Here is a 72,089-nt window from a genome sequence, read left to right as displayed (position 1 = left end):
CAACCACTGTGATTATTATTTGACCCTGCTGGTCATCTATGAACGTTTGAACATCTTGAAGAACAATCTGGCCTTAATGGCGATGTAATCTTATAATCTCCACCCGGCACAGACAGAAGAGGACTGGCCACCCCTCAGAGCCTGGTTTCTCTCTAGGGTTTTTCCTGGGTTCCAGCCTTTCATGGGAGTTTTTCCTAGATACCGTGCTTCTACTTCTGTATTGCTTGCTGTTGGGAGTTTTAGGCTGGGTTTCTGTATTGCACTTTGTGACATCTGCTGATGTGAAAAGGGCTTTATAAATACATTTGAGAGAAAGAGAGAGAGAACGTTAATATCTGACACTTTCAATGAGGTATCTGAGAAGTTATCTCTCAGAGATGAGAGATAATGAATTAGTCTCTTATCTAAATAATCTCCATCAGAGGATAACTGACACTACCTATTAACACAGGACATCACTCTGTCTCGGAGACACACACACAGTGGCTCCAGTATAAAGGGGTCGTAAAAGTGAGCTGAGTGGGTGTGCTCTCTCTACTGGAAGCTTTGTTCATCTGGCTTAATTGAATTTGACACACATCGTCCACCGACACGACAGACAGGGTTACCATCAAGTCTTGTTCCATTTGAAAATATGAATTTTCAATTGTATTATTATCAGAGAATATCGCTATACTGCATTCTTTGTAGCTTGCTGAATTGATTAGTGACAGTGGTTTGAGTTGGTAGCCTTGTGTAATATTCTCACATGTAGGTTGGGGACTTCTGAAGCATCATCACTTTATGCTCTATGTCTTGTGTGTGTGTGTGGTGTGTGGTTTGTGTGTGTGCACGAGTGTGTTTGCTTGTGCATAATTGAAAAACACAGACAAGCAGGGTAGAGAGAGACTATATAATCTCTATGTTAACCCCCCCCACACACACCTCACAGAGCAACCTCTGGTTAGGCATCCATAGAGACCTACCATAGAGATGTATTCCCACTCTCTCACATACACAGCCAGGCCACTAGCATGGAGGGTCAGTAGTCGTAATGAGGAACTTCAGACACAGTTGGGATTTGAATCACTGGAATACTTCTCCCCCCACCTCACACTATGAGCACCACTAGAGCCCATCAGGCTTCCGCTGCTCCAGGCCTTAAATCCACGCAGTTCTGAGTGACGCGATTTGCCAACTGGTGGGAACAATTTCCAACGCTTTTTTCCGTTTCACATAAAGGCTGGACTCTCCTTCCTTGCCCCGTCTACCTCACTCTTTCGCTCTCTCTCCTTCCTATGGCATATGTGTTTTTATGTCCTGTCTCAGCCCAGGGGATAAGGACTGTGTGTGTGTGTCTCTCTCTGTGTCTCTGTGTCTCTCTGTGTTTGTGTCTCTCTGTGTCTGTGTGTCAGTCTGTCTCTCTCTCTCTTTGTCGCTCTGTCTGTGTCTCTGTGTCTCTCTATGTTTGTGTCTCTCCGTGTCTGTGTCTGTGTGCTTGTAAAGCTGAGTCTGGTCCTTGCAGCGGCTCTCAGACTTTCACTCACTCAGCCCCTCTAATTCTCAGCAGCGGCAAGTTGCCAGGTATTTTATTGCGTCAGAACCATGTGTCTGTGTCGCGCTCGTAGCAGCATGGATGTTGTTAGCAGAGGAAAGATGTGAAAAGCAGCCTAAAGACGCACAGGGACCTGTGTGGATGCGCTGATAACATGGCAACGCTTGGAGGGCATCCAAACTCATCACTCCCACGTCCCACCACCAAATTCAGACCTGACAGTGTGAACAATGCGAAGCTTGTGTGTCTGAGACATGGAGTGGTCTTGAATGCTCATGTTGTGAAACATGCTAGGCTTCTTAGCCACCACGTGTGAAACATGCTTGACCTGAGTGCTGAAGGTGTGTAAAACATGTGAACTGAACGTTATTCGTATGAAACATGCTAGAACTCAAGGCCACACGTGCGATAAGTGTGATACATGCATGAACCGAATACTACATGTATGACAGACGGGCAGAACTGTAGAGAGCGTGTCCTTTTGCCTCTCTGAGTGTGACCTTGCAGGGCTGTGTCAGAAGAAGTGGGGTTATGGTGAGGGTAGGAGCCAATATGCAGGAGGGCCTGGGGAGTGTGTGTCAGAGGGCAGTGTAAAATGTGTTTTATGGTCACATACACTGGATAGGTGCAGTGAAATGTGTTGTTTTACAGAGTCCGCCATAGTAGTACGGCGCCCCTGGAGCAAATTAGGGTAAAGTGCCTTGCTCAAAGGCACAGCTACAGATTTTTCCCCTTGTCGGTTCGGGTATTCGAACCAGCGACCTTTCAGTTACTGGCCCAAGGCTGTAACCTAGGCTACCTGCCTTGAGAGTGTGTGTGGGTCTGTGCGTGTAATTAGAAGTGTGTGTGATAGAGTGGCGTGTAATCAGGGGTCAGAGGTCACCTTCTGTCTGGTACCTCCTACTGTTCAGCTACAGCACACCTTAACACCATAAATACTTTACCTTCTCAGAGACCACAGACCCCACAAAGACTGAGTAAACAATGAAACAGCATAGAAATTGAGTGGAATAGAGCATACAACATAAAAATAGACTAGGAATAGACTAATCTAGGGCACAGTTTGGGGAGCTGAGACGGAGCACCTTTAGTATTATTATGGTCTGTTTGCCTGGTTCATACCCCATTTATATCGGCATGACGAGGGAGACTCCTGAAACAAAGGGCAGGCTAGATGCTAAAACCATGGTGTTGCTGGGCGCTCATATGGAATAGGTATTACTAGCATGTGTTCAGTGAAAACACATATCTGGGTGAACCCAACGGGGCTATGAAAGCACCCCAGACTTTGAGACTGGGAATGGAGCTGCTGTCGGGGGCTCTCAATAAGTACATGCCAGGGAGAGACCTCTCGCTCTCCTCTCTCTCCAGATGGATAAACAGTTGAAAAGCACACCTAAGGAGTAGGATGCCTGAGAAAGTCACTGGGGCTGGGTGACTGCAGGTATATAGGCAACTTCAGAGTAGATGTTGTGAAACAGTTACTTTAATGTTGATATTGAACTATTTTTTGTATTTCCGATTTAGCTTTGCTAGTTAAGCTAAATTGTTTTAGACCTGTTCTGTTGCACTGTTATCCTAGAACTTATGCTTTGTTACAATAGCTTATCGGGTATTTATTAGGTTTTAACTATGATATAACATACCTAAGGTTTGGGACATTGCAGAATGCCAGAAGGCAGGTATGACTGACAAAGGCTGCCATGCATATTATGACTTCTGATGACTCTGAGGAACATTTAGTACCCCTGATTGGCCACGACGATAAAACATGGATTTATTATCTGTTACCCCAGTCTACCAGCCCTGAATATATTTATCCTCTGTCATTTTATAAATAGTCTAATCAATATTTAAGTTTTAATGGAGTTTATGTTTTGAGCTGACATAATAATTAGCAAGTTTCTCTTGGGTGAACGTGGTGTTTGTCTTTGTAAGAAAAACTGAGGGAAGGTGTGTTTGACATATTTCTGATCTTATGGGCCCCGTAACACGTCAACTTTAAGTGAGGGAAGATATGGAAAGGAAAGTAGAGGTATTGGGAGAAGGAGGGAGGAGAGAGAGTGAGGGAAGAGAGACAGGGAGGGAATAATAGGCTGTGAGGAGAGTGAGGAGTGAGGGTGAGGGAGAGAGAGGTAGTGGGGGGAGAGTGAATAGGGATAGCAAAGGAGGAATAAAGAGGTAGTGGGAGAGAGAATGAAGGGGGAGAGAGAGAGAGAGAGATGTGATGAGGGAGAGAGAGAGGGCTGGTGGGGGAGGGAGGGAGGGAGGGTGGTGGGGGACCCCCACAGAGCTGCTGATAGATGTGGGGCTCCTGGGGTTAAGGGGAGGGCAGGCAGGCCTTGTGCCGGGCTGCAGAGTGGCAGCTACCTGCCGCTCATCACACACACAGATAGAGAGAACAAGTAGACAATGCTAATGGGAGGGTGGGAAGGAAACATAAATACAAACCAACTAGCAATGAGAAGCCTGACAGTTCAAGATCTAGGCCTACTGCTCACAGATGAATAAAGTTCAGCATGATGAAATTGTCATCAATGAGAGATCATCAAATACATACGCCCTTTCATTTTAATAGTCATTAGTCCTCTGTATAATCTTGCTGACCATTTGTTAGGGAGATTTTAGGAACTAAAGATTGCTTTAGTTCAATATAGTGTAAATGTATGTTGGTGTTAACTACTATAATCTTTCTTTCTTGTACCAATGTAGTAGAGTAGTAGACAGACATGGTGCCCCCTGGTGGTTCAGATGAGTAACTGCTGGCAGGGTGACAAGGACAATTGATAGTGTGATTTGTCAGTGACAGAGTGCTGCGTCCATCCATTATAGTGTGCTTAAAAAGGTTAGAAGGCACTCACTTGCATGAGATGAGACGCACGAGAGAGGGATTGATACATTTGTAGTATCTATGTAGTCCAACAAATGTATTGGCTATTCAGTCTGTTTATTGGTTTGACAAATAACTAATCAGAACAGACAACACATAGGCTAACATAACAATATTAGACACCAGTACAATTAAATATCGAATGCCCCCAACCCGCACTGCGGGGGTGTGTGGTACGCCAGTGGGTGAAGTTAGGGTAGGGTTCTACACATTAATTTTCAAGCTAAACTTCAAATGATGTCAATCAAACATTTAAAATGGGTGGCAGGCCATTGCGTGTCTGTCTGAACATCGCGTGGCTGAAACTAAACTCTGGATCCGACCACTTGAAAGCCTGTGCTTTCTGGACCACAGCCTAATTAATTACAGGCAATCAATAAACCAGAGGGTCTTCCTGGTGATGGGCATGTTCTAGGTCCCATATAATAAAGGGTGGGTGGAGTCTGCATTTAAAGCGGCTTTGTTAAGTCTCTTAACCAAAATGAAATAATTGACTGCTTCATTTGAAGACTTGTCCCCTTTAATGGCCCATTCACCCATTCGAGGTGAGAATGTCCTCTCACACAACCCATTAATAAATTTATCTGTCTGGTTTCTCTCATAATTAAGTGAGTTTTCGTTTAAGAAGTCTGTTGCATTTGGGACAGTGAATGATCAATTGGATAGGCTATTCAATAGGCGATTGTTTCAGTTTAATGTAAGGTCCCATTTTGCAAAGGTATACATGTACCCTTATGTTTGTTTATCTACCCTAGTTCTCTTCATTAAAAGCCCAATGTCCAAGAGCCCATGAGGAACATTGGGTGAGAGAGGCCGTTTAAAGCTAGAATCCTTGCTACATCCATTTTGGACTTATACTGTAGGTATTTTTGGATACATACTGTAGTTTTTTTTTGGTTCTGTACTCCAGCACTTTGGATTTGGAATGATACGGTGACCAGGAGGTTAAAGTGCAGACTGTTAGCTTTAATTTAAGGGTATTTTCACTCATATCGGGTGAACCGTTTAGAAATGACGGCACTTTTTGTACATAGTCCCCCATTTTAGGGGTGTTTTAAAGTAGTCCAAAGTTTAGTATTTGGTCCCATATTCCTAGCACGCAATGATTACATCAAGCTTGTGACTCTACAAACGTGTTGGATGCATTTGCTGTTTGTTTTGGTTGTGTTTCAGATTATTTTGTGCCCAATATAAATGAATGGTAAATAATGTATTGTGACATTTTGGAGTCACTTTTATTGTAAATAAGAATATAATATGTTCTAAACGCTTCTACATTCATGTGGATGCTACCGTGATTACGGATAGTCCTGAATGAATCGTGAATAATGATGAGTGAGGAAAGTTACAGAAGTATGATATTTGTGCGTCTATATACCCATTGCTTCTTCAAGAATATGACTTATAAATGCCCCATGAGCTTTGTTCAACTGTCATACCCCATCAGTACCCAAAATGTAAACTTGTTTTACTCCAATGTTTCTAAACAGCGTAAATGTAAACCAATAGCCTCAACACATGGTTAAAATTATACATTTGATATCATGGATGGTCAGTCCTTGCATCCATAGCTCTGTCTTTAAATTTGAGAGTAGTTCGATTTCTTCATCCCCATCCCTTAGCTTTTTGGTGAAACAGGGGTAGGGAGGACGCTTTGTTATTGTTTCAATTATGGATTCTATCTTTAAGTAGGCTACTGGAGATTAATGCATCTCCCTTTATCAAATGCAGGGAGGGGGTGTTTTAAAAACGCTAATCGCCTGTAATCCTGTTAATATGTCAGTCTCACACCTTTCTCAGGCAATACACAAGAGACGCAGTTTACAGGTCTGCACTCATCCCAGTGACACTTCTCAGTTTCATCCTAAAAACGAAAAACCGGTCAAATAGCTGTAAACTATAGCATAATGATTTGTGTTGACGATAAGAGTCCATTGTACCAAAATGGATTGCCAATTTGTGTTTGATTTTTCTCTTTCAATTTGGAATAGACTTTATTATAGGATAAGTTACCAGGAACGTTCCGTTAACTCTTTTTTTATTTCATTAATTCCTTCGGTAGTTTGGCGCAGAAGCGTCATTGCGCGCTGGGTATGCAAGACTCCTCCTGCATCTCCCCGCAAGTGTTGACATTTCCTCAGGTGAATATATGTTTTAAATGCAGGGGGAGGGGGGGCTTGTTCCTCACAGATCGTCCTTCCATTTTAACCAGGGGTGTGAGTGCGAACAAGGGGTTGACATTGGAGCCTGCGATGGGAGGAGAGGAGGGGAGACTGGAGAGTCGCCAGTCCTGCACTACCGATCACTGAGGCAACATCACCCGCTCTGAACGCAAGGGACGCGCACGTTATCCACAACAGAGAAGCCCGATATATAAACTCTCTACAACAGAATAAACTGGAAGATAGCGACTGAGGATTCTCTGAAGGAATTACAAAGAGATAAATATTACAGCGAATGAACTGTCATCTTCATTGGCATCGGATGACCTTGTTTGCATTTGTATCCTTACTACTAGAAAACTCACCAGCGCTTTTTCCAAAACTTGAATGCACCTCTTCTAAGTGCACTTAAACGTTGGTAAACGAGAGGGCCGCCTGACAGACAGACACTTGTTATCAATAATCATTCATCATTGTTATCAATTATCATTTTCAGTTTCGCATTTTACTTTCAAGGTTGAAGATAATTCGTGAGCGTCAGCCTTTCCAAAACAGGCTATGGACATTTATTTGACGTGAAATGTATCCCCATTTTTGCAACAACAAAAAAAATAACCACGTCCTCCAGCCTTGATCGTTTGGGATTTTAATGAAGTGTTTGAAGAGCGAGGATTGCAACCGAAACCAGTGTTTCACAAAGCTTATCTTTACCAAATAACCTCGATTTTGGAACACTGCAAGCCCTGTCGGCTGTATTTATCGAAGGAACAATCAACACAATCAACATGCGACGCCTCCCATCCCGGTTGAGTTATCTGTGAGTATTTCCTGCAACCCTCAATTCCCCTTCTGTTGATTAATGTTTGATTAACGTGCCCTAATGTATAATAACTCATTTATGTTTCTCTTTTTCAGGTTCCTACACTTCTTTGCATTCTGCTACTATGCTCAGGTATGTCCATATGCATGATTTGAAATAGACCATTTATTTTTTATAATAGGCTATAGGATTCTTGATTATGATTTTAAATATCTCACGCGTTTTCGATTCATTTACTGTTCAGTCTATCAGTGGATTTATTCATTATTGGATAAAACTGTCAATCTCCTTGGACGGCAAGTCCTTATTTTAGCATGTTGAAAATTCGTAGAACATCAAATGTAAATAGTTAAAACATGGTTTCTGGGACTGAAAGCACGGTGTAATAATAGCGAGCAGTGAGGGATAGAGAGGTGATAGATCATCATATAATTTGTGATATAACAACATATCAGCTGGGTCACAAGGCGCAAGGGGCAGCGGGCGCGCTGCATGCTGCCGGCGTCACAGTTTGGCAGGTATCTTGCGAACATACCTCACTCGCGCAGGATGCGTGGGCACAGAAGGGGCATCGCGTGGGGAAAGGCAAGTCTGAAAAATGTCTTGAGGTTCAAATATAAGGGCCAGAAGTTTCCGTCATCGTTCCTTAACTGTCGTCCCTTGAAACAGACACGAGGGCGTATGGCGAAGTGTCAAATAGGGAAACGTTTAAGATAGGCATTAACATGCCCACTTGCTCCATTTTAATGTAAGTGAAATATTAAACATTTATTATGTATAGCCTATTTTATATTTTAGACATGTTTAGTATTTACCTTCACACTAGGCCTACGCTGACTTTTACTCACAAGCTGTTGCACGTTGCGCCCACTTTTTAATTTCAAGGAGGTTTTCCTGCGTTTAATTATGCATGCGTAATTTAAGGAACTGTATGCCTTTGCATTAGGGTTAAATCATTATGGTCTATTGCATTTTATCAAGTGATGCGTTATCAGGCCTATAGCCTAAAGAAAATTGGAAACATCTTTCCAAATTGGCTTCTTTTGGTTTTAGAGCTAAATTATGATATTATTGCTTAAAACATAGGCAACTGTAATTAGCCTACGTTAAAGCCATTTTTGCAAATACTGATTGTGATTACATTTAATTTCTGACAGGTAACCAATCAGTCCTCGCCTAATTTCACGCAGCATGTAAGCGAACAGAGCAAGGTGACGGACCGTGTGAGCCGCAGGTTAATTCGGACCTACCAGCTTTACAGCCGAACCAGCGGGAAGCACGTGCAGGTTCTGCCCAACAAGAAGATCAACGCCATGGCAGATGATGGAGACATATACGGTAAGCCCAATATCCACATTTTGTGGATTTGTTTCAAGTTCCTCGCACTTTTTCTCAGTTTTAACTAGCCCAAATGCATTATTAAGTTAAAAACTCTAAACTAACTTACTAAAATAAACGTAGGCCCTATGGCTACAACAGGCTTATGATATGCCTATATAGACATATAGTGCGTGAAGGCCCATTTTGGTATAGCAAACTACCCACTGGGCAAAAACTGGTTCAATCATAATTTCAACCCAAAAAATCTATGTGATGACGTTGAATCAACGTGGAAAACTGATTTGGATATTCAAAAAGTAATCAATGTAAGGGCATTTCATATATTTTTCACCCCAACTTTTAACCTAAATGACACGGTGACATTTTTAGTTGATTTCACGTTGACAACTCAACCAAATGTAGGCCTAAATACAAACTAGACATTGAACTGACGTCTATGCCCAGTGGGAGGTTAGTAGCCTAATACTTATACAGTGACTAAATTAAACAGAAGTTGTTTTTCTGTCGTTTTTTACAGTAAATAACACGCGACTGTATCTAGCAGGTATTGTTGAGAAGACCTCCAAACATTTTAATTGGATTGAATATTGTGCTGTAGGTGATTCTCCAGAGAAACGCATGTCTGGAAGAGCCATTAGAAATAATTTTACTTCAACCTTCTGAACATTTCCTGCATAGCTCTCTCTTTCTTTACTCTGACCAGCTTTAGAGCCAAAATAGGCCGCGCTGAATTTCCAACTAGCACGCTTGCATTTTACGCACAGTTTCCCCTGGACAGCCAGGCTACATTTATCTATTATCTTTGCATATTCACAAAGATTTATATTTTGTTCAAACTTCGAATTTCTATTATTAAATGAAGTAAATTAAAACATGTTTTATTTGTTATTCCCATTGCCATTAAATGGTGTTAGAATTCAATATAATTTGGCAGCAAACTGGACCTTTGGCTCTGTGTGTATCCTGCTGTAGGTCATGTCTAATGTGGTTTATTGAGTGTGTGTGTTTGTGGTTTGCACCAGAGGGTGTGGAGATGCTCAGGTCAACTGTGCCAGTGCCACCTTTACCCTGGTAGTAGGTTGTATGTGTGGGTCTGCAGCTGTGGCTTGCATGAAGCTTGTATTGTTTAGCCCAACCATCTGATTACGACCATAGCCATAACTACCACAGTGTGCATGAATCAGAGAGGGGCTAGAAACTCTAATAAGCAACATACAAGTGGCTAACATTTTGAAATGACAGTAGGCCTATTTGTCGATTTTTTATGACTCTTAATAATTCTTAGTAAGCCTATGAAAAGTTGATTATAATGGCTAGGTAGGCATTGTGTGCATCCATGGAAGGCAACAACTAAATAGATAAACACATTTTAGTAAAATAAGGAGGCGGGGTTTATCAATCATAGAAGCAGATGTGAGACTTACAGCATCTATAGACACATATTTAGATAAACCATTTTAACACACTTCTATTTATGTTCTTCTTTCTTCTGTTTCCAAGTTTGATATATGAATGTGGTGCTTATGTGTGAAGTGAGTACAAATGTAGAAAAAAAGAGTTGATAGTCCTTCCAGCCTCTTTCCTTTTCAAAGACACATGTTTTTATCATTCTGCAAGAATTGAAGCTTGCATAAATCCTCAAGAATGGTCCCCACAGGTTGTGTGTGTGTCTGATGATATATAGAATTTGCTCATATAAAAATATAAACTGAATCAACCAAACCATGTCTTCAAGCAACATGCCATTACTAATAGTGGCAAAGCCCTGGTTGATAATAAAACTCCTTTGTTTCCTCAGCCAAACTCATCGTAGAGACGGACACGTTTGGAAGTCGCGTGCGGATCAAAGGAGCAGAGACAGGATTCTACATCTGCATGAACAAGAGGGGGAAGCTGATCGGAAAGGTAGAGAGAAAAGTTCCTTTGAGCACTGCACTGGGGGTTATGCTCGTTTTCCATTGGCTCGGTTTTCGAGGTTCTTAGGCTATGGTTCCGCTGTTTGATTATATTGTAGTTCTGTTTGGGGGTTCTAAGACCAGTGGTTTTTGTATGGCGACTCTGCAACAGTTCTTACCATAGTTCAGTGTGGCTGTGGTTCTGTCTGGTGGTTCTCTATAGCTAGGCTTCAGAACTGTCCACCACTGGTAGGTTCTGCATGTGAGAGGTTTAGAGTCGTTGTATGTTGTTGGAAGTCTCCTACTCTGTGTAGCGTGTTGTGGGTCCGAGGGTGTCTCTGCTCCTCTCTCGCTGTGCTGGCTAATAAACAGGGCTGCCATCTCCGCCCCCCCCTACAGAACCCTGCCAGGTGCACCATCTGCCCTGAGCTGCCTCTCTCTGCCATACCGGCTCAGCAACAGCCTGTGTGTGTGTGTGTGTGTGTGTGTGTATGTGTGTTTAAATGACTGTATGTATATATTTGTGTATGTTGCACTTGCTTGCTGGCTGCATGGATGCTAGATTTATTTTGAACAGCCCATTTTGTCCAGCTAGGTTGAGCTAAGTTAGTGCTGCCGTTGTGTGACGTGTCACAGACCAGTGGCGTTTGGGCTGGAGGGATTGTGGGAGGACGCAGGGCCTAGCTACTGCTCATGATACAAGAGCACAAACCCCCCTTCACTCTCACTGTAGAAGCCAACAAAATGTAGAGATAGATAGAATGAATGCAAATCAACCATGTATTTGATTGTACCGAAGGGAGACTAGTCTAGTTTATCCACACATGAAGCTGATAAAGAATTTGAACTCCTGAGGTATTTCTCCTATGATGGCGTCTTAGGCTGCTGACCCGTGAGTGGTCCTTGGTGCACTGCCTGCGTCTCTGTGTTTACTGAGGGGGGAGACTCATCGCTTACTGTCATCCCCTCTCTCTGATCTGGGCCTGTAATGACTGTAGCATATGCTTCATGTGTGTGGGGAGGGACATACTGTGTGTGTGTGTGTGCAGGGACATACTGTTCGGGGTAGCCTTCATACATCTGATATTTCCCATCTGTAAATCTTCATCGAAAGCTCCTTCAGAACCTCAGACTGACCTGGTGTGTGTGTGTGTGTTTGTCTTTCACAGAGAAATGGGCAAGGCCACGACTGCATCTTCTCAGAGATTGTCCTGGAGAATAACTACACAGCGCTGAGAAACGCACGCTACGAGGGCTGGTACATGGGGTTCACCAGACGTGGACGCCCCCGGAAAGGCTCGCGAACGCGGCAGCACCAACGTGAGGTCCATTTTATGAAACGATTGCCTCGGGGATCCCATCCCACCCATCCGGCCCAGCACAAGCCCTTTGACTTCGTCCACTACCCCTTCAGCCCCAGGACTAAACGCACACGCTTCTCAGCCAAACGCTGAGGGGGGCAGAGAGAGAGAAAGAGGAGGAGAAAAAACACTGACTGAAGCAGGAATTTACTCCTCTGTCCAAAACCTCTAGACATTTTTTGTACCGAACATTACTATACCTAACATGTAGTTTTTCTATTTTTTCAGAAAGTAAATTTTAAAAAAAAAAACGTTAAAAAAACAAATAAGAAGTCTATTTTTGTACTTGAGACTTTTAGTACTGACCTGTGTTAAGTTGGTTTTAGATGCACATAACTCATCATCGGACATTTGGGGTGCTGACGTTTTAGTAGAGCGTGAAATTTTTATCGTCTCTGTATTTTAGGTTGTGTTTTTGCTTTTGTTTGATGGTTCAGAGTCGTTTGGACTCACACTTGCTGCTCCAAGAGACTTGAAGGGCCCTGATCGACCGCACTGCCAGAAAATGCTGCGTTCAGAGACACATACAGTACACACACACACACACACACACACACACAAAGCATCAATGCTGCGTTCAGAGACACATACAGTACACACACACACACACACACACACACACACAAAGCATCAATGCTGCGTTCAGGAGCGCAGTATTGAGTAATGTCGCATTCAGTCTTACACACAGCCACGCCACCTCTGTTTTGAACACTCTGGTGTGACCTTGCTACTTCTGGAATTCTATACAGACAAACACAGTTAAAGCAAATAGAGCTTTAAGTACACACAATGGAAAATGTGGCAGCTACATTGATAATCACAGGTTTCTTGCTATAGTTATAACTAAACTAGAGATGTAAAAATGCATTGACATGTAGGAAACCCCCTTTGATTTTGTTGCCCTTTGTTTGTCTGTTTTTATACATATATAAATCTATTTTTATTTGAGGATGTGTGCAAATAATTTTAATGATGGAATATTTATTTAAAATGTGTAATAAATGTACATTAGAATACTGATATTAAACTCTTGTTTGTTAAGTGGTTGTTGTACACTCATTGAACTGCCTTGGGAAGTGGAAGTATCATTAAGCACACACTGGAGATGGCTTAAGTCACTCCACACACACGCACAGGTCACTTGGATCACATAAGCATTCTAATGATACATGACACAGAAGGTCATCCCTTCCCAGGCTTCAAATCCTTTATGCATACATCTAAAAACCTTGAACTCTGTTATTAATAGAGATCTCTTTCTATTTGTCGTTTCTCTGAGTTGATCTTAGAAATGTCAACTTTAAAGTGGGACATTTTTTCGTCTTCTAACCTTGCAGTAGAAAAATATATCTGTAAAATTTGATAAAGAGTTAGGTATAGATTCCCTCCTGTTCTGCCCTGTTTGAAATGCAACTCTTAGCCCCCTAGAAGACCAGGCATCAGTCTATAGTAAGCAGTGTAAGACTACAGCAGGTCACTGATGTTGGAGCTCTTTAGCATATAGAAGTGTGTTGGTCTTCTACTGCTTGGTCCTCCAGAGATGATATCAATGTGTTTGTTTAAGGCTTTGGTTTCTCCAGGTTCAGTAACTGTCAGTGTCTCTTTGTGTGCAGACGGCTGTTTTTCTTTCATCTCACTCCTTTAACACCTCAGGGCTTAATCTGATTGGACAGCACTGGTGTGTGTGTTTATAATCTGATTGGACAGCCCCGTTGTGTGTGTTTGTTTGTTTGTGGACAGTGTCCTCATGGGCGGAGAGCTGTGCTGAGTGAGGGATGTTGGGTTCTGACAACTCCTTGGCCACAGTGTCTCCAGGGATTAATGTCCTTCCAAGAAGTTGTCTACTGACCCCTTCTGCTTCTCTTGATCCCCCTTATCAGACTAAGCAGAAGTATCTTGCTACAGAAGGTTCTCTTGATGCAGCTCTGCATGGCAGAACAAGACCTGGTGATGCATCTCTGTAAAACCCCACACATATCAGAACGGGCGGCCAAGCACAGTAGGCAGCTGTTCCGTCTCTTGATATGACCACTGTGTGTTACAGGGACCACTTGCCGAGTGGTGTAGAATCGTCGAAAAATGAACAGAAAATGACGTCCGATATTCTGGTCAGAGGCACTCGGTTGCACTAGGCCGCCCATCGTTCTGGTGTGTGTTCTACTTAAGGCATAGTAAGGCCTTCTGGTTGAGCTCTGTATGGCAGAGCAAAGTCTAATGGCAGGCTTCACTGGCAGCTCATACTTCAAGGAGTCTGTTCATTGTAGATTCTAATTGGCCGCGACCGGGAGACTCATGGGCGGCGCACAATTGGCCCAGCGTCGTCCAGGGTAGGGGAGGGAATGGCCGGCAGGGATGTAGCTCAGTTGATAGAGCATGGCGTTTGCAACGCCAGGGTTGTGGGTTCGATTCCCACGGGGGGCTGGTATAAAAAAAATATGTAAGTCGCTCTGGATAAGAGCGTCTGCTAAATGACTAAAATGTAAATGTAAATGTAATGTCCCTTATTTGTCCAGAACACTTATGTCTAAGATTTACTGTATATCATTCGGTACATACAACTGTATTTCGATGTTGACTGAATTACGTTGTCTTGGAGAGGATCATTATCCCAAATGCCTTTTTTATTCTATGGTCATGATTTTATCCCCCCCCCCCCCCCCCCCCCCCTCCTCCTTTCTGCTTCGAAGCCCTGTAGATTAATTGAAAGACATTGTTATATTTTACCGTATCTATTCATGTATCTAACCTCACATCTTAACTGTTAAGTCAGTGCTTAGGTGTTGAAATGCTCTTCCAATACTTGAGGACTGAATTAAAAGGTCTATTCACAATACTTGACATTAATCTGATTGAGTCCTTCCATGATGGATTAACAGAGTTTCTGTCCCCCTGGGCTCTCTGCAGTGAATCCCTAGTCTGCCCACTCCATTATGGCTCTGTGTGGCTCCTATGACTCTAAACCCCCAATGGACACTGGGGAAGGAGCAGGTTGTGGGAAAAGTCACACCTTCTGTGTAGCCTGTGATGCCATGCAAATCCAGAGCAATTCTGCTGCAGAAACGGGGTAAAATTGCTTTCTTTCATTTTTTATTGAGCCACAACCATCATCCTTAACCCCAGATAAACAAGAACTACCTTCTTCATTTGCTTAGGGAGCAATTTAGCCCCCCCCCCCCGCGGAGACCGTAGAATAGCAGGGGTGAGCAGGGAGCGCGACCCTGCCTCCCTAAGCAGCACTGTTGCAAACTGACACAAACTGCCCTGATCAAAAAACACTCATAACATCTAAATATATCTTAATTAATATAGAGAGGGGAAAAAGTAAAATACTGTCCTGGACAAACAGCCTGGTTAAACTGACTTTTGTGTACGATCAAATACCACAAACTTTCCTTTATTATCTTCCTGATCAGGAGACTCATACTGAGGTCTCAGGTGTGTTTACCATCTATTTTTCTCAATATAGAGAATATAACAAAAAACAACAGGAAACCCACAATAAGCAGCAATCAATGACCAAGTGGGTTTGAGGTTTCTGAGTGTTTGATACTGTCCAAAAATAGAGCACAGTTAACTCTCATTTTTCTCATTTCATTCTTAGAGCCTAGAATACTAGTTGTATTGATTTTCCTTCCAAGTGACAGAGATCCCCTTAAATCCATGTCCTTATTCTTCCTTCAATGTTAGGGAAGAGCCAGCAGCCAAACCAAGCTGGATAATTGAAACGCAAACACTGATCAAAGTGGAGCTCCAACTCATACGTTTCATTGTTTATATATGGGCCTTACAGGAGACCTGATGACTTTTCCAATTGGAGCTGTAAACTTTTGTTTGTCCATGCATTTCCAAGACTGATTGTCAGAATGATCTGAACAATTACCAGTTAAATGTGTTTGCCCGCTCAGGGAGAGTCCCCCCTCTCTGCCCTAAAAAGATCAAAAGGGAAGACCCCCCTGGCCCCCCCTAGCGTATCCCTCCGCTCCCCAGCTCTCTCCTCCCAACTTCTTCATTTCCTTTTAGCCATGTCAGTTCAGCTGGAAACCCGACCATAAATGATTTTTTTAGACGTCCCAGTGTTTGGGACATGGCCTTTCAGTGTGTGCAGCTTTCAACAGAGGACACGTCTCTAAGAAACTATCTGCATATTTCAATGATGTGCCGTTATGCACAGCTGATCAAAGACTTTTGGGGTTGCCAGTTGTAACTGAAGGCTAGAGCACCCTCATGATGTGAATGTGCACAAATTGATGCTACTGACACTAAACTGTTAAGCTTTACGACAGTTGAATGGACGATATTAGTAGTAATTTCACCATTGTACGACTTTTGGTACTTTAATGTCTTTGGTGAATAACCTTAAATTCTGGACATGGATTCCTTAGTACTGCAGGTGAAAAATAGCAATATTTAGCATGCAGATAGATTTAACATAAGTGGTTCTCTTTGGTTTATGCTCACATGATTTACAATGTCATACAAACTTTTCCAGAGAAAATGAAACACTTTGATGTTTTTTTAAAATAATTGTTCTTTGTATTATAAAGCCTTTTCCACAGTACTCTTTTTCACAGTATTCTAGTATTTCACAGTTGGCATCATCCCAAGAACCACAGGTGCTTTCTGCTTAGAAACTGTATTAGTCAGATACATACAGATAGTCAATTATATTGTTGTTTTCTAAATCATAATGTTGATGTGGTCCCATGGTCCTATAGTGGTTTGACCTGGTCGCCTGTGTTTGACCTGGTCACCGTCCAGTTGTTGCGAGGAACTTGGTCTCAGTTCGGTCACCTCTCTATGAGCAACACAGTCACAACGCTGAATGAGATGAGGTTACGCTGCCACTTTGGTCTAAATAGAAACTGCCACCTAGGAGCTGCATTTCTGCCAATCACACACCATGACCTCTGATCAAACAACCTATCACATACCATAACCCTTGATCAAATGGGCCCATTGTGGCTGTAATAGAAAAACATGTCAGACAATGACAGCTTTAAATACCGACAAGATGGGGGTCCGCCAGCAATGACAAGAAGCTCGCCATACAAAAAACCCCACAACAAAAACATCAGAGCGACTGGGTCAGTCAATATGCCACGGACCAGAGGAGGGAGAGAGGAGAAGGACTGAGGGGCCGAGGGGCATTCCACAAGCCACGGAGCATGTCTGCTGCCGGGGAACTCATGCCCATGCCAGAATGGCCAATAGAAAACAGGAAAGACGAGGAGAAACAGCCAAAGAGGCCACCTGGCCAAGCGATGACAAGCCTGAACTCAGAGTTAGTAAATAAAGCTGCACAATAAAACAAAAATTACCTTAACCGCAGTTGTTGAAATTAGCTATAGAGCACCGTGGAATGTGTGTGTAGGTTTTCAACACCTCAAAATGTCACAGTATAGCCAAGCAATACATGTCACTGTTGCTAATACTGTTGAAAATACAACCAATATAGTAATTGGAGAGTGAGACATTTAATTTCATATACCAAGTCCCCAACAACCGGATGTTCCCGTTTTCAGGAGAAATGGAAAGAGAGCCTTTGACAGGACTTCTTTTGGACGTTAACAAGGCAACACTCCATCCTTAACTGTAGGTGATCTAGTTTCAGGCGTTTCTTTCAGGCGTTTCTTTCACGCCTGCTACGTTAGGTTACATATACCCTGATAGAGCAACAGGTTATAGGTTTATGACGTCATTACGTCGCACGACGTCACCACGTTACTGTTTTGGCTTCCTGTGTCTTCTCTGTTCACGCGCTCTGAAAACATGGAATACTGTTTACCGCTTTATTATTATTATTATTATTATTATTATTTTACTACCACAGAAGAGGCAGTACACCTCATAGAGAAAGGGCAATACATAAACGGAAAAGAGAAACCTTCTTCAATAAGAACTTAAAAATGTTCTTATTCCAGTTATTAGAGGATGTGCTCTACCACATCATGTGAAAGTCTTTGAGTCGCCTTTCTCAAGTTTGCAAAACAATTTACCATTTTGCTAATCGGGACGCAGTATTTAGGAAGATAGCGAAAGAGTTCATAACACTGGAATTTCATGACAAGGAGCAGATGTGTAAGAAATACATTTGTTATTCGTACAGTAGGCTACAGTGGTCGTTTTATGATAAGTAAGCATCATGACTTCCCAGAGGTTGTTTACATCTTTACCCGGCTTGCCACAGTTGCCAGTAACACCGCTGTCCTCCTTGATGCACAATTATGCAACACCGTAGCATGTAGTGTGCATGGGCTACAATGCTTCAGTATGGTGCCCCAGGAATACGTTTCTGTTTCTTTGTAAAAATGGATGCTGTTTCTTTGTAAAAATGAATGCAGATACCCTCTATAGATAGAACTAACAGCATTTATAAATAAGTTGTAGCTGCATAATAACACATTCCTTATTGCACACAGCCAGTGGCGGCTCCTGAAAAAATTCTCAGGAGGGGCAATTTTTCTGATGATTTAGGTGACCTACACACATTTTTAAAAAGATATGTCCAGCAACAACATGAAGACAGGGGCAGCATATAAGTCAATACCAGAAGCATTTATTGACTGATCTGGGGAGATGGATTCCAGTTTCTGTGACAGATTATAAATAATCTCTGATGCCTTTGTTATATTAGCTTTTGGTTGAATGTACTGTCGTAGTAAATATATAATGTTATAGCTTGGTCTGACTAAAATCTTGTGCATGACCCATTTTGTGTTGGGCCTTTGTATTCAATACAATGAACAAGAGTCCTATCTTGTCAGCCTTGTCAGCAGGTGGCTAAGGATAACACCCACGCCATAGGTCTCTCAGTTCTTCCAACTCACGAGTTCTTGCCCTGAGGACACACACACACACACCCACACACACACACACACACACACACACACACACACATCATCACTGATAAACACACACACACACACACACACATCATCACTGATAACAAACACACACACACACACACACACACACACACACACTGATAACAAACACACACACACACACACAAATCCTCTTCTCTTAGGCTGAACATCTGAAGACAGAGAACCCGACTCAGAGCCAATGCAACAGTGACACTAGCCTGGAGGTGACATCGCCCAACTCATCAGGACCAATCAGAAGATCAGAACTACTAGATTCAACCTACTTCATTTTATTGTATAAAATGTCAGCACACAATGTTTAGGGGCTCTTCTGATAAACTCCCTACGAGTTTGACGAACGGGTCCGTGCACGCGATTGCAGATATCTTTACCTCTGAATAAACTGCCTTATATTATACAATTATCCACCTTGTCCAAAAGTCTCTACTTTTTCTCCGTTCTCCAGTAAACTTGTTTTTATCAACAATAGTAAGGTTCAATGACACAGAAAGCAGTTCAATGTCGGGGTACAGAGTCGCTCTCTTACCAGGATCGCGGTCCGCTCTGACCAGGGTGAAGGTGGCCGGCTCCACCTCTCTGTCCGGGACTCTGTCATCCAGTCAAGTCTCCCAGCTGTATTGGGATTCCGCTGCCAGCAGCGTTTTCATTATTTAGTCCGTTCGTAGCGGGTATGTACACGATCAACAAGATCAGTCCAAAACCGAAGATCAGTCCAAAGCAGAATGTTTGCAGAATGTTTGTAAACTAAGTCTACAAATTAAAAACATAAAATAACGCCACACTGCAGGTCGCAACATAGACGCTGATAGCCGCCATTGTCTTAGTTACGTTCAACGTTACGTCACGTATGACGAAAGCGCGTAAGTGCATGCACACAGACACCCATAGAGAATGTATTGAAAGCTTTGAAATGTGAAAAAAATAGATTTTACATGACAGGCTATGAGAGACTTCTGGGCGATTTTCAACCTGACTGAAATCGCCCAAAAAACGGGCGGGGCCATTTGAAGCATGACTTTAGCCTGATTTGACATTTAGTGGCTGGCAGATCAGACGTGAACACTGATAACTGCTGTTGCCGTGATATAATTGATTAGAAAAAAAATCCCTTCCTTTTCCCGTTTGGCAGTGCGTCGCCCATATCGCCCTATTGAACAAGCCGTCCATGCACACAGCCATGGTGCTACATAATGCTGGGAATAAAATACTCAGTCAATGACTGTAGTTACGTTGACATGACGACACTGTATTTCATGATACATTAATTGTAAGAAATAGAAATAGCCAATTTCTTCCCACTTGCTGCTGTGGAAGCCCTGAGTCTGACTGACTGGTCTAGAGAACCTAACATTGTGAATTGGACCTGAGCCATTCTGGCATCACTGCCTCCTCCCCCCAGCACAGCTCCATGTGCCACAGTGACAGCCACTCTAATCAAACCATGGGTCTCCTTTGAGATGCAGCCTAATGCCAGTGTAAATGAACTTGGCGTTCCTGCTGAGAGCTACAGGATACCACATCCCTCAGCTCTGTGAGAGGAGCAGGCTGTTTCCTCCAGCCCGTATCCACCCCCTCTGGCACAGGCCTCCTGAACACATGTGAATACATATGCTACTATTCTGGGCTGGGTTTTCCCAAAAGCAACGTAGTACTAAGATAATATATCGTCCATTTAGTTTCAATGGAATTAAGATGATCTTAGTGCTACGATGCTTTTGGGAAACCCAGCCCTGGATGACAGTGTTGAGTTGAAGTCTGACAAGTCTTGTATCTTTCTAGCTGCTTTTATCCCATCTAGATCCTCATTGCATCATGCATATAAACAATATCGTTCTGTTTGAGGCATCCCACTATGCCTTGTGATATTCATATCATGCAATTCTGTAATTCAAAGCCTTTTGGGAATTGTTTGTGAGCATTGTCTGTTCAGAGGTTAGATTTATTTTTTATTCTTCAGGGGTTATAATTGTGTTATCACATCACTGTCCATGTTACAGGTATCCCCACGTCCCGCTGAATGACAGAGTGAAGGTATCTCAGAACTGGAGCCATGGGATCTGCAGAAAGGAAGTCATGCTCAAATGGAGGATTAAGTGAGTGTGCTTGTGAGTTTTGGCCTCATGGCACCATAGTGTAGATTCAGAAGTTACCCTAATCCATCTCATCTCTAGCCCCACTGAACACACAACAGAGATTGGCAGGTGAAGGATTAGGGATAAATAATTGATAATGAGTTCCTGTAGAGTTATTGTTAGTTTGTTTTTATAAAGCTGTATACAACTAAATGGTATTAGATATTTAGTTGTTAATGTCTGAAAAATGGTTGCTGAATAGCTTATAGTTCTAGATGTTGGGGCTGAGAAGCTCATTAGGAGTACTGCTAAGCACTATCCAGAGAGTCAATGGTTGGCTTATTGTCCATCCCTAGATTACTTTAAAAAGTGTTCCCTTCTGGTTGTGCCATTGACAAGGTTTCAACTAGAGGGAGGATCATTCTCACCTTTTAGTCATTGTGTCACCTCAATCCGTAACGTCTGAAGCGAGGTGTAGAAAAACATATGTTTTGATTGTGTGTTCCCCCCACAGCTTGTTGCCATGGATACATCTAGATGGGGATGTGCTGTATCTGTCTCAGGCTGCAGACATCGGAGTGTACTATCTGAGGCCGGACAGGGAGAGGCTCCAGCGAAGCCCCTTGGCTCTGTTCTCAGGACACCAGGAAGATGTGTCGATTTGTTGTGACGGACACACACCTCATTAGTGGAGGAAGGTAATGAGCAGTAATAACCTTGACCAAAACTCCTGTAAGGAATAATATCAGTGGTTAAAGTTCAGTCCAGCATTTTGCTTCAGTACTCATTTGCCATTCTTGCTGTGAACATACTTAGACTAAAGAAAATAGAAGCATCATCAATACTGCAGACCCACAGCCATAGAAGTACACTCTCAATCAAAGACATCATATTCCACTCAATGTACTCATGTCTGTTATGATTAACTATTATCTGTCTCTTTCAGTGATAGTAAGATCCTGGTGCACCACAGGAGGAATGGGTTCCCTGTAGAGTAATCAAGCAGGATGTGAACTGCTTGGACTGCATAGGAGGACTGATCGTCAGCGGCTCCAGAGACAGAACAGCCCGGGTAAGACACACTAATATACTAGCAACCAATGTGTCAGTTTCCTTAAATTATACTGGCTGACAGAGCTCCACTGTAGTGTCCCATTGGGTGGCAACCCAAGAGTGTGTGTCAAATGCAAGCTGGGCGAATAAATTGCCAAGCTGGCCCAATTAATTGCCATCATAAACTCTGTGTGTTCCACCCTGTGGCATATTAGCATGTACTGTCAACCACAGACAACCATGGTTTTATTGCATTTACAATGGTTTTAATGTTAGTATTTTCCTAATGTTTTCTTTTAGATTTGGACTTTGTCTTCCAACTGCCCCAGAGGCACTATCCCCATGAATGACAAGGTGTGGTCTGTGGCTATTAGTCCCACACAGAGGTACGTACATGCCTAGAATGTCCCAAAATACTCAGACAGCTACACTAACATCATACATGAGAGTCCTGCCCCCTCAGGACAACCCCCTGTCACGGTTTCGGCCGAGGCGGCCCCTTCTCCTTGTTCGGGCAGGCTTCGGCGGTCGTCGTCTCCGGAGTACTAGCTGCCACCGTTCGATGTTTCTTGTTTGATTGGTTTTGTCTGTTTGTCACACCTGTTCGTTGTTTAGTTTCATTAGGCACCCTATTTAGTTCCCTTGTGTTAGGTCAGGGGTTGTGTGTAATTGTTCTGCTGTCGTGTGGTTGTTTGGTCCTCTGTATTTTGTTCTCTCTCATTTTCGGGTTGTAATAGAGAGACCTGCACGTTGTGCATACTTACTTTGACTGTCTAGTGTGTGTTTGTTTTCGCCTGTGGCCTGTTGCCGGTTTTGGCGTGCACTACGGACTTCACTAAAGAGCTTTGGATTTATATCTCTGTGTCCTGCGTGTGATTCCACATCCCACTACACTCCACCCCTGACAGAATTACACACCATCTGATGGAATCAGCAGGAGCACCCGCACCCACCGAGATCATGGAGGAGCGCCTTCGTGGTCAAGAAGATCGGATCACCCAAATCGGGCACACCCTGGACCGAGTGATGAACACCCTCCATCGATGGGAGACCAGCGGGGTACCCACACCCCCACCTACCGCACCATCACCATCGGTCAGCCCGCCCGTCCAACTACCGGAACCCAGTGGGATTCGGCTCTCGCTCCCGAGGGCGTACGACGGCACCGCTGCCGGGTGTCAGGGGTTCCTGTTACAAGTGGAACTCTACCTTGCCACCGTACACCCGGCGCCCTCGGGACACGAGAGCGTTTCCGCCCTCATCTCCTGTCTCACCGGCAAGGCGTTGGAGTGGGCCAACGCCGAATGGAGGAGAATAGACGCCGCCACTATCACCTATGCGGAGTTCTCCCGCCGCTTCCGTGCGGTCTTCGACCATCCACCAGAGGGGAAGGCGGCGGGGGAGCGTCTATTCTACCTCCGGCAGGGGATGAGGAGCGCTCAAGAGTTTGCGCTGGAGTTCCGGACTCTAGCGGCAGATGCAGGGTGGAATGAGCGGGCCCTCATAGACCACTTTCGTTGCAGCCTCAGGGAGGACGTCCGCAGAGAGTTGGCGTGCAGGGATACTACACTCTCATTTGACCAGTTGGTGGACATGGCCATTCGGCTGGACACCCTGCTCGCTAACCGCGGACGTCCCAGGTGGGGGTCGCCCATTCCACCCTCCAGCGCCTCCGAGCCGAGCCCGATGGAGCTCGGAGGTGCTGGCGCTAGAGGAGGGAGAAGAAGGAGCCCGAGGGGGGCCGTCCCCTGCACCAACTGTGGCCGTGGAGGGCACACCGCGGCTAGGTGCTGGGGAGGGTCCCCTGGTGGAGGAGACGGCAGACCACACATTGGGGAGTCCTCCCAGGTGAGTAGGCGCCCCACTTACCCAGAGCTTTCTGTCGTACACATAACCATACCTGTTTGTTTTCCACAGGTTGCACCTCGTTCCCAGCATAAGGCGCTAGTAGATTCAGGCGCAGCTGGGAATTTTGTAGATCGTAAATTCTGTGTTGAGTTAGGGATTCCCCTCCTTTCAGTTGATAATCATTTCCCTGTACATGCCCTAGATAGTCGTCCGTTAGGATCTGGGTTGATTAGGGAGGTCACAGCGCCACTTAGGATGAAGACGCAGGGGGGTCATGAGGAGACGATTCAACTCTATCTGATCGACTCTCCTGCGTATCCGGTGGTACTGGGGCTTCCCTGGTTGATTACCCATGATCCTACGATTTCGTGGCGAGAGAAGGCTCTTAAAGGGTGGTCTGCTCAATGTGAGGGGCTATGTCTGGGTGTTTCCGTAGGGGCGACCTCGGTGGAGAGTCCGAACCAGATGGCCGCACTGCACATTCCACCTGAGTATGAGGATTTGGCACTCGTGTTTAGCAAGACAAGAGCGGCACGGTTGCCGCCTCATAGACAGGGGGATTGTGCGATAGACCTCCAGGCAGGAGCTGCGCTCCCGCGGAGCCATGTGTATCCTTTGTCACAGGAGGAGAGGAGGGCAATGGAGACATACATTGCCGAGTCTCTGAGACAGGGATACATACGGCCCTCCACTTCTCCCGCGTCCTCGAGCTTCTTTTTTGTGAAGAAAAAGGATGGAGGTTTGCGTCCGTGTATTGATTACCGCGGTCTCAATCAGGTGACTGTGAAATATAGTTATCCACTCCCGCTGATTGCGACTATGACGGAGTCATTGCACGGGGCACGGTTCTTCACAAAATTGGACCTCAGGAGCGCATATAACTTGGTGCGCATTAGAGAGGGCGATGAGTGGAAGACAGCATTTAGTACTACCTCCGGTCATTACGAGTATCTCGTCATGCCATACGGGTTAATGAATGCTCCATCAGTCTTCCAATCTTTTGTAGATGAGATTTTCCGGGACATGCAGGCGCAGGGAGTAGTGGTGTACATAGACGATATTCTGGTGTACAGTTCTACTCGTGCCGAGCATGTAGCCCTGGTGCGCAGGGTATTGAGGAGATTGTTGGAGCATGACCTGTATGTCAAAGCCGAGAGATGTCTGTTCTTCCAGGAGTCGGTCTCCTTTTTGGGTTATCAGTTGCCTGCGTCAGGGGTGAGGATGGAGGTTGACCGTGTGTCAGCCGTGCGTAATTGGCAAACCCCAACCACGGTTAAAGAGGTGCAGCAGTTCTTGGGTTTTGCGAATTACTACCGGAGGTTTATCCGGGGTTTTGGACAGGTGGCAGCTCCCATAACGTCCCTTCTGAAGGGGGGTCCGGTGCGCTTGCGGTGGTCAGCTGAGGCGGACAGGGCTTTTGGGAGACTGAAGGACCTGTTTACCTCGGCTCCAGTGCTGGCGCACCCGGATCCCACTTTACCATTCCAAGTGGAGGTGGACGCGTCGGAAGCCGGTATCGGGGCTGTTCTTTCACAATGGTCCGGCACACCACCTAAACTCCGCCCCTGTGCTTTTTATTCTAAGAAGCTCAGTCCGGCGGAGCGGAATTATGACGTAGGGGACAGGGAGCTGTTAGCCGTGGTACAGGCCCTAAAGGTGTGGAGGCATTGGCTTGAGGGGGCTCAACACCCTTTTCTCATTCTGACCGACCACCGTAACCTGGAGTACATTCGGGCAGCTAGGAGACTGAATCCTCGCCATGCTCGATGGACTATGTTTCTCGCCCGGTTTGTGTTTAAGATCACTTACATCCCTGGGTCCCAGAACGGGAAGGCAGATGCCATGTCTCGGCGGTATGACACAGAGGAGAGGTGCGTGGAGCCCACTCCCATACTACCTGAGTCTTGTCTGGTTGCACCGGTGGTATGGGAGGTCGATGCGGAGATCGAGCGGGCATTACGCACCGACCCTAGCCCTCCACAGTGTCCGGTGGGTCGGACGTACGTCCCGCTCGAGGTCCGGGATCGGCTTATTTATTGGGCTCACACGTCACCCTCCTCTGGACATCCAGGTATTGGCCGGACAGTGCACTGCCTTAGTACAAAGTACTGGTGGCCAACGTTAGCCAGGGATGTGAGGATTTATGTCTCATCCTGCTCAGTGTGTGCCCAGTGTAAGGCGCCCAGACACTTGCCCAGGGGTAAATTACAACCCCTGCCCGTTCCACAACGACCCTGGTCTCACCTCTCGGTGGATTTTGTTACCGACCTTCCCTCCTCACAGGGGAATACCACCATCCTGGTCGTTGTGGATCGGTTCTCGAAGGCCTGTCGTCTCCTTCCCATGCCGGGTCTTCCTACTGCCCTACAGACCGCTGAGGCTCTATTTACTCACGTCTTCCGGCATTACGGGGTACCCGAGGATATAGTGTCTGATCGAGGCCCCCAGTTTACCTCCAGAGTCTGGAGAGCGTTTATGGAACGGTTGGGGGTTTCGGTGAGCCTTACCTCGGGTTACCACCCGGAGAGTAATGGGCAGGTCGAACGTGTCAACCAGGATGTGGGTAGGTTTCTGAGGTCATATTGTCAGGGCCGGCCGGAGGAGTGGGCGAGATATGTGCCCTGGGCCGAGATGGCACAGAACTCTCTCCGCCACTCCTCCACTAAACTAACCCCTTTCCAGTGTGTGTTAGGGTACCAGCCGGTTCTGGCACCTTGGCATGAGAGCCAGATCGAGGCCCCTGCTGTGGATGAGTGGGTGCGGCGCTCGGAGGAGACGTGGAACGCTGCACACGTCCATCTGCAGCGAGCCATCCGTCGACAGAAGACGAGCGCCGACCTCCACCGCAGTGAGGGTCCAGTGTACGCACCTGGAGATCGAGTCTGGCTCTCAACCAGAAACCTGCCCCTCCGCCTGCCCTGCCGGAAGCTGGGTCGGCGGTTTGTGGGGCCTTTTAAAGTCCTGAGGAGATTGAACGAGGTGTGTTACAGGTTACAACTGCCCATTGATTACAAAAATATTAACCCCTCGTTCCATGTGTCTCTCCTCAGGCCGGTGGTAGCTGGTCCACTCCAGAACTTTGAGATAGAAGAGACTCCTCCGCCCCCGTTGGACATCGAGGGGGCTCCGGCGTACACTGTTCGGGCCATCTTAGATTCGAGACGCCGGGTGGGGGGTCTCCAATATCTCGTGGAGTGGGAGGGGTACGGCCCGGAGGAGCGGTGCTGGGTGCCGAGGAGGGACATCCTGGACCCGTCTCTTCTGACCGAATTCCATCGTGGTCATCCTACGCGCCCTGCTCCGCGTCCTCCTGGTCATCCCCGAGGCCGGGGGCGGCGCACGGCTGGAGCCGCGCGTCAAGGGGGGGGTACTGTCACGGTTTCGGCCGAGGCGGCCCCTTCTCCTTGTTCGGGCAGGCTTCGGCGGTCGTCGTCTCCGGAGTACTAGCTGCCACCGTTCGATGTTTCTTGTTTGATTGGTTTTGTCTGTTTGTCACACCTGTTCGTTGTTTAGTTTCATTAGGCACCCTATTTAGTTCCCTCGTGTTAGGTCAGGGGTTGTGTGTAATTGTTCTGCTGTCGTGTGGTTGTTTGGTCCTCTGTATTTTGTTCTCTCTAATTTTCGGGTTGTAATAGAGAGACCTGCACGTTGTGCATACTTACTTTGACTGTCTAGTGTGCGTTTGTTTTCGCCTGTGGCCTGTTGCCGGTTTTGGCGTGCACTACGGACTTCACTAAAGAGCTTTGGATTATATCTCTGTGTCCTGCGTGTGATTCCACATCCCACTACACTCCACCCCTGACACCCCCATGGTCCAGTACAACAACCTGGCTTCGGTAATGCCATTGGCATGTAAACAATTGTCAGCCACCAATTTGGGTTTAGGTGATGGTTGAGGTTGGGGCTAGATGAACCCTAGCAGTGGGTTCATTGTCCTCTTTTACTGCGTAGGACAATATTTATTTCCCTCAGGTGGTCTGGGGAACAGTGAAAGAGGGATCAAGAGAGGTGAAAAAACAGGATATCAAGGCAAAGCGGGGTTGCCTTCATAGGCCCTTTGATTGCTCAGCCATGTACACACCCACACACTTAATGATGCTCACACACACACACACACACACACACACACACACACACACCCACCCACCCACCCACCCACACACACACACACACACACACACACACACACACACACACACACACACACACACACACAGAAACAGACACCCTTAATGACACACAGACGCACAAGGTTGTAACAGTATCCCTGCTTCACCACCTGCCCCAGACCGGCAGGCAGCTGATCCGTCAAACTGGCCTTAAAGCCGCAGCAGAGTGGAAACACCATGAGTCACGGTCACAGAGAGCAGCTCTCCTCGGCTGACAGGGCCTGGGTCAACTCTGTTCAATTCAGGCGATCAGAGACACCCATCATCTTCTGGGTGGATTGTTCAGATTCATGCATTACATTTCCATTCATTGACTGGAATAGAAATGGGGTAGACCTGGAAGACTGTGATACTGTAGTGAGACTGGCTGTGTCTGCTCATTGACCCCTGTCCCCCCGCCATACATTCATTCAGTATAGAAACTCAACTTCACAAACACACTTTTATTTTAGAAACACACAGACAGGGTCACAGACAATATGAACTCACTCGCTCTCTCTGTCACACACACATACACACTCCTTCAGTATATATTACTCTCACTCCGACACACACACTCACGCTGAGCCCCGGTGGCCTTGTCTGCTCAGCCAGGACGTCAGATCTGAGAGTACGGGGCGATTATCCACTTCATTAATTCTCCAATTTGCTGGCTGAAATAGCAGCCGTGCCTCAGCCTGCTGCCCCCTGATAATGGACCTGCTCCTTCCACACACTGGCCAATGACCTGGTTAATTAAAAGGCCCTTGGAACCAAGGTGTCAACTCACTGATAAACCTATAAACTCACCTACCCCTGCAAACTCATCACTCCTGGAGCTAGGGGGATACAAGGAGAGAGATGTCATAGCCAGAGTCAGTGATGTGATGGTACTGCCAATACATTTTAAATTATTGCATGACACAGGTCTTGTCAATAAGGAAATGGCTCAAAATAAATCTGATAACCAACTCTTTATTGTACAGCTTTCCACTCTTCCAACTGTGTCGCATGACATCGTTTAACGATTAAGGGTCAGTTAGTGGAATTTAAAGTATGTTTTATCTTATTTTAAAGGACAGTCGAAAGCGACAGGGAGCAAAATGGTGGTTGCACCATGTTTTTTTATTTGGTGTTGTGGGGAAAGGGAGAGTGAGGGAGCCCCTTGTGTTGTAAATGTAATTGTCCCTGCTTCACGCTCAAGGAATCTAAAGAGTAGAGAGAGCGGGGGCAGCAGGAGACAGGGGGTTGCCATGCTATTGCTAACGTGGCTATGCCATGCTGTAGTGATGGGACCGTACTGTAGCTTCACTACTCCTCTAGAGCTGCTTTTCTACACTGTCTGTTATGCTGTCATGCTATTGAGTGTATGCTAACCAACAATGGTCATATCCACTTCTGTGGTCAATAGTACCACTACTATACTGCTATTACCCAATGGTCATTCCTCTGCTCCGCTACACTGCCACTGCTATTTTTATATTGACCCTAGTGTTCAAACTGGGGGCTTTGAAATGTTTCCCTCTCCCTCTCTTCATCCTCCCCGCTCCCCCTTTCTCTGTGTAATCTTCCTCTGTCTGTGTCCCTTGTTTTCTATCTCCCTCTCTCTAGTTTTCCAGTGAATATAATCTCAAGGTCTGTTAGAGGATTACAGAGAGGTGTATTGTGGCCGCAGTGAAATGCCAAGGCTGATGCGGCTCCGTGTTGTCCCTGCCTGCGCTGGACGAGATTGATCCCAGCAGTAAATCTGGCCCTGGCCTTTTCTCTCAGATTGCTTTTCTCTATCAAATGTATCTTTCCACACCACGCTGTGGGATACTGTATCTGTCCAGAGGCCCACCTCATATGGCACATGGTTACTGGAATAGGACCAGGCTCTGTTGGATCCATGTCCAAGAGGTTTTCTGTAATTGATTAGCAATTGAGTAAAAGGGGTCGAATCGGGTTTTAGACTTGATTCTGACATGATCAGGGACAGACCTCCCCAACCCTGTACCAAGACTACACATTAGATATGAGGACTTGCGGTATTAGTGACAGAGGATGAGGGTGAACATGGGTTGAATTACTGGTCTTTCACTCTCCCACAATGTCTCCATCGCTGTCTTTCTCTTTTCCTTTCTCACCCTCTCTTTCCACTCTTGGTGATGTTCCTTTGAATTATAAGGAAGCGGGCAGGTGGTTAATAGTTGACTGAGGTGTTTCCTGCAGACAGGCTTGGGCCAACAAGAACGAACAGGTTGAGTCTGGGGTGCTGGAGCTGCCGAGGCAGGTCACTATTCAACGTGAGAGAGCATGGAGTCACAGCTGATTGGATTTCCTACCATATGTTGTTGCATTGAGTTATGATGCTGTTTATTGCTCCTCCATAGGAAGAGTAAGGAAATGGTCTAGGACCAATGTAATGAAAGCTAGGTTTATCCCTCCTATGGAATTCTTGCCATTGTCACCTTGGATTTTCATTGTGGGTTTAAGTCTGACACTTTGTCACAAATATAGGCTATTTGAAAAACTTCAGCCATACAAATACAATTTGATAAATTTATTGACTGGAACTGGTGTTAATCAGTTAATCAGATAACTCGAAGTCCATGAGAGAGTCACCACAAAAGCTGTCACTCACACACCCAGAGAATCACCTGTGTGCATGTGTTACAGGGTGAGCAGTACGGGATAGCCAATAACAGACCACTCCAAAGGACCAATTAGGGTTTGACGCTCAGTGTCAAAGAGCCAATGAGATCAATCCATTTCTCGGCGCCAAAATGCAGGCACACAATGTATGTTGGGAAGACTAGGGGGTGGGGGAGGGAGGGGGGGTTACACTGACCACTCGTAAAAGAGAGGGGGCTGGAAGCCACTGGAGGGAGAAGCTACCCTGAGGAGAGGTGAGAAAGGGGCGCTTTTTCGGGGTTTGTTTTGTCTAGAATTCCTCAAGCACAACTACAAAGATGTTGCAGGGGCAATGCCTTTGAAAGTTTCCAAAGAAAATGATTGTTGGATAAACCGCCCCGATTCGCCACTTTCTCACCACGGAGGGAGGCTGACCTCTGACCTTTAGTATCAAAGTACAGGGAGACGCCCCCTCCAGCCCCCCCACTCCAATTTCACCCCCACTGCTCTGCCCCACTCAACCGCAAGAAAAAGCCTGAAATTCATGTCTTTCTCTTTCGTCTCTCTCAGGCTGGGCCTGTGGCTCAGGAGTCAAGAATTCAATTAGTTAAAAAAAGAGAAGAAAAGAGAGAGGCTGCAACAATGCAGCGATAAGGGGCAGAATGTGCGTTCCCACACGCTAAATACAGGGCGCTTTCTCTGGGGCCCACAGAGCCAGAGGACCCGCACTGCAGGAGGCGAGAATAATCACAGCTCCTCTGAAGCACTCATTACACACACACACACTCACGTACATAACTCACATACACACATCTCACATACACACCTGACACCCACAGACATATGGTGTCTCAAATTTACACACAGGCACTCCTAAATTACTTCAAACACACACCCATGCACATGCACATGTACACACACACACACACACACACACACACACGCCTCAAAGTCATTTTACAGACACATACACAGACTAACACCTCACAAACACACACACATCTAACAGGCCTTTCATTACCCAACACCTCATACAGGTGTTCCTGGCGTTCACTTGCTCTACCTGAGAGACAAGGCCTGCTGTTCAATGTACAGAATAGAAACAACACTACTCGTGGTCTACATCATAGCATACATTGGGTCAATGATACAACTGCCCAGTGAACATGGGATGGTACACTATATATACAAAAGTATGTGGACACCCCTTCAAATTAGTGGATTTGGCTATTTCAGCCATACCAGTTGCTGACAGGTGTATAAAATCGAGCACACAGCCATGCAATCTCCATAGACAAACATTGGCACTAGAATGGCCTTACTGAAGGGCTCAGTGACTTTCAACGTGGCACCATCATAGGATGCCACCTTTCCAACAAGTCAGTTAGTCAAATTTCTGCCCTGCTAGAGCTGCCCCAGTCAACTGTAAGTGCTGTTATTGTGAAGTGGAAACGTCTAGGAGCAACAACAGCTCAGCCACGAAGTGGTAGGCCACACAAGCTCACAGAACAGGACCGCCGAGTGCTAAAGCGTGTAGCGCGTAAAAATTGTCTGTCCTCGGTTGCAACACTCACTACCTAGTTCCAAACTGCCTCTGGAAGCAAAGTCAGCACAAGAACTGTTCGCCGGGAGCTTCATGAAATGGGTTTCCATAGCCGAGCAGCCGCACACAGGCCTAAGATCACCATGCGCAATGCCAAGCGTTGGCTGGAGTGGTGTAAAGCTTGCCGCCATTGGACTCTGGAGCAGTGGAAATGCGTTCTCTGGAATGATGAATCACGCTTCACCATCTGGCAGTCCAACGGACGAATCTGGGTTTGGCGGATGCCAGGAGAACGCTACCTGCCCGAATGCATAGTGCCAACTGTAAAGTTTGGTGGAGGAGGAATAATGGTCTGGGGCTGTTTTTCATGGTTCAGGTTAGGCCCCTTAGTTCCAGTGAAGGGAAATCTTAATGCTACAGCATACAATGACATTCTAGACGGTTCTGTGCTTCCAACTTTGTGGCAACAGTTTAGGGAAGGCCCTTTCCTGTTTCAGCATGACAATGCCCCCGTGCACAAAGCACGTTCCATACAGAAATGGTTTGTCGAGATCGGTGTGGAAGAACTTGACTGGCCTGCACAGAACCCTGACCTCATCCCCATCGAATCGAACATCTTTGGGATAAATTGGAACGCCAACTGCGAGCCAGGCCTAATCACCCAACATCAGTGCCCGACCTCACTAATGCTCTTGTGACTGAATGGAAGCAGGTCCCTGCAGCAATGTTCCAACATCTAGTGTAATGCCTTCCCAGAAGAGTGGAGGCTGTAATAGCAGCAAAGGGGGGACCAACTCCATATAATGCCCATGATTTTGTATTGAGATGTTCGACGAGCAGGTGTCCACATACTTTGGTCATGAGTGTCTATTTGATTATGTTAGTGAATTAATTAATTGAGTTTTATCAACATTTAATTATCCCTCTTCTCGTTGATGGTCTAGGTTTAACTTATTGTTTTTTGAAATAATTAAAGTTTGTTTTGTCATACAGTGCATTCGGAAAATATTCAGACCACATTTTTTTTCCAGATTTTGTTACGTTACAGCCTTATTCTAAAATGGATTAAATAAATGTTTTAACTCATCAATCTACACTCAATATACACAATAACCCATAATGACAAAGCAAAAATAGGTTTTTAGACATTCTTGCAAATCTATTGAAAATAAAAAACAGAAATACCTTATTTACATAAGTATTCAGACCCTTTGTTATGAGACTCGAAATTCAGCTCAGGTGCATCCTGTTTCCATTGATCATCCTTGAGATGTTTCTACAACTTGATTGGAGTGCACCTGTGGTAAATTCAATTGATTGGACATGATTTGGAACGGCACACACCTGTCTATATAAGGTCCCACAGTTGACAGTGCATGTCAGAGCAAAAACCAAGCCATGAGTTCAAAGGAATTGTCAGTAGAGCGCCGAGACAGGATTGTGTTGAGGCACAGATCTGGGGAAGGGTACCAACATTTCTTTGCAGCATTGAAGGTCCCCAAGAACACAGTGGCCTCCACCAATCAGGCCTTTATGGTAGAGTGGCTAGACGGAAGCCACTCCTCAGTAAAAGGCACATGACAGCCCGTTTGGAGTTTGCCAAAAGGCACCTAAAGGACTCTCAGACCATGAGAAACAAGACTCTGGTCTGATGAAACCAAGATTGAACTCTTTGGCCTGAATGCCAAGTGTCACGTCTGGAGGAAACCTGGCACCATCCCTACGGTTTAGCATGGTAGTGGCAGCATCATGCTGTAGGGATGTTTTTCAGAGACAGGGACTGGGAGACCAGTCAGGATCGAGGGAAAGATGAACAGAGCAAAGTACAGAGAGATCATTGATGAAAACTTGCTCCAGAGTGCTCAGGACCTCAGACTGGGTCGAAGGTTCCCCTTCCAACAGGACAACAATCCTAAGCACACAGCCAAGACAACGCAGGAGTGGCTTTGGGACAAGTCTCTGAATGTCCTTGAGTGGCCCAGCCAGAGCCCGGACTTGAACCAGATCGAACAGCTCTGGAGAGACCTGAAAATAGCTGTGCAGGGACGCTCCCCATCCAACCTGACAGAGCTTGATAGGATCTGCAGAGAAGAATGGGAGAAACTCCCTAAATACAGGTGTGCCAAGCTTGTAGTGTCATACCAAAGAAGATTTGAGGCTGTAATCACTGCCAAAGGTGCTTCAACAAAGTACTGAGTAAAGGGTCTGAATACTTATTTAAATGTAATATTTTTGTTTTTAATGTTTTTATAAATTTGCAAAAATGTCTAAAAACCTGTTTTTGCTTTGTCATTATGGGGTATTGTGTGTAGATTGATGAGGGGGGAAAACAATGTAATACATTTTAGAATAAGGCTGTAACCTAACAAAATTTGGAAAAAGTCAAGGGGTCTGAATACTTTCCGAATGCACTGTAGACATCAATTTGCCAACGTGATTCAATGGTCATGTGTCTGGGGGAGATAAGATGAGTGACAACGTCTCTGATCATTCAAGGGAACCAGAGCTGAGCTGACACATACCACAATGAATGAATCCTCATTTGTGTCTATTGGTTCTCTGTAGCTCAGTTGGTAGAGCATGGCGCTTGCAACGCCCGGATAGTATTTAGTATTTCATTAGGATCCCCATTAGCTGTTGCTGAAGCAGCAGCTACTCTTCCTGGGGTCCACACAAAACATGCAACATTACATAAAACAGAATGTCAATAGACAAGAATAGCTCAAGGACTGAACTACACAAATTTAAAATAAGAACAATAGAACCAAAAAAGGTCCTACTGACACTGAGAGAAACAGAGAGACCCATTACTTTAGGCCTCCATCCAAATACATTCATATATTATTACATTTACCTTCAGTAGCATCTATCAGTTACAAACATACATACATCAGTAGATATACATATGCCTACGAGTTATTTAGGTCAGATAGGGGCGTTTTGCTGGGAGGTGTTGTTTTATTTGATAGTGGGTTTGATTCCCGGGACCACCCGTATGTAGAATGTATGGATAAAAGAGTCTGCTAAATGGCATAGTCTATTGTTGTAATCCATTATAGAAATCCACTTTGCTCATAATTGGCATAATCTGAACTTTAATGTTTAGCTGTTGTTAGTTAGAGGATAGCCGTTACTATAGCGAGACTGGATGGTGTTTTGTGTTTTCAATACATGGTAGCGGCCCGTTCTGTTCCGTTCCAGCTGGCTGAGCAGAGCAGAGCAGAGGGTCTGTGTGTGGAATGTCCTGGTGCTGTCCTGGTGACCTCAGACAGAGGGGACACAAACAGAAGCCAAAAGGGCCAAGAGGGGGGTATTGGGGGGTGGGGCTTGGGGACAGTGTGTGTGTGTGTGTGTGTGTGTGTGTGTGTGTGTGTGTGTGTGTGTGTGTGTGTGTGTGTGTTTGTGTGTGTGTGTGTGTGTGTTTGTGTGTGTGTGTGTGTGTGTGTGTGTGTGTGTGTGTTTGTGTGTGTGTGTGTGTGTGTGTGTGTGTGTGTGTGTGTGTTTGTGTGTGTGTGTGTGTGTGTGTGTGTGTGTGTGTGTGTGTGTGTGTGTGTGTGTGTGTGTGTGTGTGTGTGTATGAAAGCAGAGAGGGGTGTGGGGTGGGTCGGGGCGAGCCCCTGCCATTGTCCCCCTCCCGGCTGATATAAAAGCATCATAACCCTTTGAGCTCAGACATATTTAGAGAGCAGATAAAAGCACTTTTTACAAACTAGATACACAGTGGGCACAAAGCCGGGGGTCAAGCGCAACAAATTAACAACCTCTTTTGGCTAGAGGAGGGAGGAGGAGGGGGGCAGGGGGCATAGCTAAATCGCCCCTGGAGTCCATCGCCATGCCTCTACATTCCCAGCGCCTGCATGGGTCTGTGTTCATCTCTGCTATTTAGCCTATTATTCTGTAATTGGCTAGGGCTTAGTTTAGATAAATGGTGACTTACTTGTTTTGTTTGGAGTATTCCTTTTCATAGGTTTGTGTGGGATTCTTTGAATTTCACTAAAGTGGTGCCAATCCTTTACATCTTTGGCAATAGCGAAGTGATTGGAGTCAAATGTAACATTTTATTTTGCTGTCAGATAGCCACACATCCCATTTTAAACAATACGTTTAACTTTATTTATTTTGCGTTAAGCTTCATTTTTTATTTTGCCATAAGCTACAATACTGCCAAGGATAAATTGAACTGACAGTGTCCATCTGTTTCCCTTGTAGCCCATCTCTCTCTGAAGGTAGTAAGCTGAAAGTCCTACACATGGAAATTGTATAGTTTTGTAGTGACTTGTGATGCAAGTGCAGCCCGACACCAAAGAACACCACTAACCCACAGCGCTGTAGCATGGACATATCATTAGAACACTGAGTCACTGAGCCAGAGACCAGAGGGTGAATAGGGGAAATGCTGCTCCCTAAGTCTATACATTTACTTTATGGTGTTTGACACTAAATGTACTTTAAGCATTTTGATGTGATTGACTTACAGACTTCATTTAGATTTCCTGTATTTTGACTCTAAGCGTGTTCAAATAGGTTACTTTTTCATTTCCAAGGGGGAAAAAATCAGAGAATCCCCTATTAACTGAGAAATACTTCATATAACATTTAATTTGTTTGAATAGATTCCTAGACCAGGTTTTGTTCAGTTCTTTGTTAGGAAACTGAAAGTGATGTTGTGGGTAAGAATGGGGATGGGTTAACACAAGTGGAGCTTTTGCGGTAGTCTCTTCTCCCAGCAGGAGAAAATGCGTGTGCCTGTGCGAGTGCATGCATGCTTGTGGCTGTGTGCACGTGTGCGTGCCTCTGTGTATTTCTCTCTGTGTGTAATTATGTGTGTGTGTGCTTGACTGTGTGATTGTGTGTGTGTGTGTGTGTGTGTGTGTGAGTTTGGCTGGGTTCCCAGCAGGAGCTGAGTTAGTTTGTGTGACCCTGCCACACAGGCCCTTAGATAATGCAGCCAGCTGATGAGTCTACCCAAACGGCAGTAGAGGCCCAGCATGTCCTAATGATGAGGAGCGGACTGGGAAGGAGAGGGAGAAGGGTTGGGGGACAGAGATGGGGGCGGGCTATGTGACGATTTCAGGATGGAGTGGTAGTAGCAGCTCAGGGAGGTGATTGGGCGGTGAGGGGTTTTAGGGAGGGGGCACCTGTCCCACATCAGGCGAGAGAGGCTTTGACCTTAGCAGCTATAATATCAGTGAGTGGTCTGACCCTAGATCAGGGTAGTGCTCGGAGGGACAGAACCGGTTCATTGTATGTCTGTGCTGTTTGTCCCCCCTTCCTCCCCCAGCAGAGCAGAGCCCAGTGAGGGGTGAGTAATGTGAGTAATGGAGAGTAATAAGGGCCAGGCAGCGAGTGTGACCTTAACCCTATTGTATCCTGTGTCACCAGGGGTCAGGGGTCATACTCGCTGAGGGCCCGCCACCCTGATTGGACCAAATGAGTTTACCCAACACTAATTAACAGGGGCTTCTCTAACGGGCCTCTCCGCTTAACGGGCCTGACAGCTGCCCCTGTGCCTCAGTACCCTCCCATGCCCCCCTTGCGCCCCTCGCTACCCCCTGTCTCAACGCCAAACCATTAGACATTAAAACCAGCAGATAGTGATAGGGCTGGCGTCATCCTAAGGAAAACTCCCGATGGCACATGAAGCCGGAAGTATTTGAATTTGAAGGATGCCATATTGCTGAATGGAGCTGTGGCACCAAAAAATCGCTACGGTTCATGATGAAAGTGGCCGTAACTAGCAAAGGATCATGGTTGATGTAGTCATTTTCATCCTGCCTGAGAGAGTCAATGAAGATTAGACTCTTTCGAGTGATGATTAGTACAGTTAAATACGGAACATGCCGGCATGGTGACTCTCTTTGTAAAATCAAACTCAAATTAACTCAAGTTAAGTGCGCGCGAGTACCTTATCTAGTCTAGATATCATATGACCATGATCGTTCCACCTGAAAATAAAAAGTGAATGGGCTACCATCACAACAACCGATCACAACTGGAGTGGATTGCCCCATGAGAAAAAAGTGAACTATATTATTATATCTCTATTTATATATGATTATAGACTATCTTTATCATTTGTGCAACTGCATCATTTTGTCATCATAAAAAATAACCTTAGACATACGATTTAGTTTGGAATTTATATATAATTTATTTATTCTATTATAATTGCATACTAAATTGATATTTCAAACATAGTGTGAGCACAATCCTCCATCTCCAAGTCCATCTTCTGTTCTCCGCTCTGTCATCCTCTGTCAGCCCCATAGACATTGGTCAGCCCCTCCATCTCCACTTGACAGGCTCGTTGACTCCGCACTGTCATCTGGATAGCACACCACACCCCCTTAGGTGCACGTGCAAAGATCTGTGCATGAGGGCGCGAACCTCCTCGTAGCCTGCTGGCCCATGATTGGTATGTGTCAGCACATGGTCCAGTGTGACGACAAATGTAGTACTCGGAATGGATCACTATTTAATTAAATATCTCGATTTGTAGTAAACTTTTAAATAATTCACAGTGGGGATCGAACTTGATCATAGTAAACAACATTTTGAGGCCAAAACATCCGTCAAATTTTTTTTTTGGGGGGGGCGTTCTGGTAATCGTAATTTACATAGGCTTTCTAGGGCAGACCAGGGCTTTTGGCACCACTAGGTTGCTACGTAGTAGCCGACCAGCAGAGCTCGTGACTTCACGCTCCAGACCGGACACTGGGGGCCTGTTGCCAACCCACTCAGCCGTCAGAGGAAGAAACTCCAACCAAACCACCAACCATTGCATAAACACAGTTATCTGTCTACTTCTCTGTCCATCTCTCCTTCTCTCTGGCTATTCTATCCCATTGTTTTTTATTTGAGATCTGCCGCGTTTAGTTTGACATTGTATGCCAAAGCAGTTGATTCTGAAACTGTGAAGTAAAATGGAAAAATAGTAAATGAATTAGTGGTACAAAAGAAAGAAAAAAGATAATCAAATGGTAGTTGTGCCCCAGGGTGTTGGACCGCCCCCTGTCAGTCAAATCTGCAGGAGGCCCTAAGCCTGAGACCTGGGCAGAGCCCAACAGAAGCCCCCCTACCGTCCCTCTCCCCTTGGGTCACCCCACCCTCTACACAGACCCTACTACACCCCTCCACCCCCTCCTCCCCTCTCCTTTCACGCCTGTCCCTCCCATGCATCAGCATGCATACCTAGGCCACTAATTCCGACCCGTCACTCCAATCAAAGGAGCACAAGTATTTGAGTTTTTCCTCTTTTTTTCTTCCCCACTGAAACAATAAACGTGTGTCTCTGACCGGAGACTGTTTAGAGTGTGTCACACCTTAGCTTAGCTCTGTGAGGTGTCTCAGTATTCCCAGTTTTCCTAAACGTTCCTCTTTTCTCTCCTCCACAGCTCCTTTGTGACCGGCATAGCCTGCTGTGAGAACTTCTCTCCTCTACGGATCTGGGACGTGGAAAGGTAACTAACTACACAAGACACACACACACACACACACACACTCCACTGACTCACACACACCTTACACAACACTTACTATACACACAAAACCCACAAACAGCACTCAGATAGAATAAGAACATGGCATAAGCCATGGCAAAATGTGTAAAATTGCAGGAAATTAGCTTTGAAACTGCAAATTTTCTCTCAGCCCCATGACTAAATGTGTAGAATTGCAAGAAATTAGCTTTAAAACAGCAGAATGTTGTCTCTGCAGCCGTTGCCCCCCCAAAAATTAACTTTGCCACTGCTGCTGAAAAAAATCCTAAGGGAAACACTGTACAGTATAGAAGTATATTGTTGAGAGACCCTCCTCCTCCACCAGTAGTATTCCTACCAACCCACTTCTTACCAACCCAGGTATTCCAAGACCTCCCATCCTAGCTCAACTGTCAGTATAACTGATCACAGCAGTGAAAGTAGAACCTGGCTGTAATGATAGTTGTTGTTTCATCATCCCGTCTAAAAGCCTTTGCTTTGGAAAGTTCACAGGGGGGCTGGGAGAATTCCTGGCCTTGAAAGGCTTAAACCTGATACAGCCCTGACAGGCTGCTGTAAATACCAGTTTTACCTGCCAAATTAAAGTAACTGTCCAGTGAAAATTTCACTTTTAGAAGTTCATATTCTGTTAACTCAAACCCAAATAATGTTGTTCACTCATCCTACAGTGCCTTGCAACTGGAGTTCCATTAAAAACCCTCTCATGAAGAACCCTCTGATTCCAGGTAGAACCAATGACAGGTTCTACAGTTATACTTATAGGATACTTCAGATGCGCTTATGGCACACACTGTTAGGTACTCACATGGTACTGGTCGGTACCTTTAAGGGTATATGTGCGCAAAATCTAGTATAATGTAAAATAAACTCTACCCAATATATTCAATATATCGTCCAATCGTTACTGCACTTTGAAATATAGGTGGGGGCAATGTGCCGTTCATTAGCATATTTGGGGCGTGGTCTAAAATATGTTGTATTTGTGCCAACCGTTAGTGGAAGTGTTGTACCAGTTTAATTTAAGTGGGTTTATCAATATGTTGATGAAGGTTGAGTACCTCATTTGTCCACTCCCAGTTCTACAATCTTTGTAAGAGCTTGTGACAATCAAGAGTGGCACTGTTAAGAGGTTACTTTGATTCAAGTAAATTAATGGCAGTTGGTTACCAGAAAGTTCATGCTTATTTTTCAATAATTTACTATGAGCTTGCTGCAAGTAGCTATTGTAAAATTCACAGTAACACTATGGTTGATCTCTGTCACGTTCACTGACCTTATGGTGTGGCAGGAAGGTCAGTTGGCTGTCAACCAAGAGGTTGGGGCCAAGTGAGGCTGAGTCCCAAGTGTGCTCACCACAAAGAATGGTTAGTAGTTGTCAACTAATGTTAAGCTATCTTGCGATCAGTAAACTTCATTGAAAGTACAGTAAATTACTGGCAGCTAGTTGCAAGTAAGTTGCTAGCAGTTACCGCCTATTAAGTTACTGTGCATTTTACAATATTTTACGGACAACTAGTTGCCAATTAGGTAATACAAAATTCACAGCAACTTCCAAGCAACTAACTGCCATTAAGTTACTGTAAAATGCATAGTAACCGCTTAACAGTGCAGCTATTTATTGTCACATGCGCTTACAAAGATTGCAAAACTAACAGTTAAAAGAGGTGCTCAACCTTTGACAACATAACCATCAACTACTTAAACTGGTACAACACATCCACTGATGGTTGACACAAATACACAAAATGCAGTAAGTTGTTGTTTACTTACTTTTACTGCAACCAGTAGCCTGTAGTGTACATTTTTACCAGTGTAGCATTTCATGGCATACAGTGCCTTGCAAAAGTATTCATCCCCCTTGGCGTTTTTCCTATTTTGTTGCATTACAACCTGTAATTTAAATTGATTTTTATTTGGATTTCATGTAATGGACATACACAAAATAGTCAAAATTGGTGAAGTGAAATGAAAAAAATAACTTCTAAAAAATTCAAAAAAATAAATAATGGAAAAGTGGTGCGTGCGTATGTATTCACCCCCTTTGCTATGAAGCCCCTAAATAAGATCTGGTGCAACCAATTACCTTCAGAAGTGTCACATGATCTGTCACATGATCTCAGTATATATACACCTGTTCTGAAAGGGCCCAGAGTCTGCAACACCACTAAGCAAGGGGCACCACCAAGCAAGCGGCATCATGAAGACCAAGGAGCTCTCCAAACAGGTCAGGGACAAAGTTGTGGAGAAATACAGATCAGGGTTGGTTATAAGAAAATATCCGAAACTTTGAACATCCCACGGACACAATTAAATCCATTATTAAAAAATGAAAATAATATGGCACCACAACAAACCCTCCAAGAGAGGGCCGCCCACCAAAACATGCGGACCAGGCAAGGAGGGCATTAATCAGAGAGGCAACAAAGAGACCAAAGATAACCCTGAAGGAGCTGCAAAGCTCCACAGCGGAGATTGGAGTATCTGTCCATAGGACCACTATGCCCAGAACTCTCTCCGCCACTCCTCCACTAACCTATCGCCATTTCAATGTGTTTTAGGTTATCAGCCGGTTCTGGCACCGTGGCATCAGAGCCAGACCGAAGCGACGTGGAACGCTGCTCACGTCCACCTCCAGCGCACCGTGCATCGCCAGAAGGCCAACGCTGACCGCCACCGCAGTGACGCCCCGGTCTTGGTACCGGGTGATCGGGGCTGGCTCTCGACCCGGAATCTGCCCCTCCGCCTACCCTGCCGGAAGCTGAGCCCGCGGTTTGTGGGGCCGTTCAAAGTCCTGAGGAGGATAAACGAGGTTACTTATAGGGTATTACTCCCTCCAGATTACCGTATTAACCCCTCGTTTCATGTGTCTCTCCTCTGGTCGGTGGTGGCTGGTCCGCTCCAGGAGTCTGAGGTGCGGGAGGTTCCTCCGCCCCCTCTGGACATTGAGGGGGCCCCGGCATACTCCGTCCGTGCCCTCCTGGATTCGAGGTGTCGGGTGTGGGGCCTTCAGTACCTCGTGGAGTGGGAGGGGTAAGGTCAGGAGGAGTGGTGCTGGGTTCCAGTGAGGGATATCCTTGATCCCTCCCTATTGCGGGATTTCCACCGTCGCCATCCGGCTTGCCCTGCTCCGCGTCCTCCTGGCCGTCCTCGAGGCCGGTGTTGGCGCGCTGCTGGAGCTGCGCGTCAAGGGGGGGGTACTGTCACGACTTCCTCCGAAGCTGCCTCCTCTCCTTGTTCGGCCAGGCTTCGGCGTTAGTCGTCACCGGCCTTCTAGCCACTGCCGCTCCTCATCTCATCATTCCATTTGTTTTGTCTTGTTTATTACACACACCTGGTTCATATCCCCTCATCAGTACCTGTATTAGTGTTCCCTCTGCCCCCTTGTCTTTGTGTGTGATTGTTTATTGTGAGGATAGAGAAGCTCGGTGGAGCTCCTAGTATTTTTTATCGCTGGGATATTTCCCAGTGTGCCGTGTTGTTTCCAGTGCGCCTGTTTTTGCGCACTGGAGTGTTTGACGCATTACTGCGTAATTCTGTGTTGCGGAATAAATCCTGTTATTCTGTGATTTACCCTCCTGCGCCCAACTCCTTTTGAAATCACCCATCACAAACATGCCCTTGTGTAGTACGTACATGTAGCGTGGTATTCAGGTATTTTGTTTTGTGGTTTGTGTTTTTCTCTCAGCGGAGGAGTAAAGATCCCAGTCCTGAAAAATCAGATGTTTTTACCGTAGTGTGATGATTGGCACCAGTGGCCTGGCTGATCTGTGTCCCCCATTGTGACTTCCTGTCTGGTAATCATCTGAGGTACACAAAGCAGTCTGGGAGAGGTTAGGGCACATACTGTACACAGATGAGGGCCGGGTGAGGGTTATGGTGGCACTCTGTGTATCTGCAACTGTCTCTTATTTCCCATATCTCAGATGCACACACACCACACATACAGCAACCCCCCCAGACCTCGGTAATCCCCCCCCACACATACAAAACACCTTCAACCTCTCCAGACACACAACCATCACTATCCACCCCCCTCCACTCCACCCCAAACTAAGACTACCTGCATAAGCCCACTCCAACCCTGTGCATTAGCGCGACCACACTCCCTTTGACAGTAGACACATCCGAGAGAAAACATCACAACTAAGACAGTGTTGCACCTGCAGCACCAAACATAGCCAGTAAAGCAGCTGGTGCATCAGGAACCAAAATATATTGCTGATTCCAGGAATTACTTGTCTTCCGATGATGGAAAATAGTGGCACAGGATGTGACTGAGATCAAATATGCTGATGCTCAAGTTATGGGCTGCCACATTATTTTAAGAGAGGGAAAGAGGTGAAGAAATATAGATGTGGGGAAAGGGTGAGAGATAGGAGGGAGAAAAAAAGGTGAGAGGAAAGTGGACAGAGGAGAGAGTGAGACCGGGGGAGGAAGAGAGGGAGCAATTTGTTCTGTCTATTACAATGGTAGGTCTGATTTATTCTAGTTTCACAAAACAAGAATTTGACTCTTTGAATTATTTTTCAAGAAATCATTACCTTTTTATGACAGACGTGTCTTTATTCTATAACAGTCTCATTAAAATAAGTAGCTCTTTCTTGACACTTCTAGTGTTGCCATGAAAAACCAGAACCTCCCCACTTATGTGGGGCAAAGGAACCTTGACCATTCACCCATTGTGGCTTTGATTTTAATTTAATTTAACAAATTTATTTTATCTCCCATTGCAATTAATTCTGTCTTTTTCATCTTGATGGCACAAAGCCTATGATCAGCCATACAGATGGATCCCACACAAGTGGCACTTTCGAGCGCACCCCAACTTTTCATGGTGTCTTCTCTCATGGATAAACAGGGAAAAAGCATCAAAGGATCCCAACCATCCCTCCGAGATTCCCGTCAAAGGAGCCCCACAATCGCCTGGCTGATTCCTGGCATTCCGCTCTGAAAAGAGGGGGTTAAATGTCTGCGTTGGGAGGTCGCTCTGTCATACAAATTGCACAGGCATTGTTTTTGGAGAGAACACGTGTGACAGTTAAAGGTGGCCAATGTTCCGCCTGTACATTCCTGCCCAGTTCTGTGCCCCACGGTTCTCCCAGCTCCGGGGCTAAATTAGGTGGACGTGCAGCGGGTTGCGTGGCTCCCTGAGTCCCCTCTGTTTGTTTTAGGGCTTGAAAACCCCAGCAGGACTCTTTCTCTACCTGTCTGACGTCCTTTCAGAGGAGTGGCTGTTTCCCAGCGAGGACGTCCCCAGGCCCAGTTTAGACTCCAGACTTAACCTTACAAGAGCACCCCACCCATACTGCTTTTCAATAGTCCCCCGACACCAAGAGAGAATGCCCTTAGCTTCTCCTTTTTAAAAGTCTGTCAATTCATTAATGGTTCCTTTCACACATTGGGTGTGTGTGTATGTGTGCGAGTGTGTGTGGCCCTAAAGCCAACCTGACTCCTGCAGTGAGACCAGACAGGCCCTATTCGCACTATGAGAAATGAAGGAGAGTCTGAGGAGTGGCAATAGAGATTTATATTTTTCTATTCATATTACATCCTTGCCTTACCTTTCGTTGTGGCTGGCAATACTACATTCTTGGTCCGCAGCTCAAATTGTCCATAAATATCAAAGTAGGCGCTAGCCATTAAGCACAAGCTATTTAACAATCCAACCAACTTTTTTTCGAAAACATATTACACTATTGAATAATGCAACCAAACCATATTACACTCTTGAGTAATTAAACAATTCACAAGCATGTGGAGACAATTAAAGGGTTTATTTTCTCGTCCATACATATTAAATTAGCTGACAATACACCGATAACTCCTGCTAGCTAGCTAACTAACAACATGCTTCATGATCAAGTAACGTTAGAGTATCAATAATGAACGCTTACCCCTCCCATACGAATATAAAAGTACAGTAAAAACGTTATCATACACTGTCAATCATATTATAATATAGGCTACATTGCTAGGTAACGTTAACTAGCAAGCTAGCTAGCTAAACAACATTATTTCTGCATCCTCACGTCAACGTGCTGGCTGTTAGCTGAAAGCTGATGTTTAGTTGCACCATAGCTAGTTAAATAGGAGCTCTTAGGCTTATACTAGCGTATTAAAGTTACCTTAGAACAAACTAGGCTTCAATTTATCAATATCATGGAAGTCATTATATGAGGTAAAAGCAAATTGTGACTGAAAACCATGATAATTCCCTGGGGAGTTGCTTATTGCCTGGACGAGATTTAAAGCTACGGTGACTATTTCAGAATGTAACAGCCTTTTACTACAATTTCAGGTAAAAACTCAATAAAACAAGTAAAAAAAAATAAGAAAAATGTCTGTACATTTCAGCTGTTTCAAAAACATTGCTCTGGTATTAAAATGTTTACTGTAAGAGTGTTGGCTCAACGAGACAAGTCTGTTTACACTGCCCTGCTTAGAGGGGGGCAACTGTCGGCCCGTGCGCTACCTCTGGTCGATACGTGACAAGTTCGCTGGTTTACATTGCAGTAATATGTGTAGCCGAGGGTATTTTTGTGAAAAGTCTAGTAAGTGTGAAGTGTAGTAAATGTGAGACCCTCTAATACAGACAGTCACTACCGTCTCATAACAATCAGTCAGTCCCCCCTATGGTGGACAGTCAACTCACCTCTCAAAATAACTGCACTGTTGGGCTTCATTTATTCTCAAATGTATTAACCAAAAACCAGGGTCAGTAGCACAAGCTGCTCTGTAGTTTTTGAGTAGGGTCACAGTCACAGAACATTGGTGTGATAGAGCAGCAGTTCCCTCTATCCACTTTCTGGGGTATACTGCGCATGCAATCTCTTTTGCAGGTTGCACGCCTCCCAAGTGTCCCTTACTGATCTCTGAACTCCTGTGTGTCCAAACCCAGTCCAAATGTTAGACATCACCCTTGGTGGCATGCTATAATGACTCATCCCTGTGATTTCACAGACTAATTTGACAGGCTACATTCGGACAGACTCAGGTGGGTCGTTCCACCAATTCGGTGCCTTTTGGATTTCACCTAATTTAAACATTCTGTCATAAAGAGCACTTTTTCTACGTAATAAAAAACAAGTTTTCCCATCTCAAGAGGTTCAATAATTTGTTTTACTTTAGTAAGTGCCTATTAAGTGCCAAATAAAGTAACAGGGTTGACCGTAACAGGGTTGACAATTCCATCTTAAATCAGCCATAAATCCCCTTGTGAAAGGCGAAATGGAAGCTTGTTGTGTGTAACAGGGAAGGGCAATTGATTGCAAATTGTTAAAACATTTCAGTGATTACAGCTATGAGTCTTTCCGGGTAAGTCTCTAAGAGCTTTCCACACCTGGATTGTGCAACATTTGCCCATTATTCTTTTCAAAATTCTTAAAGCTCTGTCAAAATTGGTTGTTGATCATTGCTAAACAATCATTGTCAGGTCTTGCCATACATTTCAAAGTCAAAACTGTAACTCGGCCACTGAGGAACATTCAGGTAAGCAACTCCAGTGTAGATTTGGCCTTGTGTTTTAGGTTATTGTCCTGCTGAAAGTTGAATTAATCTCCCAGAGTCTGGTGGAAAGCAGACTGAACCAGGTTTTCCTCTAGGATTTTGCCTGTGCAGGATTTAAATCCTGAAAAACTCCCCAGTCCTTAATGTTTACACGCCAACCCATAACATGATGCTGCCACCACTATCCTTGAAAATATGTAGAGTGGCACTCAGTACTGTGTTGTATTGGATTTGCCCCAAACATAATACTTTGTATTCAGGACAAAAAGTGAATTGCTTTGAGACATTTTTTGCAATATTACTTTAGTGCCTTGTTGCAAACAGGATTCATGTTTTGGAATATTTTTATTCTGTACCTGCTTCCTTCTTTTCACTCTGTCAATTAGGTTAGTATTGTGGGGTAACTACAATATTGTTGATCCATCCTCAGTTTTCTCCTATTACAGCCATTAAACTCTGTAACTGTTTTAATGTCACCATTGACTAATGGTGAAAACCCTGAGCGGTTTCCTTCCTCTCTGACAACTGAGTTAGGAAGGACGCCTGTATCTTTGTAGTGACTGGGTGTATTGATACACCATCCAAAGTGTAATTAATAACTTGTTGCGGTAGACCATTCCATTCTTGTGGGTCAGCTAAGGAGTATTGGTGTCTCTGAGGGGTCTTTGGCCTGGCTTGCTAACTACCTCTCTCAAAGACTGCAATGTGTATAGTCAGCAAATGTGCTGTCTCAGCCACTGCCTGTCACCTAGGGAGTACCCTAAGGCTCGATCCTAGGCCCAACGCGCTTCTCAATTTAAATAGCTCAGGCTGTAGGAAGCTCTCTCATCCGTTTATATGCAGATGATACAGTCTTATGGCCCCTCCACAGATTTTGTGTTAAATGCTCTACAACAAAGCTTTCTTAGTGTCCAACAAGCTTTCTCTAACCTTGTTCTGAACCCCTCCAAAACAAAGGTAATGTGGTTCGGTAAGAAGAATGCCCCCCCCCCCACACACACACACACACACGCCGGTGTGATTACTACCTCTGAGGGTTTAGAGCTTGAGGTAGTCACCTCATACAAGTACTTGGGAGTATGGCTAGACGGTACACTGTCCTTCTCTCAGCACATATCCAAGCTGCAGGCTAAGGTTAAATCTAGACTTGATTTCCTCTATCGTAATCGGTCCTCTTTCACCCCAGCTGCCAAACTAACCCTGATTCAGATGACCATCCTACACATGCTAGAGTTAATTTATAGATCGGCAGGTAAGGGTGCTCTCGAGTGGCTAGATGTTCTTTACCATTCGGCCATCAGATTTGCCACCAATGCTCCTTATAGGACACATCACTGCACTCTATACTCCTCTGTAAACTGGCAATCTCTGTATACCCGGTGCAAGACCCACTGGTTGATGCTTATTTATAAAACCCTTTTAGGCCTCACTCCCCCCTATCTGAGATACCTACTGCAACCCTCATCCTCCACATACAACACCCATTCTGCCAGTCACATTCTGTTAAAGGTCCCCAAAGCGCACACATCCCTGGGTCACTCCTCTTTTCAGTTCGCTGCAGCTAGCGACTGGAACGAGCTGCAAAAAACACTCACACTGGACAGTTTTATCTCCATCTTTACATTCAAAGACTCAATCATGGACACTCTTACTGACACTTGTGGCTGCTTCGCGTGACGTATTCAGCCCTACCAAGCAAAAATGCAGTAACTGCATTTACAGCCCATTTACAGCATTTACAACCCTCTAACCAATTGTACTATTATGTGTGTTTTTCCGCGTTATTTGTAATTTATTTTGTACATAATGTTTCTGCCATCGTCTCTTATAACCAAAAAGTGCTTCTGGATATCAGGACAGCGATTACTCACCTCGTATTGGACGAAGATTTTTTCTTCAACGAGGCGGCCGCAAAGGATATCCTACAGACACCCGACAAGGCCCAAATCCCCGTCATTCGCATGAGAAAGAGACGGAGATATCGTGGACGTAGGTCGGGGTGCCTTGTAAGGATCCGACGGCGAGCGAGTAAACTGCCTCTCCCATCAATCCTATTAGCCAATCTTCAATCATTTGAGAATAAATTGGATGACCTAAGATTACGGTTATCCTACCAACGGGACATTAAAAACTGTAATATCTTATGTTTCACTGAGTCGTGGCTGAACGACGACATGGACAACATACAGCTAGCGGGCTATACGCTACATCGGCAGGATAGAACGGCTGACTCCGGTAAGACAAGGGGTGACGGTCTGTGTATATTTGTAAACAACAGCTGGTGCACAAAATCAAATACTAAGGAAGTCTCGAGGTTTTGCTCGCCTGAGGTAGAGTATCTTATGATAAGCTGTAGACCACACTATTTACCAAGAGAGTTTTCATCTATATTTTTCATAGCTGTCTATTTACGACCACAAACCAATGCTGGCATTAAGATTGCACTGAATGAGCTGTATAAGGCCATAAGTGAACAGGAAAACGCTCATCCAGAGGCAGCGCTCCTAGTGGCCGGGGACTTTAATGCAGGGAAACTTAAATCCGTTCGACCTAATTTCTACCAGCATGTTAAATGTGCAACCAGAGGAAAAAAAACTCTTAACCACCTTTACGCCACACACAGAGACGCATTCAAAGCTCTCCCTCGCCCTCCATTTGGCAAATCTGACCATAACTCTATCCTCCTGATTCCTGCTTATAAGCAAAAACTAAAGCAGGAAGCACCAGTGACTCGGTTAATAAAAAAAAAGTGGTCAGATGACGCAGATGCTAAGCTACAGGACTGTTTTGCTAGCACAGACTGGAACATGTTCCGGATTCTTCAGATAGCATTGAGGAGTACACCACATCAGTCACTGGCTTCATCAATAAGTGCATCGATGATGTCGTCCCCACAGTGACCGTACGTAAATACCCCAACCAAAAGCCATGGATTACAGGAAACATCCGCACTGAGCTAAAGGGTAGAGCTGCCGCTTTCAAGGAGCAGGTCAACATTCAAAAGGCCGCAGAGCCAGACGGATTACCAGGACGTGTACTCCGAGCATGTGCTGACCAACTGGCAAGTGTCTTTACTGACATTTTCAACATGTCCCTGACTGAGTATGTAATACCAACATGTTTCAAGCAGACCACCATAGTCCCCGTGCCCAAGGACACTAAGATAACCTGCCTAAATGACTACCGACCCGTTGCACTGACGTCTGTAGCCATGAAGTGCTTTGAAAGGCTGGTCATGGCTCACATCAACACCATTATCCCAGAAACCCTAGACCCACTCCAATTTGCATACCTCCCCAACAGATCCACAGATGATGCAATCTCTATTGCACTCCACACTGCCCTTTCCCACCTGGACCAGAGGAATACCTACGTGAGAAGGCTATTCATTGACTACAGCTCAGTATTCAACACCATAGTGCCCTCAAAGCTCATCACTAAGCTAAGGATCCTGGGACTAAACACCTCCCTCTGCAAATGGATCCTGGACTTCCTGACGGGCCGCCCCCAGGTGGTAAGGGTAGGTAACAACACATCTGCCACACTGATCCTCAACACGGGGGCTCCTCAGGGGTGCGTGCTCAATCCCTTCCTGTACTCCCTGTTCACCCATGACTGCATGGCCAGGCACGACTCCAACACCATCATTAAGTTTTCCAATGACACAACAGTGGTAGGCCTGATCACCGACAACGATGAGACAGCCTATAGGGAGGAGGTCAGAGACCTGGCCGTGTGGTGCCAGGATAACAACCTCTCCCTCAACGTGACCAAGACAAAGGAGATGATTGTGGACTACAGGAAAAAAAAGAGGACTGAGCACGCCCCCATTCTCATCGACGGGGCTGTAGTGGAACAGGTTGAGAGCTTCAAGTTCCTTGGTGTCCACATCACCAACGAACTATCATGGTCCAGACACACCAAGACAGTCGTGAAGAGGTCACGACAAAGCCTAGTCCTATTCTCAGGAGACTGAAAAGATTTGGAATGGGTCCTCAGATCCTCAACAAATTCTACAGCTGCACCATCGAGAGCATCCTGACTGGTTGCATCACCGCCTGGTATGGCAACTGCTTGGCCTCCGGCCGCAAGGCACTACAGAGGGTAGTGCATACGGCCCAGTACATCACTGGGGCCAAGCTTCCTGCCATCCAGGAACTCTATACCAGGCGGTGTCAGAGGAATGCCCTCAAAATTGTCAAAGACTCCAGCCACCCTAGTCATAGAATGTTCTCTCTGCTACCGCACGGCAAGCGGTACCGGAGTGCCAAGTCTAGGTCCAAAAGACTTCTCAACAGCTTCTACCCCCAAGCCATAAGACTCCTGAACAGCTAATCATGGCTACCCGGACTATTTGCACTGCCACCCCACCCCCACCCCCCACCCCATCTTTTTACGCTGCTGCTACTCTGTTAATTATTTATGCATAGTCACTTTAACTCTACCCACATGTACATATTACTTAAACTACCTCAACTAGCCGATGCCCCCGCACATTGACTCTGCACTGGTACTCCCCTGTATATATAGCCTCCCTACTGTTATTTTATTTTACTTCTGCTCTTTTTTTGTCAACACTTTTTTGTGGTTGTTTTATTTTACTTTTTTATAAAAAATAAATGCACTGTTGGTTAAGGGCTGTAAGTAAGCATTTCACTGTAATGTCTGCACCTGTTGTATTCGGCGCATATGGCCAATAAAATGTGATTTGATTTGATTTGATTTGCTCATAGCGAGGAACTGAGAAAAATGGCTTCAAAGTTTTTTAATTGTCCAGCCAAATGAATTCTAGGGAGATCATTGGAGATGTAGTGATCTGTTGTCTTACTATGAGTTAATTTTTTATTAATGTTGACTCTGACCTCTGACATGACATTTGACCCTTAAACGGCAGTTACTGCCTTCTTTCTTGGCATGATATGTTCCAAATTGCAGGGTAATACAAAAGCAAAGAGCAGTATCTGCCATTTTCATTTGTTAGTTTACTATACTTTTCATTTATGCTATTAATAAAAGAGCAGTGTAATTACTGACAGTGTAACAGAGTTGAAACTGCATCCTTTGTGTGTCTTCCACTAAGATACCAGTTGCATTTACATGGAGATGTAGGTTCTGCGTCAGTCACATTACATACTGTGTTTTACAAGTAGCCCATGTCTTGTTATAAGAATATATGTGAAAAGCAGCACTGCAATTGTTTTGAATTACATTAAAGTATTACCTATCTTGTAATATATAATGATGTATTGGAGCATGATAGAAGTATGACGTAGGGTAATACTAATTATAAAAAATTACAATGAGATTGCAAATGAAATGATTTTTATTTTATGACACTTACATAGACAATTTTGAATAAATAACAGCTTTAAGAATGAATTTTAAACATATTAACATTTTCATATTCATAAGAGGACACAAATGACATTTAGCTACAATTGATAAAATGCTGAATAGTTACATTTCATTTTTGTAAGTATAATTTTCATTTCATTTTTAAGTAAAACTTCTTCAGTGCTCTTCCATGTCACTCCTCATCCTCAGCAATGCTGTTCACAGCCAAGGAATTCCATAACTGCCTTCGATTTGCAGGCATCAGAGGACAAAGCTTGGTGATGATGTCCATCTTCTTGGACTCTTATAGCCCTATTGCTTATTTAGATTGCATGGACGGACATTGACACAAATAAAACCGAGTATTGACGTGGTTGTACAGTCCTAATGCACCCTCACAAGGCAACGTTGATCCCCATAGATACTAAAATCATCTAGGCCACAGGGATTGGTGGAAGTCATTTTGGCGAAACAGTTTCTTCCCGCATTCATGTAATGATGGCACCGAAGCAGACACATTGAGCACACATTTAGCATGCCGAAGCTTGTTGTGCTAATTACATACGCCACCAACAAAGGGGATGGATACAATTTTGGATTTTAACTTTCCAGACCAGGACAGTCACTCAATACTGGAATATAAAAGAAAACCAGAAACGCTGGACATGTGAGTAGATACATTATTAATGAGGTAGCAATGCTGTGTGTGTGCTCAACCGGAAAACGAGCGTGCGTGGCTTTTGACAATTCAGTATGGGGTGCACTTCCAACAGACTGTCAGCTGGCTAGAGATCGTGTGTGTGGTGTAATGTTACTGATTCAAATAAACAATGGATGTAAGAATACAATTATAGGGATTATATTCATTATAGGGACAATAGATTGAAGCTAGTATAAATTGCTGATCGCCTCTTATGGGAGCAGGTATCACAAATCGATTGCTTCATGCTAATGCTAGCTAGGTAGGTTTTTACATTTTGCAGGGGCGCACCAGTTCTAGCTAGGTGGCTGTCACTGGCTAGAAATCGTGTGTGTGGTGTACTGATTCAAATCAACCATCAGATGAAATTTCAGAATATAATTCATTATATGGCTAACTTAATAGATGGAAGTTAGTATCAATTGCAGATCTCCTCTTATGGGAGCCGGTAACATTGTTAGTCTATGCTCGCTAGCTAGTTAGCTAATTGATTAATTAGTTAATTATGTTCCCATATCTACTTAGCTAGCTACAGTGCCTTGCAAAAGTATTCATCCCTCTTGGCGTTTTTCCTATTTTGTTGCATTACAACCTGTAATAAGACTCCTGAACAGCTAATCATGGCTACCCGGACTATTTGCACTGCCCCCCCACCCCATCCTTTTTACGCTGCTGCTACTCTGTTAAGTATTTATGCATAGTCACTTTAACTCTACCCACATGTACATATTACCTCAACTACCTCAACTAGCCGGTGCCCCCGCACATTGACTCTGCAACGGTACCCCCCTGTATATATAGCCTCCCTACTGTCACTTTATTTTACTGTATATATAGCCTCCCTACTGTCACTATATTTTACTTCTGCTCTTTTTTTCTCAACACTTTTTTGTTGTTGTTGTTTTATTCTTACTTTTTTTGTTTAAAATAAATGCACTGTTGGTTAAGGGCTGTAAGTAAGCATTTCACTGCAATGTCTGCACCTGTTGTATTCGGCGCATGTGACCAATAAAATTTGATTTGATTTGATTTAATTTCAATGGATTTTTATTTGGATTTCATGTAATGGACATACACAAAATAGTCCAAATTGGTGAAGTGAAATGAAAAAAATAACTTGTTTCAAAAAAATCTAAAATCTAAATAACGGAAAAGTGGTGCATGCATATGTATTCACCCCCTTTGCAATGAAGCCCCTAAATAAGATCTGGTGCAACCAATTACCTTCAGAAGTCACATAATTAGTTACATTTAAATTTACATTTACAGTGGGGGGAAAAAGTATTTAGTCAGCCACCAATTGTGCAAGTTCTCCCACTTAAAAAGATGAGAGAGGCCTGTAATTTTCATCATAGGTACACGTCAACTATGACAGACAAATTGAGAAGAAAAAAATCCTGAAAATCACATTGTAGGATTTTTTATGAATTTATTTGCAAATTATGGTGTAAAATAAGTATTTGGTCACCTACAAACAAGCAAGATTTCTGGCTCTCACAGACCTGTAACTTCTTCTTTGAGAGGCTCCTCTGTCCTCTACTCGTTACCTGTATTAATGGCACCTGTTTGAACTTGTTATCAGTATAAAAGACACCTGTCCACAACCTCAAACAGTCACACTCCAAACTCCACTATGGCCAAGACCAAAGAGCTGTCAAAGGACACCAGAAACAAAATTGTAGACCTGCACCAGGCTGGGAAGACTGAATCTGCAATAGGTAAGCAGCTTGGTTTTAAGAAATCAACTGTGGGAGCAATTATTAGGAAATGGAAGACATACAAGACCACTGATAATCTCCCTCGATCTGGGGCTCCACGCCAGATCTCACCCCGTGGGGTCAAAATGATCACAAGAACGGTGAGCAAAAATCCCAGAACCACACGGGGGGACCTAGTGAATGACCTGTAGAGAGCTGGGACCAAAGTAACAAAGCCTACCATCAGTAACACACTACGCCGCCAGGGACTCAAATCCTGCAGTGCCAGACGTGTCCCCCTGCTTAAGCCAGTACATGTCCAGGCCCGTCTGAAGTTTGCTAGAGTGCATTTGGATGATCCAGAAGAGGATTGGGAGAATGTCATATGGTCAGATGAAACCAAAATAGAACTTTTTGGTAAAAACTCAACTCGTCGTGTTTGGAGGACAAAGAATGCTGAGTTGCATCCAAAGAACACCATACCTACTGTGAAGCATGGGGGTGGAAACATCATGCTTTGGGGCTGTTTTTCTGCAAAGGGACCAGGACGACTGATCCGTGTAAAGGAAAGAATGAATGGGGCCATGTATCGTGAGATTTTGAGTGAAAACCTCCTTCCATCAGCATGGGCATTGAAGATGAAACGTGACTGGGTCTTTCAGCATGACAATGATCCCAAACACACTGCCCGGGCAACAAAGGAGTGGCTTCGTAAGAAGCATTTCAAGGTCCTGGAGTGGCCTAGCCAGTCTCCAGATCTCAACCCCATAGAAAATCTTTGGAGGGAGTTGAAAGTCCGTATTGCCCAGCGACAGCCCCAAAACATCACTGCTCTAGAGGAGATCTGCATGGAGGAATGGGCCAAAATACCAGCAACAGTGTGTGAAAACCTTGTGAAGACTCACAGAAAACGTTTGACCTGTGTCATTGCCAACAAAGGGTATATAACAAAGTATTGAGAAACTTTTGTTATTGACCAAATTATTATTTTCCACCATAATTTGCAAATAAATTCATAAAAAATCCTACAATGTGATTTTCTGGATTTTTTTTCCTCATTTTGTCTGTCATAGTTGACGTGTACCTATGATGAAAATTACAGGCCTCTCTCATCTTTTTAAGTGGGAGAACTTGCACAATTGGTGGCTGACTAAATACTTTTTTCCCCCACTGTACATCATTTAGCAGACGCTCTTATCCAGAGCGACTTACAACTTGGTGCATTCAACTTATGATAGCCAGTGGGACAACCACTTTTTTTTATGGGGGGTAGAATGATTACTTTATACTATTCCAGGTATTCCTTAAAGAGGAAGGGTTTCAAGTGTCTTGCACCTGTGTGCAATCTAAGTATATATGCAGCTGTTCTGAAAGGCCCCAGAGTCTGCAACACCACTAAGCAAGGGGCACCACTAAGCAAGCGGCACCATGAAGACCAAGGTGCTCTCCAAACAGGTCAGGGACAAAGTTGTGGAGAAGTACAGATCAGGGTTAGGTTCCCACAAAGCACCATTAAATCCATTATTAAAAAATTGAAAGAATATGGCACAACAAAAACCTGCCAAGAGAGGGCCGCCCACCAAAACTCACGGACCAGGCAAGGAGGGCATTAATCAGAGAGGCAACAAAGAGACCAAAGATAACCCTGAAGGAGCTGCAAAGCTCCACAGCGGAGATTGGAGTATCTGTCCATAGGACTACTTTAAGCCGTACACTCCACAGAACTGGGCTTTACTGAAGAGTGGCCAGAAAAAAGCCATTGCTTAATGAAAAAAATAAGCAAACACATTTGGTGTTCGCCAAAAGCCATGTGGGAGACTCCCCAAACATATGGAAGAAGGTACTCTGGTCAGATGAGACTAAAATTGAACTTTCTGGCCATCAAGGAAAACGCTATGTCTGACGCAAACCCAAAACCTCTAAACACCCCGAGAACACCATCCCCACAGTGAAGCATGGTGGTGGCAGCATCATGCTGTGGGGATGTTTTTCATCGGCAGGGACTGGGAAACTGGTCAGAATTGAAGGAATGATGGATGGCGCTAAATACAGGGAAATTCTTGAGGGAAACCTGTTTCAGTCTTCCAGAGATTTGAGACTTGGACGCTCTTATCCAGAGCGACTTACAACTTGGTGCATTCAACTTATGATAGCCAGTGGGACAACCACTTTTTTTTATGGGGGGTAGAATGATTACTTTATACTATTCCAGGTATTCCTTAAAGAGGAAGGGTTTCAAGTGTCTTGCACCTGTGTGCAATCTAAGTATATATGCAGCTGTTCTGAAAGGCCCCAGAGTCTGCAACACCACTAAGCAAGGGGCACCACTAAGCAAGCGGCACCATGAAGACCAAGGTGCTCTCCAAACAGGTCAGGGACAAAGTTGTGGAGAAGTACAGATCAGGGTTAGGTTCCCACAAAGCACCATTAAATCCATTATTAAAAAATTGAAAGAATATGGCACAACAAAAACCTGCCAAGAGAGGGCCGCCCACCAAAACTCACGGACCAGGCAAGGAGGGCATTAATCAGAGAGGCAACAAAGAGACCAAAGATAACCCTGAAGGAGCTGCAAAGCTCCACAGCGGAGATTGGAGTATCTGTCCATAGGACCACTTTAAGCCGTACACTCCACAGAACTGGGCTTTACTGAAGAGTGGCCAGAAAAAAGCCATTGCTTAATGAAAAAAATAAGCAAACACATTTGGTGTTCGCCAAAAGCCATGTGGGAGACTCCCCAAACATATGGAAGAAGGTACTCTGGTCAGATGAGACTAAAATTGAACTTTCTGGCCATCAAGGAAAACGCTATGTCTGACGCAAACCCAAAACCTCTAAACACCCCGAGAACACCATCCCCACAGTGAAGCATGGTGGTGGCAGCATCATGCTGTGGGGATGTTTTTCATCGGCAGGGACTGGGAAACTGGTCAGAATTGAAGGAATGATGGATGGCGCTAAATACAGGGAAATTCTTGAGGGAAACCTGTTTCAGTCTTCCAGAGATTTGAGACTTGGACGGGGGTTCACCTTCCAGCAGGACAATGACCCTAAGCATACTGCTAAAGCAACACTCGAGTGGTTTAAGGGGAAACATTTACATTTCTTGGAATGGCCTAGTCAAAGCCCAGACGTCAATCCAATTGAGAATCTGTGGTATGACTTAAAGATTGCTGTACACCAGCGGAACCCATCCAACTTGAAGGAGCTGGAGCATTTTTTCCTTGAAGAATGGGCAAAAATCCCAGTGGCTAGATGTGCCAAGCTTATAGAGACATACCCCAAGAGACTTTCAGCTGTAATTGCTGCAAAAGGTGGGGGGGTGAATAGTTATGCACACTCAAGTTTTCTGTCTTTTTCTCTTATTTCTTGTTTGTTTCACAAAATAAAATATTTTGCATCTTCAAAGTGGTAGGCATGTTGTGTAAATCAAATGATACAAACCCCACAAAAATCCATTTTAATTCCAGGTTGTAAGGCAACAAAATAGGAAAAATGCCAAGGGGGTGAATAATTTCGCAAGCCATTGTAGTTCTTAACAGTGTCTGCGTGTCGGCGTTTCAGAGCAAGTTCAACCATCATTTCCCCCCGGGAATGCTGTGCGATGATGTTGTGTCCCTAGATTAGCAATGTATGTGTGTGTAGCTGTCAGTCAGTGTCATACAGGTTTAGATTGTATCACTATCAGAATATAATGATATGATACCAATGTAAAAGGCAGTAACTGCTGCCAAGGGCAGGTTGAAACCAAGCTAAAAGGCAGTAAGTTCAGTTACTGCCATTTACCTTGGTTTCACAGTAACTTTTTGCAGTTACTGCTAATATGACCCCCATTTTCTACAAAAACACAATACAATAGAGGCAGGATACTTGTCCACATGATTAAGCATGTATTTAACGTAGCAAAAATGACATTAACTCATTTTCGACCAAATTAGCAGTTACTGCCTTTTTGCTTGGTAGGGCAGTATTGTTGTCTCTACCTTTTTGCCCTTTGTGCTGTTGTCTGTACCATGTTTGTGTTGCTGCCATGCTGTGTTGTTGTCTCTCTTTATGTAGTGTTGTGGTGTCTCTCTTGTCATGATGTGTGTTTTGTCCTACATTTTTATTTTGAATCCCAGCCCCCATCTCCACGGGAGGCCTTTTGCCTCTTGGTAGGCCATCATTGTAAATAATAATTTGTTCTTAATTGACTAGTTAAATAAAGGTTCAATAAAAAATTAAAATAAATCACCATGCTCAAAGGGACATTCAGTGTCTGCTTTTTTTTTACCATCTACCAATAGGTGCCCTTCTTTGCGAGGCATTGGAAAACCTCCCTGGTCTTTGCGACTTAGGGACCTTCCAGATAATCGTATGTGTGGGGTACAGAGATGAGGTAGTCATTCAAAAATCATGTTAAACACTATTATTGTCACACCCTGATCTGTTTCACCTGTCTTTGTGATTGTCTCCACCCCCCTCCAGGTGTCGCCCATCTTCCCCATTATCCCCAGGTTATTTATACCTGTGTTCTCTGTTTGTCTGTTGCCAGTTCGTTTTGTTTCGTCAAGCCTACCAGCGGTTTTCCCCTTGCTCCTGTCTTTCTCTAGTTCCTGTTTTCTAGTTTTCCTGGTTTTTACCATTCTGCCTGCCATGACCCTGAGACTGCCTGCCATTCTGTACCTTTTACACTCTGATCTGGATTACTGACCTCTGCCTGCCCTTCACATGTCGTTTGCCTGCCCCTGTTTTTGTAATAAACTTTTGTTACTTCGACACTGTCTGCATCTGGGTCTTCTCCTGAAACGTGATAATTATGGAACTATTATTGAACATGCAACTTATGTGACTTGTTAACCAAATGTTTACTCATTAACTTATTTAGGATTACCATAACAAAGGGGTTGAATACTTATTGACTCAAGACATTTCAGGTTTTCATTTTTTATGAATTTGTAAAAATGTTGAAAAACATAATTCCACTTTGACAATTTATTTTCAATTGAATCCATTTTAAATTCAGGCTGTAACACAACAAAATGTGGAAAAAGTAAAGGGGTGTGAATACTTTCTGAAGGCACTGTAGCTAGGGCATCAGTATCTAAGGTGCAGGGTAGAGGACCAGGTGGTAGCTGTCTAGTGACAGTATCTAAGGTGCAGGGTAGAGGACCAGGTGGTAGCTGTCTAGTGACAGTATCTAAGGTGCAGGGTAGAGGACCAGGTGGTAGCTGTCTAGTGACAGTATCTAAGGTGCAGGGTAGAGGACCAGGTGGTAGCTGGCTAGTGACAGTATCTAAGGTGCAGGGTAGAGGACCAGGTGGTAGCTGGCATGTGACAGTATCTAAGGTGCAGGGTAGAGGACCAGGTGGTAGCTGGCTAGTGACAGTATCTAAGGTGCAGGCCAGTGTACCGGGCGGAGGCCGGCTAGTGATGACTGTTTAACAGTTTGATGTCCTGGAAATAGAAGCCATTTTTCATTCTCTCTGTCCCGGCTTTGATGCACCTGTACTGTCTCTGTCTGCTAGATGGTAGCAGGGTGAACAGGCTGTGGCTCGGGTGGCTGAGGTCCTTGATGATCTTCTTGGCCTTCCTGTGACACCGGGTGTTGTAGATGTCCTGGAGGGCAGACAGTGTGCCCCCGGTGATGTATTGGGCTGACCACACCACCCCCTGCGGTTACAAGCGGTGTAGTTGCTGTAGCAGGTGGTGATACAGCCTGACAGAATGCTCTCGATGGTGCATCTGTAGAAGTTCGGGGGGTATTAGGGGCCAATACGAATTTCTTCAGCCTCCTGAGGTTGAAGAGATGCTGTTGCGCCTTCTTCACCACAGTGTCGTTGTGGAGGGACCATTTCAAGTCCTCAGTGATGTGCACACAGAGGAACTAGAAGCTTTTAACCCTCTCCACTTATGCCCCATTGATGTGGATGGGGGCGTGCTCTCTCTGCTGTCTCCTGTAGACCACGATCAGCTCCTTTGTTTTGTTGTCGTTGAGGGAGAGGTTATTTTCCTTGCTCCACTCCGCCAGGGCTCTCCCCTCCTCCCTGTAGGCTGTCTTGTTGTTGTTGGTAATCAGGCCTACAACTGTTGTGTCGTCAGCAAACTTGATGATTGAGTTGGAGACGTGCGTAACCATGCAGTTATGGGTGAAAAGAGAGTACATGAGGAGCTGAGCATGCACCCCTATGGGGCCCTCGTATTGAGGATAAGTGTGGCGGAGGGGTTGTTGCCTACCTTCAACACCTGGGGTCGGCCCGTCAGGAAGTCCAGGACCCAGTTGCACAGGGAGGGGTTCAGACCCAGGGACCTGAGCTTAGTGATGAGCTTGGAGGGAACTATGGTGTTGAAGGCTAAGTGTAGTCGATGAAGAGCATTCTCACATTGGGATTCCTCTTGTCCAAGTGTGATAGAGCAGTGTGCAGTGCAATGACTATTGCATCGTCCGTGGATCTGTTGGGGCGGTATGCAAACTGGGTCTTGGGCAGGGATCATCAACTAGATTCAGCCGCGGGCCAATTTTTTTATTGTCGGGGGGCCGGCGCGTAATTACAAATAATTGTAATGCTGATATTACAGTGCATTCGGAAAAGTATTCAGACCCCTTCCCCTTTTCCACATTGTGTTACGTTACAGCCTTATTCTAAAATGGGTTACATAAATATTTTCCCTCATCAATCTACACACAGTACCCCATAATGACAAAGCGATGACAATTTTTTGGGGTGCAAATTAATAAAAAATAAAAAACAGAAATACCTTATTTACATAAGTATTCAGACCCTTTGCTATGAGACTCGAAAATGAGCACAGGTGCATCCTGTTTCCATTGATCATCTTTGAGATGTTTCTACAACTTGATTGGAGTCCACCTATGGTAAATTCAATTGATTGGACATGATTTGGAAAGGCACACCCCTGTCTATATAAGGTCCGCCAGTTGACAGTGCATGTCAGAGCAAAAACCAAGCTATGAGGTCAAAGGAATTGTCTGTAGAGCTCTGAGACAGGATTGTGTCGAGGCACAGATCTGGGGAAGGGTACCAAAACATTTCTGCAGCATTGAAGGTCCCCAAGAACGCAGTGGCCTCCATCATTCTTAAATGAAAGAAGTTTGGAACCACCAAGACTCTTCCTAGAACTGGCTGCCCGGACAAACTGAGCAATTGGGGGAGAAGGGCCTTGGTTAGGGAGGTGACCAAGAACCCGATGGTCACTCTGACAGAGTTCCAGAGTTCCTCTGTTGAAATGGGAGAACATTCCAGAAGGACAACCATCTCTGCAGCACTCCACCAATCAGGCCTTTATGGTAGAGTGGCCAGACGGAAGCCACTCCTCAGTAGAAGGCACATGACAGCCTGCTTGGAGTTTGCCAAAAGACACCTAAAGGACTCTCAGACCATGAGAAACAAGATTCTCTGGTCTGATGAAACCAAGATTTAACTCTTTGGCCTGAATGCCAAGCGTCATGTCTGGAGGAAACCCGGCACCATCCCTACGGTGAAGCATGGTGGTGGCAGCATCATGCTGTGGGGATGTTTTTCAGTGGCAGGGAAACTAGTCAGGATCGAGGGAAAGATGAACGGAGCAAAGTGCAGAGAGATCCTTGAAGAAAACCTGCTCCAGAGCGCTCAGGACCTCAGACTGGGGCAAATATTCACTTTCTAACAGGACAACGACCCTAAGCACACAGCCAAGACAACGCAGGAGTGGCATTGGGACAAGTCTCTGAATGTCTTTGAGTGGCCTGGACTTGAACCCGTTCAAACATCTCTGGAGAGACCTGAAAATAGCTGTGCAGTGATGCTCCCCATCCAACCTGACAGAGCTTGAGAGGATCTGCAGAGAATAATGGGAGAAACTCCCCAAATACATGTGTGCCAAGCTTGTAGCGTCATACCCAAGAAGACTCAAAGCTGTAATCGCTGTCAAAGGTGCTTCAACAAATTACTGAGTAAAGGGTCTGAATACTTATGTAAATGTGATATTTCATTTATTTATGTATATAATTTTGCCAACATTTCCAAAAACCTGTTTTTGCTTTGTCATTATGGGATACTGTATGTAGATTAATGAGGGAAAAAAACTATTTAATCAATTTTAGAATAAGGCTGTAACGTAACAAAATGTGGAAAAAGTCAAGGGGTCTGAATACTTTCCGAATGCACTGTATATTATTAACCATGTTACTTTCCACTCAGGCATGCTTTGGGCCAGACTCAGGTATGTGATGGTGTGGACCCAGACATGAGATGGTCAGATCACACAATCAAGCCTCAGCTCAAAGGCAAGCGGCAGCCCCACTTGCAGATACAGTCATTCTGACAGATTATATGTTTATGCTCCATCCTGTAATCTTCCCTAGGCTCATAAAAGTGGTGACCTAACAATTTGAAAATCCCGGCTGTTTTCTACTCGCCATCCATCACACAGTGCTATTACAGGCTTTAAGATGTTGACGCAGATGTAAAGACCGCTTTTATGGATCTGGGTTTTTATCATCTCACCATGGTGGGCCACGAAGACCTTCAGTGCAATCATCTCAATTGTGTCTGTGAGACATTGTATTTATGTTATGAATTCAATGGCCTGTATCCCTCTGGGTTGAGTGATGTAGAGGCTCTCTATAAGACACATTTGAGTTATGAGTCAATTATTCACGTGTGGCTTTAGTGGTATAGGTGTTCTTTGTCCGGCATGCATTAAGCCCTGGGTTTTAGCAGTATAAAGAACATGACCCCACACAGACACATAGCCCAGAGAGAGAGCCTCATCACGGACTCCCCATTGGCCAGGCTTAGACCCCATGGCTGAGAAAGCTCTCATCCAATAAGACGCCCCGTGAGGAAAGCCCTCGTCCAATAAGATGGCCCCCTGGGGTGAGGCTGGCGGATTACCAGTCTGCCCCTGGTGTTTGGGGCAGTGGGGGCACGAGCGAGGAGTGGGAGGGAGTGCGGTCACCAGGGCCAGCGGGCGCCTTTAAATGGTTGCTAGGGAGCAGGTATCAAAGGTCTGTGATTCGCACACAGTCACGGTCATGGAGGAATTAAACAGCAACAAAGAGACAGTTATTCTGCAATAATCCGCACTGCGGAGGGCAAGTTATTCTCCAATAATCAGAGCCACTGAGGGGCCAGCCAACGGAGGACTGTGATCACAAGAGCATGGTACTGCTCATACACACACCTTACACATCCTTTGTGCACCCATACACATATATATATATTTTTACAAACCATGCCATTTTTCTCTCTCTCTCTCTCTCTCTCTCTCTCTCTCTCTCTCTCTCTCTCTCTCTCTCTCTCTCTCTCTCTCTCTCTCTCTCTCTATCACACTCACACTCACACTCACACACACACACCTCCATCCCTCACAGTGTCGTAGCGTGGGAGGATCGCTGTAATCGGCCTCAGAGCCCTCTCCCAGATAGAGAGGTGTTCACTTTGATCTCCTCTGGGTGGTCTGGAGCCAGTAGGATTGGGAATATAGAGATGGAGAGAGAGGGGTGTCTATGGGAATATGAAGACACACAGAGAGCTTAGGGGTGAATCAAGGATCAACTCCCATAAAGACTTAGACCGGTGAAAATAGTGTATTGTCTTCCTCTCACCGTGAGATAAGATGAGTTATACCTTACATCAATGAGTTGGGACTCCACTGATTATTCGTGGTTGCTTAGGGGTGTAAGTGAACACTGTACATCCTCATTTGAAGCACTAAGGACCTCCTGTATTCAACGTAAAGTAGCCAGTAGCCAGCAGGCATTTGTAGTATTGATACAGAGGGTAGTGTGTACATGTAACATGTCTGTGATCTTAGATGCAGAACTGAACTGTCTCTGTCTTCATCTTTCTTCTTCGTCTTACTTTCTCTCTATTTCTCCCTCCTCCCTCTCTCTGTCTCTCAGGTGTGAGTTGCTGTGTTGTCTAGGTTCAGAGTTCCGGCGGGGTGCAGGTGTGTTGGATATAGTATATGAGTCGCCCTTCCAGCTGCTCACCTGTGGCTACGACAACTATATCCGCTCTTGGGACCTCCACCTCAGTCCCAGGTACACTGTCTGTCCAATCAATAATTGTTTTCGTGTTAATGTATGCATAAATTGTCAATGTACTATGGCACATAATGTATGGCAAAATGTACCTCCACCAATATAGCACATGCAGCAATATACATGATAAAACTGTTAATTCCGGCCAAGCATTATGATTGGCAAAGAAGCGTTCTGAGCCGTGCCGAAACGAGAATAACGTCACGTCTACATCATATACATCAACACACAGCACTAGCAACACAGTCCATTCATTCTCCCTCCCCTCCATCTTCCAAAGAAAAAGAGCGCAGTGTGTCCCTATCCAGTCCACTCTGGGCGGTGCCCGTATTGATGCGGACCTTTGCACATTTCCACAACAAACCAGGTCCTGCTATCAAAAGGGAGTGTGACATTTTTTTTGGGTGGGGTGTGTATATATGTGTGAGGGTTTTTTGTGGAGGGGGGGGGGGGGGTCCAGTCAAGTAACACAAATAAAAGCTGATTGTCAGTTAGCTCTGGGGAGTTGAGCGGAGGGTTGGGCTGGGATGGGGGTCCCTCTTTAGACATCAATAATTCACACACACAGCACCCCCAAGAGGCTCCCTGGGACAGTGAGGAGGCGCAGGGTTGTCTGGACGTTGGGTTCCCACTGTAAGAAGGATTTTGAGTCCCGCAGATGCCTGGAGGGTAACCGACCAGCGGACAACAACACACACTTCATTCTCTGTCTGATATACATTGTTGTCTTGGTGTTGTAAAGCACCTGTCTCTTGTTATGGGTTTATGTTGTGTAGGGTTGTTGTGTCTTTTATCAGGTTGATCTATCTTCTCATGGTCTTGTTGAATATGTGACTTTTGTGTGTCAGGTTGTTTCATCATATTTCTGGGGTTATTTCTTTGTATTTATAGTATGGCTTTTTGTAATTGGGTCATCATGGCAAATCGTTTTCTCATGTGATGTGGTATTGTTCTATTTAGTTATGTAGAGATGGCTGTGACATTCTCTGAGTGCGATGGTCAGTGTGTATGCATCCTCTCTACAAACTGCTGCATTCTCACCTCGTCTGACTACCCACACACCACGTCGGCTATAGGTTTGGCAGAGAGAGGGAAGACGAGCGAGAAAGAGAGAAAGAAGAGTCAGCCCAATTGGACAAGTCAACCTCAGGCACTCTTGTCTCAAATTGTCCCAGAAAAACACACTCAGAGAAACCGACACAGCTCAAACTCTCTCAGATACACACAATAGTAACTCACTGCTTGACTTTAACCTCAAATGCCAAGAGGGGTAAAGTAGTCTGGTGATGGGGACACTCCTTCGAGTCTGGCCGAATCAGAGCTATATGTGGCTATATTTGGTGTCTCTCAACACTTTAGAACACAATGACAGTGAATTGACCTCGCACTCATTGGATTGCTAAAATTAGGACGAAAAGACTGTGTGTGTGCGTGCCTGTGTGTGTGTGCATGCCTGTGTGTGTGTGTGTTTCTGTACGTGTCTGTGTGTGAGAGTGACTCCAGACGTCTCTGCTGCCCTGCTGTCTGCTCCCGGTCCCTGTGCATCACTTATTGATGAGTCTCTAATGGATGATCGATCTCCATTGGCAGAACCCCTAAAATACTTCCCCTACCACCACCTCTTTCCCCACCGCAAACCCAGCCAGCACTCCAACACCCCAGCGCCTTTTCGTAAACAACAGATGAAGTTTCAGCATCCGCAAAAAACTCACACACAAACCTCACATCATACACCCTTCTCAAAACGTACAAAATCTTAACCTCCTCAAAACATGCACACACACATTTGCCTTATTAAAATTCTTCAAAGTACACTCTCTCCAAAATCCAGTCACATTCTGCACTGTGAGGTAGTGGTCCTTCTGCCCTAGGTCATCAAAGTAAGTTGAACAAATTAATGCTGTAATGCTGTCATTTTGGACTATTTCAGCTGCTGCAATTCATAGTATTTCAAATGAAGCTGATGTCTACTTTTTCCCAACATCCTCCTGTCCAACAGGAAGTGTGTCATGGAGTGGGAGGAGCCTCACGACAGTGCCCTCTACTGCATCCAGACGGACGGGAATCACATGACTGCCAGTGGCTCCTCCTACTACTACGGCGTCATACGGACATGGGATAATTGTTATTAAAAAATATTATTTAACCTTTATTTAACTAGGCAAGTCAGTTAAGAACAAATTCTTATTTTCAATGACGGCCTACACCAGCCAAACCCGGACGATGCTGGGCCAATTGTGCGCCGCCCTATGGGACTCCCAATCACGGCCGGTTGTGATACAGCCTGGAATCGAACTAGGGGGTCTGTAGTGACGCCTCAAGCACTGAGATGCAGTGCCTTAGACCGCTGCGCCACTCGGCAGACCCGCTGCTTAGAGGTATGTGTGTGTGTGTAATAACCAATTTGTGTGTGGGTGAGTGCCATTTATGACTGTTGTTTTCCTTGCCAAAGATGTTCCAGTTGTCCTCTGCTGTGAGCAGCCCAGTGTACTGCCTTTGTTTCAACACCTCTCACCTGTATGATGCCCTCGCCACAGCACTGCACTCTCTGGACTTCAGACAGGGCCCCCGCCATGACAGATAACACCCACTCCCACAGACAGCTGTTGGGATTTACAATACCAGTCAAAAGTTTGGACACACCTTATCATTCAAGGGTTTTTCTTTATTTTTACAATTTTTTACATTGTAGAATAATAGTGAAGACATCAAAACTATGAAATAACACATAGGGAATCATGTAGTAACTCAAAAAGTGTTAAACAAATCAAAATATATGTTATATTTGAGATTCTTCAAATAGCCACCCTTTGCCTTGATGACAGCTTTGCACACTCTTGGCATTCTCTCAACCAGCTTCACCTGGAATGCTTTTCCAACAGTCTTGAAGGAGTTCCCACATATGCTGAGCACTTGTTGGCTGCTTTTCATTCACTCTGCCGTCCGACTCATCCCAAACCATCTCAATTGGATTGAGGTCTGGGGATTGTGGAGGCCAGGTCATCTGATGCAGCACTCTCCTTCTTGGTAAAATAGCCCTTACACAGCCAGAATGCTGTGGTAGCCATGCTGGTTAAGTGTGCCTTGAATTCAAAATAAATCACAGACAGTGTCACCAGCAAAGCACTCCCACACAATAACACCTCCTCCTCCATGCTTTACGGTGGGAACTACACATGCAGAGATCATCCGTTCACCCACACCGCGTCTCACAAAGACAGCGGTTTGAACCAAAAATCTCAAATTTGGACTCCAGACCAAAGGACACATTTCCACCGGTCTAATGTCCATTGCTCGTGTTTCTTGGCCCAAGCAGGTCTCTTCTTATTATTGGTGTCCTTTAGTAGTGGTTTCTTTGCAGCAATTCGACCATGAAGGCCTGATTCACACAGTCCCTTCTGAACAGTTGATGTTGAGATGTGTCTGTTACTTGAACTGTGTGAAGCATTTATTTGGGCTGCAATTTCTGAGGCTGGTAACTCTAATGAACTTATCCTCTGCAGCAGAGGTAACTCCGGGTCTTCCATTCCTGTAGCGGTCCTCATGAGAGCCAGTTTCATCATAGCGCTTGATGGTTTTTGCGACTGCACTTGAAGAAACTTTCAAAGTTCTTGAAATGTTCAGTATTGACTGACCTTCATGTCTTAAAGTGATGATGGACTGTCGTTTGTCTTTGCTTATTTGAGCTGTTATTGCCATAATATGGACTTCGTCTTTTACCAAATAGGGCTATCTTCTGTATACCCCCCTACCTTGTCACAACACAACTGATTGGCTCAAATGCATTAAGAAGGAAAGAAATTCCACAAATTATATTGTAAGAAGGCACACCTGTTAATTGAAATGCATTCCAGGTGACTACCTCATGAAGCTGGTTGAGAGAATGCCAAGAGTGTGCAAGGCTGTCATCAAGGCAAAGGGTGGCTATTTGAAGAATCTCAAATATAAAATATATTTGATTAGTTTAACACTTTTTTGGTTACTACATGATTCCATGTGTGTTTTTTCATAGTTTTGATGTCTTCACTATTATTCTACAATGTAAAAAAAATTAAAAATAAAGAAAAACCCTTGAATGAATAGGTGTGTCCAAACTTTTGACTGGGAGTGTTTATGCGGATACTACGCACTGAAACCAACATGGAAACCTCTGCCAAGGCAACACAGATCCTGGACTAGAGGGCATGCAAGAACCTGTTGTTACAGGACTAATCCAGTGGCCTGGAGGCTCTCTCTCTCCCTCACACACACACACACACACGATAAAGCCTAGATAACGCTTCCATTGAAGAACACACAGGGAGATGTTTCCACCTCACACTTTGAGTGGCTATGGGTTCTGTCGGATGCTTTGAGGGGATAAAACCATATTAGCCACTGACAGTAAAATAGAAAAACAGTGTTTGGGTTTCCATTCATTTGACCTCAACACCAGCGATCAGTCAGGATTGAAGTGTTTAACCTTAGAAAATCCACGTTATAATGTGAGGATCCATTTGACGGACATAGATAAAATATACACACATCTGGCATATCAAAGTTCTAGACGCATATCCAAACCCCACTTACACCTGGCGGTGCGTCATACATTGTATATAGAAATGGGTCTAATTTGAACACTTGTCTTCAGATTAATTTGGTCAGTGGGGAGATAGTTGTTGTTTTTTTCTGTGTTGTGCTTGGGGTTGAGTGGGGGGGTGGTTTGGGGGTTGGGTGTGTGTGCATTTGGTTCCACAGTGAATTCCCGGAGACCCTCCCTTCTTGCCATTAATGGCATATATTAGATCATATTCAACATGGGGCAGTCCATTAGCTAATATTACAGTAGCAGATAAGAGGAATAGCCACACTGCGTACATACATTGCACAACCATGCAGGAGATGTGACCCCCAGGGACTGTGCAGAGTTTAATTAATCATATGGACCCAGGGAGGGGCCCCACAGAAGCTGTTCAGTAGTGTGGCCAGTGTTTTGTTATCTGTAACTCAGTAGACGGAAATACAGGTTGTGCACTGATGATGATGATTTGATTGTGTAGAATGCCGTCCTTCCCCTACTGTGTGGCTTGGTATGAAATGCCTGACCTTGCAGGTGTGAGGAATCACACACGCACACACTGAGGATGCCACAGACTGAAGAGCCACCAGGCCACACTACTTGTTACCCACGATGCAGTGCTGTTGTCTGAGGTTATGTCACAAGGTCAACACAGTGACTCACCCAACCCAACCCCACCACCCACCTACTCCCCTCTCAGGAAAAGGCTGAAATGAAGACCTCCTGTCAGGAAATAAGTGGTGTGTGGGGGGGGGGCTGGGTTGAGGGTTGCAAGAAGGGTATTTGTGGTGCCCCTCGTCACACCTAAAGAGCCCCCACACACCCATACACACACCACACTCACCTAGCAACACTTGCACACACCATGGTCTCACAGACTCAGGAGTGAGTGATGTGGGCCTTGCCTGTACCTGCCTCTCTCCCTCGGTAGTGTCAGTTTGGAGGGAATGGATGAGGAGGAAGGAGGGGGGTGCAGAGGGCACCTGTACAAACCTCTCTGTCACACAGGTGATGGAAGCTTAGCAGGGGGACAAAGGATTTCACCTCACCCTCTGCCACAATGCCTTCATTTTTGTGACATTAACTCAGTTACATCATGAATATGATTCCTGTTTCAGACATGCAGACATGGATATAACATCATGTCCATTGACATAAATGATTAAATCAATAGTTTGTTCTTGTTATGTCAGGTCTATTAGATTTAGCTAAATGTTCTGGTATTGGTGGTTTTTTGTTTGTTTAGCAGGATCTTTAAATTAAGATTTAGAGGCTAAATCTGGCATCTAGCAAGTGTGAAGAGGGCAAACCATCGTGACCTCAACTGAAACACAGCCAGCTGAGACACACAGGGTATATTTAGCTGAGGGAACCATATGAAGAGCATCAGGGTGCGTCTGGGTTAGTGGCGACTTGCTTTAAGACGTAAATCACACATACACTTGGATCATGCAGATGATGGATGAGGAAATAAAGTATAGTCTAGTACTGCCACTACCTTGCAGTGGAGCATGAATTGCACTAAAATGCATTAGCTTTATGGCAAAATGTGTTAGCAGATGACAGCTGATGGAACAAACCAGGCTGTTTGTGTGAAGGAATAATGGTTAACTGTTTTTAACACAATATGATTTGACCAATTAGAATTGTAATTTTCGTACCACTACTGTTACTGTTCACACTAGATATTCACAGAGTAACCCACTGGCACCTGTCTCACAGAGCAATCCACCATCCTTTGACTTTGTTCTCTCTCACAATGGATAACATGTAATTTACACTTAGCACTTAGCAAGACTAGCAGAGTAACATGAGAACATATGAAGAATCACACAGTGTTTTCTTTGGCCAAGTTCATTGGACTTGAATGGAAGGAAGGGCTTCCCTTTCAGTGGAGGTGAGCCCTGTTTCCGTGGGCTCATTGGGCTGTGGTGCAACCATGGAGAGGATCAGATATCAGAGCATCATACCAGGGTTGAGATTGGTTTTGGGGAGGTGGTTGAACTGTGTTATAAATGGGCTGGCAGGTTTTTACACTGATTTACCAGTGTGCAGTTATGTACCAAATGGTGCTGGAGCTTAAATTATTGTACCAATGCTGCCATCTACAGATGATGAGAGTAAATATATGCAAGACACCACTACCAAAGACTGCCACTACCACACACATCTGCCACCATTCCCACAATTTACTCTAAATTGTGTTATTCTTACAGTGGTTGCCAAAATAAAGGAAACACCAACATAAAGTATCTTAATAGGGCACAAGTGTCTGGGACTCCATCATTTTGAGAGATTCCATAATTTTGTGTTTTGTTGATGGTGGTGGAAAACTCTATCTCAGCCTGCGCTTCAGAATCAATTGGGTCGAGGTCTGGTGACTGAGACACACACACACTTTAAACCGCTATGCTCCTATGAGACCCCCTTTCAAAGTCACTGAGATCTTTTCTTGTAGCCAAAATAATGGGCAACTGGGCATTTTTATACATGACCCTAAGCATGATGGGATCTTAATTGTTTAATTATCTCATGAACCACACCTGTGTGGAAGCACCTGTTTTCAATATACTTTGTATCGCTTATTTATTCAAGTGTTTT

At 44.9% G+C, this 72,089-nt stretch overlaps 1 protein-coding gene and 1 pseudogene across 2 annotated transcripts; both read left to right on the top strand.

Annotated features, from left to right (window-relative positions):
- Nucleotides 1–7,352: 7,352 nt before the first annotated feature.
- LOC311135725 (fibroblast growth factor 8-like) lies at nt 7,353–12,096 on the top strand (the record flags this gene model as incomplete). The annotated part of the gene is made up of 5 exons (XM_084169751.1): nt 7,353–7,403; nt 7,502–7,538; nt 8,564–8,744; nt 10,546–10,652; nt 11,812–12,096. Exons 1-5 carry the CDS (start codon nt 7,372–7,374, stop codon nt 12,094–12,096), a joined length of 642 nt encoding a protein of 213 aa, XP_084025877.1. The 5' UTR covers nt 7,353–7,371.
- A 5,685-nt stretch (nt 12,097–17,781) lies between these two features.
- On the top strand, nt 17,782–67,514 carry LOC311134616 (F-box/WD repeat-containing protein 4-like; annotated as a pseudogene). Its single transcript has 9 exons — nt 17,782–18,081; nt 20,888–20,983; nt 21,477–21,660; nt 21,909–22,034; nt 22,316–22,401; nt 39,562–39,627; nt 64,790–64,930; nt 66,930–67,054; nt 67,363–67,514. The product of its transcript is annotated as an F-box/WD repeat-containing protein 4-like (transcript).
- The last annotated feature ends 4,575 nt before the right edge of the window (nt 67,515–72,089 follow it).

Source organism: Coregonus lavaretus (genome assembly GCF_964263955.1).
Source record: "Coregonus lavaretus genome assembly, chromosome: 1".
Lineage (NCBI taxonomy): Eukaryota > Metazoa > Chordata > Actinopteri > Salmoniformes > Salmonidae > Coregonus > Coregonus lavaretus.
This window is presented reverse-complemented; position numbering and strand designations above follow the sequence as displayed.